Here is a 70,974-nt window from a genome sequence, read left to right as displayed (position 1 = left end):
ACCTACCTCTGACCTCTGTCCTATATCTATTACCCCTCAGTTTAAAGTTATGTCCCCTCGTGCCAGCCATATCCATCCGCGGGAGAAGGCTCTCACTGTCCACCCTATCCAACCCCCTGATCATTTTGTATGCCTCTATTAAGTCTCCTCTTAACCTTCTTCTCTCCAACGAAAACAACCTCAAGTCCGTCAGCCTTTCCTCATAAGATTTTCCCTCCATACCAGGCAACATCCTGGTAAATCTCCTCTGCACCCGCTCCAAAGCCTCCACGTCCTTCCTATAATGCGGTGACCAGAACTGTACGCAATACTCCAAATGCGGCCGGACCAGAGTTCTGTACAGCTGCAACATGACCTCCCGACTCCGGAACTCAATCCCTCTACCAATAAAGGCCAACACTCCATAGGCCTTCTTCACAACCCTATCAACCTGGGTGGCAACTTTCAGGGATCTATGTACATGGACACCTAGATCCCTCTGCTCAGCCACACTTTCAAGAACTTTACCATTAGCCAAATATTCCGCATTCCTGTTATTCCTTCCAAAGTGAATCACCTCACACTTCTCTACATTAAACTCCATTTGCCACCTCTCAGCCCAGCTCTGCAGCTTATCTATATCCCTCTGTAACCTGCTACATCCTTCCACACTATCGACAACACCACTGACTTTAGTATCGTCTGCAAATTTACTCACCCACCCTTCTGCGCCTTCCTCTAGGTCATTGATAAAAATGACAAACAGCAACGGCCCCAGAACAGATCCTTGTGGTACTCCACTTGTGACTGTACTCCATTCTGAACATTTCCCATCAACCACCACCCTCTGTCTTCTTTCAGCTAGCCAATTTCTGATCCACATCTCTAAATCACCCTCAATCCCCAGCCTCCGTATTTTTTGCAATAGCCTACCGTGGGGAACCTTATCAAACGCTTTGCTGAAATCCATATACACCACATTAACTGCTCTACCCTCGTCTACCTGTTCAGTCACCTTCTCAAAGAACTCAATAAGGTTTGTGAGGCATGACCTACCCTTCACAAAGCCATGCTGACTATCCCTGATCATATTATTCCTATCTAGATGATTATAAATCTTGTCCCTTATAATCCCCTCCAAGACTTTACCCACTACAGACGTGAGGCTCACCGGTCTACAGTTGCCGGGGTTGTCTCTGCTCCCCTTTTTGAACAAAGGGACCACATTTGCTGTCCTCCAGTCCTCTGGCACTATTCCTGTAGCCAATGATGACATAAAAATCAAAGCCAAAGGTCCAGCAATCTCTTCCCTGGCCTCCCATAGAATCCTAGGATAAATCCCATCAGGTCCCGGGGACTTATCTATTTTCAGCCTGTCCAGAATTGCCAACACCTCTTCCCTACGTACCTCAATGCCATCTATTCTATTAGCCTGGGGCTCAGCATTCTCCTCCACAACATTATCTTTTTCCTGAGTGAATACTGACGAAAAATATTCATTTAGTATCTCGCCTATCTCTTCAGACTCCACACACAATTTCCCATCCCTGTCCTTGACTGGTCCTACTCTTTCCCTAGTCATTCGCTTATTCCTGACATACCTATAGAAAGCTTTTGGGTTTTCCTTGATCCTTCCTGCCAAATACTTCTCATGTCCCCTCCTTGCTCGTCTTAGCTCTCTCTTTAGATCCTTCCTCGCTACCTTGTAACTATCCATCGCCCCAACCGAAACTTCACACTTCATCTTCACATAGGCCTTCTTCTTCCTCTTAACAAGAGATTCCACTTCCTTGGTAAACCACGGTTCCCTCGCTCGACGCCTTCCTCCCTGTCTGACCGGTACATACTTATCAAGAACACGCAGTAGCTGGTCCTTGAACAAGCCCCACTTATCCAGTGTGCCCAACACTTGCAGCCTACTTCTCCACCTTATCCCCCCCAAGTCACGTCTAATGGCATCATAATTGCCCTTCCCCCAGCTATAACTCTTGCCCTGCGGTGTATACTTATCCCTTTCCATCATTAACGTAAACGTCACCGAATTGTGGTCACTGTCCCCAAAGTGCTCTCCTACCTCCAAATCCAACACCTGGCCTGGTTCATTACCCAAAACCAAATCCAACGTGGCCTCGCCTCTTGTTGGCCTGTCAACATATTGTTTCAGGAAACCCTCCTGCACACACTGTACAAAAAACGACCCATCTATTGTACTCGAACTATATATTTTCCAGTCAATATTTGGAAAGTTAAAGTCTCCCATAATAACTACCCTGTTACTTTCGCTCATATCCAGAATCATCTTCGCCATCCTTTCCTCTACATCCCTAGAACTATTAGGAGGCCTATAAAAAACTCCCAACAGGGTGACCTCTCCTTTCCTGTTTCTAACTTCAGCCAATACTACCTCGGAAGAAGAGTCCCCATCTAGCATCCTCTCCGCCACCGTAATACTGCTCTTGACTAGCAGCGCCACACCTCCCCCTCTTTTGCCTCCTTCTCTGAGCTTACTAAAACACCTAAACCCCGGAACCTGCAACATCCATTCCTGTCCCTGCTCTATCCATGTCTCCGAAATGGCCACAACATCGAAGTCCCAGGTACCAACCCACGCTGCCAGTTCCCCTACCTTGTTTCGTATACTCCTGGCATTGAAGTAGACACACTTCAAACCACCTACCTGAACGCTGGCCCCCTCCTGCGACGTCAAATCTGTGCTCCTGACCTCTATACTCTCATTCTCCCTTACCCTCAAACTACAATCCAGATTCCCATGCCCCTGCTGCATTAGTTTAAACCCCCCCAAAGAGCACTAACAAATCTCCCCCCCAGGATATTTGTGCCCCTCAGGTTCAGATGTAGACCATCCTGTCTGTAGAGGTCCCACCTTCCCCAGAAAGAGCCCCAGTTATCCAAAAATCTGAAACCCTCCCGCCTGCACCATCCCTGTAGCCACGTGTTTAAATGCTCTCTCTCCCTATTCCTCATCTCACTATTACGTGGCACGGGCAACAACCCAGAGATAACAACTCTGTTTGTTCTAGTTCTGAGCTTCCATCCTAGCTCCCTGAAAGCCTGCCTGACATCCTTGTCCCCTTTCCTACCTATGTCGTTGGTGCCAATGTGGACCACGACTTGGGGCTGCTCCCCCTCCCCCCTAAGGACCCGGAAAACACGATCCGAGACATCACGTACCCTTGCACCTGGGAGGCAACATACCAAACGTGAGTCTCTCACGCTCCCACAAAATCTCCTATCTGTGCCCCTGTCTATAGAGTCCCCAATTACTAATGCTCTGCTCCTCTCCCCCCTTCCCTTCTGAGCAACAGGGACAGACTCCGTGCCAGAGGCCCGTACCCCATGGCTTACCCCTGGTAAGCCGTCCCCCCCACAAGTATCCAAAGCGGTATACTTGTTTCTCAGGGGAACGACCGCAGGGGATCCCTGCACTGACTGCTTCTTCCCAGTCCCTCTTACAGTTACCCACCTATCTCCAATCTTTGGTGTAACTAATTCCCTGAAGCTGCTATCTATGACCCCTTCTGCCTCCCGAATGATCCGAAGTTCTTCCAACTCCAGCTCCAGTTCCCTAACTCGGTCTTGGAGGAGCTGGAGATGGCAGCACTTCCTGCAGGTAAAATCAACAGGGACACTAACTGCATCCCTCACCTCAAACATCCTGCAGGAGGAACATTGCACTCCCTTCCCTGCCATTCCTCTAACTTTCTACCAAGATCTGGCTAACAACTAAATTAAAATTTTATAAAAAATAATAATAATATAATAAAAATATGGTACTTACCTCAGACCAATGGGTTTTATTATTAGGTTAGAGGAGGAGGGCGGGTGGGAGACACTACACGTGTAGTGTCTCGGGTTTCCTCTCCACCAGAATTTATTGGTGAGGGTCTTCCCAGACGTCCGCGGGTCGACTTCCTGATCCCGCCAACTAATTTAAAAAAAAAAGAAAAATTCTCAGCTCCTGCTGAAATTGACTAACCAGCGAGCTCCACTCCCGCCGAAATCGACTGGCCTGCCCCTGCAAAGAGAAGTGCTTTTAAAGGTTGACTTACCTCCCAGCAACCTCCTTCCGCAATGCTCCCGCTGAAATTGACTAACCAGCTGCTCTCACGCCGCCGAAATCGACTCAATATCCCACCCAGTCTAATCCCACTCTCCCCCTCAATTCCCGCACCCTTTAATATCCCACCCAGTCTAATCCCACTCTCCCCCTCACTCCCCACACCATTTAGTATCCCCCTCACAGTCTAATCCCACTCTCCCCCTCACTCCCCGCACCCTTTAATATCCCACCCAGTCTAATCCCACTCTCCCCCCTCACTCCCTGCACCCTTTAATATCCCACCCAGTCTAATCCCACTCTCCCCCTCACTCCCCGCACCCTTTAATATCCCACCCAGTCTAATCCCACTCTCCCCCTCACTCCCCGCACCCTTTAATATCCCACCCAGTCTAATCCCACTCTCCCCCTCACTCCCTGCACCCTTTAATATCCCACCCAGTCTAATCCCACTCTCCCCCTCACTCCCCGCACCCTTTAATATCCCACCCAGTCTAATCCCACTCTCCCCCTCGCTCCCCGCACCCTTTAATATCCCACCCAGTCTAATCCCACTCTCCACTTCACTCCCCACACCCTTTAATATCCCACCCAGTCTAATCCCACTCTCCCGCCTCACTCCCCACACCCTTTAATATCCCACCCAGTCTAATCCCACTCTCCCCTCACTCCCCGCACCCTTTAATATCCCACCCAGTCTAATCCCACTGACCCCCCTCACTCCCCGCACCCTTTAATATCCCACCCAGTCTAATCCCACTCTCCCCCTCGCTCCCCGCACCCTTTAATATCCCACCCAGTCTAATCCCACTCTCCCCCTCACTCCCCACACCCTTTAATATCCCACCCAGTCTAATCCCACTTTCCCCCTCACTCCCCGCACCCTTTAATATCCCACCCAGTCTAATCCCACTCTCCCCCCTCACTCCCCGCACCCTTTAATATCCCACCCAGTCTAATCCCACTCTCCCCCTCACTCCCTGCACCCTTTAATATCCCACCCAGTCTAATCCCACTCTCCCCCTCACTCCCCGCACCCTTTAATATCCCACCCAGTCTAATCCCACTCTCCCCCTCACTCCCCACACCCTTTAATATCTCACCCAGTCTAATCCCACTCTCCCCCTCACTCCCCGCACCCTTTAATATCCCACCCAGTCTAATCCCACTCTCCCCCCTCACTCCCCGCACCCTTTAATATCCCACCCAGTCTAATCCCACTCTCCCCCTCACTCCCCACACCCTTTAATATCCCACCCAGTCTAATCCCACTTTCCCCCTCACTCCCTGCACCCTTTTAAAAAAATATATATTTTATTCAAGATTTTTTGTCCAAACATAACAGTATGTCGTGTTTCTTTTAAACAACAATAAAGCAATATAAATAACATGGCCAGTTTTAAACAAATAAATAAATAATATATGAACAGAAACAAAAACCAAACTAAATGGCAACTGCCTGGTCAAAAATAAATACTCTCCAAGATACAATCGAGGTAGTCGACGAACGGTTGCCACCGCCTGGTGAACACTTGGGCCGAACCCCTTAGTACGAACTTAATCCGTTCTAACTTTATAAACCCTGCCATGTCGTTTATCCAGGTCTCCACACCCGGGGGCTTGGCTTCCTTCCACATTAACAATATCCTGCGCCGGGCTACTAGGGACGCAAAGGCCAAAACATCGGCCTCTCTCGCCTCCTGCACTCCCGGCTCTTCTGCAACCCCAAATATAGCCAACCCCCAGCTTGGTTCGACCTGGACCCCCATCACCTTCGAAAGCACCTTTGCCACCCCCACCCAGAACCCCTGTAGTGCCGGGCATGACCAGAACATGTGGGTATGATTCGCTGGGCTTCTCGAGCATCTCGCACACCTATCCTCTACTCCAAAAAATTTACTGAGCCGTGCTCCAGTCATATGCGCCTTGTGTAACACCTTAAATTGTATCAGGCTTAGCCTGGCACACGAGGACGATGAGTTTACCCTACGTAGGGCGTCGGCCCACAGCCCCTCCTCAATCTCCTCCCCCAGCTCCTCTTCCCATTTCCCTTTCAGCTCATCTACCATAATCTCCCCCTCGTCCCTCATTTCCCTATATATGTCTGATACCTTACCGTCCCCCACCCATGTCTCTGAGATCACTCTATCCTGCACCTCCTGCGTCGGGAGCTGCGGGAATTCCCTCACCTGTTGCCTCGCAAAAGCCCTCAGTTGCATACACCGGAATGCATTCCCTTGGGGCAACCCATATTTTTCCGTAAGCGCTCCCAGACTCGCAAACGTCCCATCTACGAACAGATCTCTCAATTGTGCTACCCCTGCTCTCTGCCATGCTCCAAATCCCCCATCCATTCTCCCCGGAGCAAACCTATGGTTATTTCTTATTGGGGACCGCACCGAGGCTCCAGTCTTTCCCCTATGCCGTCTCCACTGCCCCCAAATTTTCAATGTAGCCACCACCACCGGGCTTGTGGTGTATTTCTTCGGTGAGAACGGCAACGGTGCCGTCACCATAGCTTGTAGGCAAGTCCCCCTGCAGGACACCCTCTCCAATCTCTTCCACGCCGCTCCCTCCTCTTCTCCCATCCACTTACACACCATTGAAATATTGGCGGCCCAGTAGTACTCACTTAGGCTCGGTAGTGCCAGCCCCCCCTATCCCTACTACGCTGCAAAAATCCCCTCCTCACTCTCGGGGTCTTCCCGGCCCACACAAAACTCATAATACTCTTCTCGATTCTTTTGAAAAAAGCCTTCGTGACCACCACCGGGAGGCACTGAAACACAAAAAGGAATCTTGGGAGGACTACCATTTTAACCGCTTGTACCCTCCCTGCCAGTGACAGGGACACCATGTCCCATCTCTTAAAGTCCTCCTCCATCTGTTCCACCAACCGCGTTAAATTTAACCTATGTAATGTACCCCAATTCTTGGCTATCTGGATCCCCAAGTACCGAAAGTCCCTTGTTACCTTCCTCAACGGTGAATCCTCTATCTCTCTGCTCTGCTCCCCTGGATGTACCAGATGTACCAGAAATAACTCACTTTTCCCCATGTTCAATTTATACCCTGAAAAATCCCCAAACTCCCCAAGTATCCGCATTATCTCTGGCATCCCCTCCGCCGGGTCCGCCACATATAGCAACAAATCATCCGCACACAGAGATACCCGGTGTTCTTCTCCTCCCCTGAGTACTCCCCTCCACTTCCTGGAACCCCTCAATGCTATGGCCAGGGGCTCAATCGCCAGTGCAAACAATAACGGGGACAGAGGACATCCCTGCCTCGTCCCTCTATGGAGCCGAAAATAATCAGACCCCCGTCCATTCGTGACCACGCTCGCCATCGGGGCCCTATACAGCAACTGTACCCATCTGATATACCCATCTCCAAAGCCAAATCTCCTCAGCACCTCCCACAAATAATCCCACTCCACTCTATCAAATGCTTTCTCTGCATCCATCGCCACCACTATCTCCGCTTCCCCCTCTGGTGGGGGCATCATCATTACCCCTAGCAGCCTCCGTATATTTGTATTCAGCTGTCTCCCCTTCACAAACCCAGTTTGATCCTCATGAACCACCCCAGGGGCACAATCCTCTTTCCTTGTTGCCATTACCTTGGCCAGAATCTTAGCGTCCACATTCAGGAGGGAAATAGGCCTATAGGACCCGCATTGCAGCGGGTCTTTTTCCTTCTTTAGGAGGAGCGATATCGTTGCCTCTGACATAGTCGGGGGCAGCTGCCCCCTTTCCCTCGCCTCATTAAAGGTTCTCATCAATAGCGGGGCCAGCAAGTCCATATATTTCCTATAGAATTCAACTGGGAATCCGTCTGGTCCCGGGGCCTTCCCCGCCTGCATGCTCCCAATCCCTTTCACTACTTCCTCCGTCTCAATCTGTGCTCCCAGTCCCGCCCTCTCCTGCTCCTCCACCTTAGGAAATTCCAGCTGATCCAGAAAGCACATCATTCTCTCCTTCCCGTCCGGGGGCTGCGCTTCATATAATCTTTCATAAAATGCCTTGAACTCCATTCACTCTCTCCGCTCCCCGCTCCATCTCTCCCTCCTCATCTCTCACCCCCCCCCCTATCTCCCTCGCTGCTCCCCTTTTCCTCAGTTGGTGGGCCAGCAACCTGCTCGCCTTCTCCCCATATTCGTACTGTACACCCTGTGCCTTCCTCCACTGTGCCTCTGCAGTACCCGAAGTCAGCAAGTCAAATTCTACGTGTAGCCTTTGCCTTTCCCTGTACAGTCCCTCCTCCGGTGCCTCCGCATATTGCCTGTCCACCCTCAGAAGTTCTTTCAACAACCGCTCCCTTTTCCTACCCTCCTGCTTTCCTTTATGTGCCCTTATTGATATCAGCTCCCCTCTAACCACTGCCTTCAGCGCCTCCCAGACCACTCCCACCTGAACCTCCCCATTGTCATTGAGTTCCAAGTACCTTTCAATACACCCCCTCACCCTTAGACACACCCCCTCATCTGCCAATAATCCCATGTCCATTCTCCAGGGTGGACGCTGTTCTTTTTCCTCCCCTATCTCCAGGTCCACCCAATGTGGAGCGTGATCCGAAATAGCTATAGCCGTGTACTCTGTCCCCATCACCTTCGGGATCAGTGCCCTTCCCAAAACAAAAAAGTCTATCCGTAAATAAACTTTGTGGACATAGGAGAAAAACGAAAACTCCTTACTCCTAGGTCTGCTAAATCTCCAAGGGTCTACTCCTCCCATCTGCTCCATAAAGTCCTTAAGCACCCTAGCTGCAGCCGGCCTCCTTCCGGTCCTGGACCTCGATCTGTCCAGCCCTGGGTCCAGCACCGTATTAAAATCTCCACCCATTACCAACTTCCCCACCTCTAGGTCCGGGATACGTCCTAACATACGCCTCATAAAGTTGGCATCATCCCAGTTCGGGGCATATACGTTCACTAAGACCACTGCCTCCCCTTGCAATTTGCCACTCACCATCACGTATCTGCCCCCACTCCGCCACTATGGTCTTTGCCTCAAACATTACCCGCTTCCCCACTAGTATAGCCACCCCCCTGTTTTTTGCGTCTAGCCCCGAATGAAACACCTGCCCCACCCATCCTTTGCGTAGTCTAACCTGGTCTATCAGTTTCAGATGCGTCTCCTGCAGCATAACCACATCTGCCTTAAGTTTCTTTAGGTGTGCAAGTACCCGTGCCCTCTTTATCGGCCCGTTCAGCCCTCTCAGATTCCACGTGATCAGCTGGGTTGGAGGGGCTCTTTACCCCCCCCTTGTCGACTAGCCATCTCCTTTTTCAATCCAGCTCCTCACCCGGTTCCCACGTAGCCGTATCTCCTCCCAACAGCGCCCTCCCGCCCCGACCACCCCACCCCATACCAGCTCCCCCTTCTCCCCAGCAGCAGCAACCCAGTTAACCCCCCCCGCTAGATCCCTCACTAGCGTAATTGCACCCCCCATGTTGCTCCCAGAAGTCAGCAAACTCTGGCCGACCTCGGCTTCCCCCCGTGACCTCGGCTCCCACTGTGCGAGGCCCCCTCCTTCCTGCTTCCCTGTTCCCGCCATGATTACCATAGCGCGGGAACAAAGCCCGCGCTTCCCATTTGGCCCTGCCCCCCATGGCCGGCGCCCCCAGCTCCTCATCCTCCCTCCCCCCCTCCCCCACGACATGGGGAAGAGAGAAAAGTTACAGGGTCGCAGGATTAACAACTTGGGAAATCATCTTCACCCCACATATTCGCCCCACCACTTTGTCCCAAACGTTCTTTTTCTAGCCCGCTTATTCCAGTTTCTCCTCGACAATAAATGTCCACGCCTCTTCTGCCGTTTCGAAGTAGTGGTGCCTCCCTCGATATGTGACCCACAGTCTTGCCGGCTGCAGCATTCCAAATTTAATCTTCCGTTTGTGCAGCACCGCCTTGGCCCGATTAAAGCTTGCCCTCCTTCTAGCCACCTCCGCACTCCAATCTTGGTATACGCGGATCACCGCGTTCTCCCACCTACTGCTCCGAGTTTTCTTTGCCCATCTGAGGACCATCTCTCTGTCCTTATATCGGAGAAATCTCACCACTATAGCTCGAGGAATTTCTCCAGCCCTCGGTCTTCGCGCCATAACCCGATAGGCTCCCTCCACCTCCACCGGGCCCGTCGGGGCCTCCGATCCCATTAACGAGTGAAGCATCGCGCTCACATATGCCCCGACGTCCGCCCCCTCTGCACCTTCCTCCTCGCATTATTCTCCAGCACCTCCAGCCTTTCCACACACCTTTTGTGTTGTGCCTCGTGCATCTCTGTCTTCACCACCAGGCCCTGTATGTCGTCCTCATTCTCAGCAGCCTTTGCCTTCACAACCCAAAGCTCCTGTTCCTGGGTCTTTTGCTCCTCCTTTAGCCCTTCAATCGCCTGTAATATCGGGGCCAACAGCTCCTTCTTCATCTCCTTTTTAAGTTCTTCCACGCAACGCCGCAGGAACTCTTGTTGGTCAGGGCCCCATATTAAACTGCCTCCTTCCGACGCCATCTTGCTTTGTGCCTGCTTTCCTGGCCGCTGCTCTAGAGGATCCAACGCAATCCGGCAACTTTCCTCTCCTTTTTCCATCCGTATCCAGGGGGGATTCCCTTCTGGTTTACCGCACAGTGCTTTTAGCCGTCAAAATTGCCGTTGGGGCTCCTATTAAGAGCCCAAAAGTCCTTTCCACCGGGAGCTGCAGAAACGTGCGACTTAGCTGGTCATCGCCGCACCCGGAAGTCACTCCCCGCACCCTTTAATATCCCACCCAGTCTAATCCCACTCTCCCCCTCACTCGCCGCACCCTTTAATCTCCCACCGTCTAATCCCACTATCCCCCTCACTCCCCGCACCCTTTATTATCCCACCCAGTCTAATCCCACTCTCCCCCTCACTCACCTCACACTTTAATATCCCACCCAGTCTAATCCCACTCTCTCCCTCACTCCCCGCACCCTTTACTATCCCACCCAGTCTAATCCCATTCTCCCCTCGCTCCCCGCACCCGTTAATATCCCACCCATTCTAATCCCACTCTCCCCTCGCTCCCCACACCCTTTAATATCCCACCCAGTCTAATCCCACTCTCCCCCTCACTCCCCACACCCTTTAATATCCCACCCAGTCTAATCCCACTCTCCCCTCACTCCCCGCACCCTTTAATATCCCACCCAGTCTAATCCCACTGACCCCCCTCACTCCCCGCACCCTTTAATATCCCACCCAGTCAAATCCCACTCTTCCCCTCACTGCCCGCACCCTTTAATATCCCACCCAGTCTAATCCCACTCTCTCCTTTACTCCCCACACCCTTTAAAATCCCACCCAGTCTAATCCCACTCTCCCCCTCACTCCCCACACCCTTTAATATCCCACCCAGTCAAATCCCACTCTTCCCCTCACTGCCCGCACCCTTTAATATCCCACCCAGTCTAATCCCACTCTCTCCTTTACTCCCCACACCCTTTAAAATCCCACCCAGTCTAATCCCACTCTTCCCCTCACTCCCCGCACCCTTTAATATCCCACCCAGTCTAATCCCACTCTCCCCCTCACTCCCCGCACCCTTTAATATTCCACCCAGTCTAATCCCACTCTCCCCCTCACTCCCTGCACCCTTTAATATCCCACCCAATCTAATCGCACTCTCCCCCTCACTCCCCGCACCCTTTAATATCCCACCCAGTCTAATCCCACTCTCCCCTCACTCCCTGCACCCTTTAATATCCCACCCAGTCTAATCCCACTTTCCCCCTCACTCCCTGCACCCTTTAATATCCCACCCAATCTAATCCCACTCTCCCCCTCACTCCCTGCACCCTTTAATATCCCACCCAGTCTAATCCCACTCTCCCCATTACTCCCCGCACCCTTTAATATCCCACCCAGTCTAATCCCACCTCCCCTCACTCCCTGCACCCTTTAATGTCCCACCCAGTCTAATCTCACTCTCTCCCTCACTCCCCGCACCCTTTAATATCTCACCCAGTCTAATCCCACCCTCCACCTCACTCCCTGCACCCTTTAATGTCCCACCCAGTCTAATCTCACTCTCTCCCTCACTCCCCGCACCCTTTAATATCCCACCCAGTCTAATCCCACCCTCCACCTCACTCCCCGCACCCTTTAATGTCCCACCCAGTCTAATCTCACTCTCTCCCTCACTCTGCCTGTGGAAGTAGTTGAGTCGGAAACATTAGGGACCTTCAAGCAGCTATTGGATAGGTACATGGATGACGGTAAAATGATATAGTGTAGATTTATTTGTTCTTAAGGGCAGTACGGTAGCATTGTGGATAGCACAATTGCTTCACAGCTCCATGGTCCCAGGTTCGATTCCGGCTTGGGTCATTTTCTGTGCGGAGTCTGCACGTCCTCCCCGTGTCTGCGTGGGTTTCCTCCGGGTGCTCCGGTTTCCTCCCACAGTCCAAAGATGTGCGGGTTAGGTGAATTGGCCAATGATAAATTGCCCTTAATGTCCAAATTGCCCTTGGTGTTTGGTGGAGGTGTTGAGTTTGGGTATGGTGCTCTTTCCAAGAGCCGGTGCAGACTCAAAGGGCCGAATGGCCTCCTTCTGCACTGTAAATTCAATGCTAATCTATGATTAATCTAGGACAAAGGTTCGGCACAACATCGTGGGCCGAAGGGCCTGTTCTGTGCTGTATTTTCTATGTTCTATGTTCTATGTTCTCCGCACCTTTTAATATCCCACCTAGTCTAATCCCACTCTCCCCCCCTCACTCATCGCACCCTTTAATATCCCACCCAGTCTAATCCCCCTCTCCCCCCTTATTCCCTGCACCCTTTAATATCCCACCCAGTCTAATCCCCCTCTCCCCCCTTACTCCCCGCACCCTTTAATATCGCACACATTCTAATCCCACTCTCCCCCTCACTACCCACACCCTTTAATATCCCACCCAGTCCAATCCCACTCTCCCCCTCACTCCCCGAATGTTTTAATATCCCACCCAGTCTAATCCCACTCTCCCCCTCACTCCCCGAATGTTTTAATATCCCACCCAGTCTAATCCCACTCTCTTCTCACTCCCTCACCCTTTAATATCCCACCCAGACTAATTTTATGATTTCCTGAATCTCAAATCACATTGTCTCTTCAAATGACTCTCTCTGGTCGTTCATTCCGGGTGATCCGTGAACCCCCTGTGAGCCCCCAAAACTACAGATAAACTCAGTTCAACTCAAATGATAGATGCCTCAAGCTCCAATAATCGCTGGTGACTGCTATTGGTTAAGAAGATGAACTGGACTGAAAGGTGCATCAGGTTAAGATTTATAACCTGGATTTATTAAGCAATAAAATTACACAGAAAAAATGGAGGCAATGCACTACATGGGCTCAAGCAGAACAGTTAACTCTGTCCTTGTCGCTTCAGACTTGGTTTTGTTGTGCCGAGCGTTCCCAGAATTATTCGTCTTCCTATTGCCTGTCCAGTATTTGCAGTCCTTCTCGGGCAGTGCGGGACGGGTGCTGAGCAAGTGAAGCATTTTGCTAATCGATGTACAGAGCTTTGGTCAGGGTAGATTCCATCACCAATGTCGTCTTCCTAGTACTTCCTGACTTCATTATATCATCTTCAGTCACTCTCTGATTGACCTAGAATGTCATTCAGAAAGACTTACTCAAACAAAACATATCTGATAACGTCTGTACACAGGGAGATGTCAGTGTTAGTGCTACCTACACCCCTCATCTCTCCCCAGCTCTACAAGGCTTTCTGAATAGCCCCGTCAAACAGTCACAGACCGGGACCAGGCCATTTGGCCCCTCCGCTCTCTGGCGGAGTTTCTGCCCCACACCAGACTCCTTCCCCACCATGGTATCTTCACCCCTCCCATAGACACCTATTACTTTCCCCATTGCTGTCATTCCACCTTCCCTCCACCCTCCGCTCAGCCCCCCACACCCGCCCGGGTGCGCCCGCCCACCACAACTCCTCCTTTGACTGGGGAAGGACATTGGCATCAATCACCTCAACCAGTCTGAGGGAGCGCAGCACTGTCGGAGGGTCAGTGCTGAGGGAGTGCCGCACTGTCAGTGGGTCAGTGCTGAGGGAGCGCCGCACTGTCGGAGGGTCAGTGATGAGGGAGCGCCGCACTGTCGGAGGGTCAGTGCTGAGGGAGTGCCGCACTGTCGGACGGTCAGTGCTGAGGGAGTGCCGCACTGTCGGAGGGTCAGTGATGAGGGAGCGCCACACTGTCGGAGGGTTAGTGCTGAGAGAGCGCCGCACTGTCGGAGGGTCAGTGCTGAGGGTGCGCCGCACTGTCGGAGTGTCAGTGCTGAGGGTGCGCCGCACTGTCGGAGTGTCAGTGCTGAGGGAGCGCCGCACTGTCGGAGGATCAGTGCTGAGGGAGCGCTGCACTGTCGGACGGTCAGTGCTGAGGGAGCGCCACACTGTCGGAGGGTCAGTGATGAGGGAGCGCCACACTGTCGGAGGGTCAGTGATAAGGGAGCGCCACCCTGTCGGAGAGTCTTTGCTGAGGGAGCACCGCACTGTCGGAGGGTCAGTGCTCAGGGAGTGCCGCACTGTCGGAGGGTCAGTGCTAAGGGAGTGCCGCACTGTCAGAGGGTCAGTGCGAGGGAGCGTCGCACTGTCGGAGGGTGAGTGCTGAGAGAGCGCCACACTGTCGGAGGGTCAGTGCTGAGGGTGCGCCGCACTGTCGGAGGGTCAGTGCTGAGGGAGCGCCGCACTGTCGGAGGGTCAGTGATGAGGGAGCGCCACACTGTCGGAGTGTCAGTGCTGAGGGAGCGCCGCACTGTCGGAGGGTCAGTGCTGAGGGAGCGCCGCACTGTCGGAGGGTCAGTGCTGAGGGACGCCGCACTGTTGGAGGGTCTGTGCTGAGGGAGCGCCGCACTGTCGGAGGGTCAGTGCTGAGGGAGCCGCACTGTCGGAGGGTCAGTGCTGAGAGAGCGCCGCACTGTCGGAGGGTCAGTGCTGAGGGTGCGCCGCACTGTCGGAGGATCAGTGCTGAGGGAGCGCCGCACTGTCGGAGGGTCAGTGCTGAGGGTGCGCCGCACTGTCGGAGGATCAGTGCTGAGGGAGCGCTGCACTGTCGGATGGTCAGTGCTGAGAGAGTGCCGCACTGTCGGAGGGTCGGTGCTGAGGGAGTGCCGCACTGTCGGACGGTCAGTGCTGAGGGACCGCACTGTCGGAGGGTCAGTGCTGAGGTAGAGCTGCACTGTCGGATGGTCAGTGCTGAGAGAGTGCCGCACTGTCGGAGGGTCAGTGCTGAGGGAGCGCCGCACTGTCGGAGGGTCAGTGCTGAGGGAGCGCCGCACTGTCGGAGGGTCAGTGCTGAGGGAGCGCCGCACTGTCGGAGTGTCAGTGCTGAGGGTGCGCCGCACTGTCGGAGGATCAGTGCTGAGGGAGTGCCGCACTGTCGGACGGTCAGTGCTGAGGGAGCGCCGCACTGTCGGAGGGTCAGTGCTGAGGTTGTGCCGCACTGTCGGAGGGTCAGTGCTGAGGGAGTGCCGCACTGTTGGAGGGTCAGTGCTGAGAGAGCGCCGCACTGTCGGAGGGTCAGTGCTGAGAGAGCACTGCACTGTTGGAGGGTCAGTGCAGAGGGAGTGCCGCACTGTCGGACGGTCTGTGCTGAGGGAGTGCCGCACTGTCGGAGGGTCAGTGATGAGGGAGCGCCACACTGTCGGAGGGTCAGTGCTGAGAGAGCGCCGCACTGTCGGAGGGTCAGTGCTGAGGGTGCGCCGCACTGTCGGAGGGTCAGTGCTGAGGGAGTGCCGCACTGTCGGACGGTCAGTGCTGAGGGAGTGCCGCACTGTCGGAGGGTCAGTGCTGAGGTTGTGCCGCACTGTCGGAGGGTCAGTGCTGAGGGAGTGCCGCACTGTCGGACGGTCAGGGCTGAGGGAGTGCCACACTGTCGGAGGGTCAGTGCTGAGGTTGTGCCGCACTGTTGGAGGGTCAGTGCTGAGAGAGCGCCGCACTGTCGGAGGGTCAGTACTGAGAGAGCACTGCACTGTCGGAGGGTCAGTGCAGAGGGAGTGCCGCACTGTCGGACGGTCTGTGCTGAGGGAGTGCCGCACTGTCGGAGGGTCAGTGATGAGGGAGCGCCACGCTGTCGGAGGGTCATTGCTGAGAGAGCGCCGCACTGTCGGAGGGTCAGTGCTGAGGGTGGGCCGCACTGTCGGAGTGTCAGTGCTGAGGGTGCGCCGCACTGTCGGAGTGTCAGTGCTGAGGGAGCGCCGCACTGTCGGAGGATCAGCGCTGAGGGAGCGCTGCACTGTCGGAGGGTCAGTGCTGAGGGAGTGCCGCACTGTCGGACGGTCAGTGCTGAGGGAGTGCCGCACTGTCGGAGGGTCAGTGCTGAGGGTGCGCCGCACTGTCGGAGGGTCAGTGCTGAGGGAGCGCCGCACTGTCGGAGGATCAGTGCTGAGGGAGCGCTGCACTGTCGGACGGTCAGTGCTGAGGGAGTGCCGCACTGTCGGAGGGTCAGTGATGAGGGAGCGCCACACTGTCGGAGGGTCAGTGCTGAGAGAGCGCCGCACTGTCGGAGTGTCAGTGCTGAGGGAGTGCCGCACAGTCTGAGGGTCAGTGCTGAGGGAGCGCCGCACTGTCGGAGGGTCAGTGCTGAGGGAGCGCCGCACTGTCGGAGGGTCAGTACTGAGGGAGCGCCGCACTGTCAGAGGGTCAGTGCTGAGGGGGCACCGCATTGTCGGAGGGTCAGTGCTGAGGGAGCGCCGCACTGTCGGAGGGTCAGTGCTGAGGGAGTGCCGCACTGTCAGAGGGTCAGTGCTGAGGGAGCTCCGCACTGTCGGAGGGTCAGTGCTGAGGGAGTGCCGCACTGTCGAAGGGTGAGTGCTGAGGGACTCAGGGAGCAGTACACTGTCGGAGGGTCAGTGCTGAGGGAGCGCCGCACTGTTGAAGGGTCAGTGCTGAGGGACTCAGGGAGCAGTACACTGTCGGAGGGTCAGTGCTGAGGGAGCGCCGCACTGTCGGAGGGTCAGTGCTGAGAGAGCGCCGCACTGTCGGAGGGTCAGTGCTGAGAGAGCACTGCACTGTCGGAGGGTCAGTGCAGAGGGAGTGCCGCACTGTCGGACGGTCTGTGCTGAGGGAGTGCCGCACTGTCGGAGGGTCAGTGATGAGGGAGCGCCACACTGTCGGAGGGTCAGTGCTGAGAGAGCGCCGCACTGTCGGAGGGTCAGTGCTGAGGGTGTGCCGCACTGTCGGAGGGTCAGTGCTGAGGGAGTGCCGCACTGTCGGACGGTCAGTGCTGAGGGAGTGCCGCACTGTCGGAGGGTCAGTGCTGAGGTTGTGCCGCACTGTCGGAGGGTCAGTGCTGAGGGAGTGCCGCACTGTCGGACGGTCAGTGCTGAGGGAGTGCCGCACTGTCGGAGGGTCAGTGCTGAGGTTGTGCCGCACTGTTGGAGGGTCAGTGCTGAGAGAGCGCCGCACTGTCGGAGGGTCAGTGCTGAGAGAGCACTGCACTGTCGGAGGGTCAGTGCAGAGGGAGTGCCGCACTGTCGGACGGTCTGTGCTGAGGGAGTGCCGCACTGTCGGAGGGTCAGTGATGAGGGAGCGCCACGCTGTCGGAGGGTCAGTGCTGAGAGAGCGCCGCACTGTCGGAGGGTCAGTGCTGAGGGTGGGCCGCACTGTCGGAGTGTCAGTGCTGAGGGTGCGCCGCACTGTCGGAGTGTCAGTGCTGAAGGCGCGCCGCACTGTCGGAGGATCAGCGCTGAGGGAGCGCTGCACTGTCGGAGGGTCAGTGCTGAGGGAGTGCCGCACTGTCGGACGGTCAGTGCTGAGGGAGTGCCGCACTGTCGGAGGGTCAGTGCTGAGGGTGCGCCGCACTGTCGGAGGGTCAGTGCTGAGGGAGCGCCGCACTGTCGGAGGATCAGTGCTGAGGGAGCGCTGCTCTGTCGGACGGTCAGTGCTGAGGGAGTGCCGCACTGTCGGAGGGTCAGTGATGAGGGAGCGCCACACTGTCGGTGGGTCAGTGCTTAGAGAGCGCTGCACTGTCGGAGTGTCAGTGCTGAGGGAGTGCCGCACAGTCTGAGGGTCAGTGCTGAGGGAGCGCCGCACTGTCGGAGGGTCAGTGCTGAGGGAGCGCCGCACTGTCGGAGGGTCAGTACTGAGGGAGCGCCGCACTGTCAGAGGGTCAGTGCTGAGGGGGCACCGCATTGTCGGAGGGTCAGTGCTGAGGGAGCGCCGCACTGTCGGAGGGTCAGTGCTGAGGGAGTGCCGCACTGTCAGAGGGTCAGTGCTGAGGGAGCTCCGCACTGTCGGAGGGTCAGTGCTGAGGGAGTGCCGCACTGTCGAAGGGTGAGTGCTGAGGGACTCAGGGAGCAGTACACTGTCGGAGGGTCAGTGCTGAGGGAGCGCCGCACTGTCGAAGGGTCAGTGCTGAGGGACTCAGGGAGCAGTACACTGTCGGAGGGTCAGTGCTGAGGGAGCGCCGCACTGTCGGAGGGTCAGTGCTGAGGGAGCACCGCACTGTCGGAGGGTCAGTGCTGAGGTTGTGCCGCACTGTCGGAGGGTCAGTGCTGAGGGAGCGCTGCACTGTCGGAGGGTCAGTGCAGAGGGAGTGCCGCACTGTCGGAGGGTCAGTGCTGAGGGAGCGCCGCACTGTCGGAGGGTCAGTGCTGAGGGAGCGCCGCACTGTCGGAGGGTCAGTGCTGAGAGAGTGCCGCACTGTCGGAGGGTCAGTGCTGAGGGTGCGCCGCACTGTCGGAGGGTCAGTGCTGAGGGACCGCCGCACTGTCGGAGGGTCAGTGCTGAGAGAGCGCCGCACTGTGGGAGGGTCAGTGCTGAGGGAGCGCCGCACTGTCGGAGGGTCAGTGCTGAGGGAGCGCCGCACTGTCAGAGGGTCAGTGCTGAGGGAGCGCTGCACTGTCGGACGGTCAGTGCTGAGGGAGTGCCGCACTGTCGGAGGGTCAGTGATGAGGGAGCGCCACATTGTCGGAGGGTCAGTGCTGAGAGAGCGCCGCACTGTCGGAGTGTCAGTGCTGAGGGAGTGCCGCACAGTCTGAGGGTCAGTGCTGAGGGAGCGCCGCACTGTCGGAGGGTCAGTGCTGAGGGAGCGCCGCACTGTCGGAGGGTCAGTACTGAGGGAGCGCCGCACTGTCGGAGGGTCTGTGGTGAGGGGGCACCGCATTGTCGGAGGGTCAGTGCTGAGGGAGCGCCGCACTGTCGGAGGGTCAGTGCTGAGGAAGTGCCGCACTGTCAGAGGGTCAGTGCTGAGGGAGCTCCGCACTGTCGGAGGGTCAGTGCTGAGGGAGTGCCGCACTGTCGAAGGGTGAGTGCTGAGGGACTCAGGGAGCAGTACACTGTCGGAGGGTCAGTGCTGACGGAGCGCCGCACTGTCGAAGGGTCAGTGCTGAGGGACTCAGGGAGCAGTACACTGTCGGAGGGTCAGTGCTGAGGGAGTTCCGCACTGTCGGAGGGTCAGTGCTGAGGGAGCGCCGCACTGTCGGAGGGTCAGTGCTGAGGTTGTGCCGCACTGTCGGAGGGTCAGTGCTGAGGGAGCGCCGCACTGTCGGAGGGTCAGTGCTGAGGGTGCGCAGCACTGTCGGAGGGTCAGTGCTGAGGGAGCGCCGCACTGTCGGAGGGTCAGTGCTGAGGGAGTGCCGCGCTGTCGGAGGGTCTGTGCTGAGGGAGCGTCGCACTGTCGGAGGGTCAGTGCAGAGGGAGCGCCGCAGTGTCAGAGAGACAGTGCTGAGGGAGCGCCGCACTGTCGGAGGGTCAGTGCTGAGAGAGCGCTGCACTGTCGGAGGGTCAGTGCTGAGGGTGCGCCGCACTGTCGGAGGGTCAGTGCTGAGAGAGCGCTGCACTGTCGGAGTGTCAGTGCTGAGGGAGCACCGCACTGTCGGAGTGTCAGTGCTGAGGGAGCGCCGCACTGTCGGAGGGTCAGTGCTGAGGGAGTGCCGCACTGTCGGAGGGTCAGTGCTGAGAGAGCGCCGCACTGTCGGAGGGTCAGTGCTGAGGGGGTGCCGCACTGTCGGAGGGTCAGTGCTGAGGGAGCACCGCACTGTCGGAGGGTCAGTGCTGAGGGAGTGCCGCACTGTCGGAGGGTCAGTGCTGAGAGAGCGCCGCACTGTCGGAGGGTCAGTGCTGAGGGGGTGCCGCACTGTCGGAGGGTCAGTGCTGAGGGAGCACCGCACTGTCGGAGGGTCAGTGCTGAGGGAGTGCCGCACTGTCGGAGGGTCAGTGCTGAGGGAGCGCCGCACTGTCGGAGGGTCAGTGCTGAGAGAGCGCTGCACTGTCGGAGGGTCAGTGCTGAGGGTGCGCCGCACTGTCGGAGGGTCAGTGCTGAGGGAGCGCCGCGCTGTCGGAGGGTCTGTGCTGAGGGAGCGTCGCACTGTCAGAGAGTCAGTGCTGAGGGAGCGCCGCGCTGTCGGAGGGTCAGTGTTGTGGGAGCGCCGCACTGTCGGAGGGTCAGTGCTGAGGGAGCGCCGCACTGTCGGAGGGTCAGTGCTGAGACAGCGCCGCGCTGTCGGAGAGTCAGTGCTGAGGGAGCGCCGCACTGTCGGAGGGTCAGTGCTGAGGGAGTACCGCACTGTCGGAGGGTCAGTGCTGAGGGTGCGCCGCACAGTCTGAGGGTCAGTGATGAGGGAGCGCCACACTGTCGGAGGGTCAGTGCTGAGAGAGCGCCGCACTGTCGGAGGGTCAGTGCTGAGAGAGCGCCGCACTGTCGGAGTGTCAGTGCTGAGGGAGTGCCGCACTGTCGGAGGGTCAGTGCTGAGGGAGTGCCGCACAGTCTGAGGGTCAGTGCTGAGGGAGCGCCGCACTGTCGGAGGGTCAGTGCTGAGGGAGAGCCGCACTGTCGGAGGGTCAGTGCTGAGGGAGCACCACACTGTCGGAGTGTCAGTGCTGAGGGAGCGCCGCACTGTCGGAGGGTCAGTACTGAGGGAGCGCCGTACTGTCGGAGGGTCAGTGCTGAGGGAGAGCCGCACTGTCGGAGGGTCAGTGCTGAGGGAGCGCCGCACTGTCGGAGGGTCAGTGCTGAGGGAGCGCCGCACTGTCGGAGGGTCAGTGCTGAGGGGGCACCGCATTGTCGGAGGGTCAGTGCTGAGGGAGCACCGCACTGTCGGAGGGTCAGTGCTGAGGGGGCACCGCATTGTCGGAGGGTCAGTGCTGAGGGAGCACCGCACTGTCGGAGGGTCAGTGCTGAGGGAGAGCCGCACTGTCGGAGGGTCAGTGCTGAGGGAGAGCCGCACTGTCGGAGGGTCAGTGCTGAGGGAGCACCGCACTGTCGGAGGGTCAGTACTGAGGGAGAGCCGCACTGTCGGAGGGTCAGTGCTGAGGGAGAGCCGCACTGTCGGAGGGTCAGTGCTGAGGGAGCGCCGCACTGTCGGAGGGTCAGTACTGAGGGAGCGCCGCACTGTCGGAGGGTCAGTGCTGAGGGAGCTCCGCACAGTCTGAGGGTCAGTGCTGAGGGAGAGCCGCACTGTCGGAGGGTCAGTGCTGAGGGGGCACCGCATTGTCGGAGGGTCAGTGCTGAGGGAGCGCCGCACTGTCGGAGGTTCAGTGCTGAGGGAGCTCCGCACAGTCTGAGGGTCAGTGCTGAGGGAGCACCGCACTGTCGGAGGGTCAGTGCTGAGGGAGCGCCGCACTGTTGGAGGGTCAGTGCTGAGGGAGTGCCGCACTGTCGGAGGGTCAGTGCTGAGGGAGCGCCGCACTGTCGGAGGGTCAGTGCTGAGGGAGTGCCGCACTGTCGGAGGGTCAGTGCTGAGGGAGTGCCGCACTGTCGGAGGGTCAGTACTGAGGGAGCGCTGCACTGTCGGAGGGTCAGTACTGAGGAGCGCCGCACTGTCGGAGGGTCAGTACTGAGGGAGCGCTGCACTGTCGGAGGGTCAGTACTGAGGGAGCGCTGCACTGTCGGAGGGTCAGTACTGAGGGAGCGCCGCACTGTCGGAGGGTCAGTGCTGAGGGAGCGCCGCACTGTCGGAGGGTCAGTACTGAGGGAGCGCTGCACTGTCGGAGGGTCAGTACTGAGGGTGCGCCGCACTCTCGGAGGGTCAGTACTGAGGGAGCGCCGCACTGTCGGAGGGTCAGTACTGAGGGAGCGCTGCACTGTTGGAGGGTCAGTACTGAGGGAGCGCCGCACTGTCGGAGGGTCAGTGCTGAGGGGGCACCGCATTGTCGGAGGGTCAGTGCTGAGGGAGCGCCGCACTGTTGGAGGGTCAGTGCTGAGGGAGTGCCGCACTGTCAGAGGGTCAGTGCTGAGGGAGCTCCGCACTGTCGGAGTGTCAGTGCTGAGGGAGTGCCGCACTGTCGAAGGGTGAGTGCTGAGGGACTCAGGGAGCAGTACACTGTCGGAGGGTCAGTGCTGAGGGAGCGCCGCACTGTCGAAGGGTCAGTGCTGAGGGACTCAGGGAGCAGTACACTGTCGGAGGGTCAGTGCTGAGGGAGTGCCGCACTGTCGGAGGGTCAGTGCTGAGGGAGCGCCGCACTGTCGGAGGGTCAGTGCTGAGGTTGTGCCGCACTGTCGGAGTGTCAGTGCTGAGGGAGCGCCGCACTGTCGGAGGGTCAGTGCTGAGGGTGCGCCGCGCTGTCGGAGGGTCAGTGCTGAGGGAGCGTCGCACTGTCAGAGAGTCAGTGCTGAGGGAGCGCCGCAATGTCGGAGGGTCAGTGTTGTGGGAGCGCCGCGCTGTCGGAGGGTCAGTGCTGAGGGAGCGCCGCACTGTCGGAGGGTCAGTGTTGAGGGAGCGCCGCACTGTGGGAGGGTCAGTGCTGAGGGAGCGCCGCGCTGTCGGAGGGTCAGTGCTGAGGGAGTGTCGCACTGTCGGAGGGTCAGTGCTGAGGGAGAGCCGCACTGTCGGAGGGTCAGTGCTGAGGGAGAGCCGCACTGTCGGAGGGTCAGTGCTGAGGGAGCGCCACACTGTCGGACGGTCAGTGCTGAGGGAGTGCCGCACTGTGGAGGGTCAGTGCTGAGGGAGCGCCGCACTGTCGGAGGGTCAGTGCTGAGGGACTCAGGGAGCAGTACACTGTCGGACGGTCAGTGCTGAGGGAGCGCCGCACTGTGGAGGGTCAGTGCTGAGGGAGCGCCGCACTGTCGGAGGGTCAGTGCTGAGGGACTCAGGGAGCAGTACACTGTCGGACGGTCAGTGCTGAGGGAGTGCCGCACTGTGGGAGGGTCAGTGCTGAGGTAGCCCGTAACAGCCATCACCGAGACATTCCTTGAGGCTGCGAGATGGTCACCATGTGCCCTCGCACTGACCATTTGTAACTGAACACCGGATCTGCCGGTGAACAAACTGACCAATCCGTTGGTCCTGACACATTTGGAGAGGCCCTGTTAATGACCAATGTGAATCTTTGCACCGTGACGTTGGATGCACTGACCTTTACAAAGAGATCGTAGAGGTGTAACTGGCTGCGAAAAGCCCTGAACACTTCATCCATTTTGAGGATCATTACTGACCCTTTGTCAGAGTAACGGTACGCCACGAAACCTGCGCACACAATTAGACAGTTCACATTTCCAAAGGCAAGCTTGACACCTAATGTTACATTTCAGAACTTCTATTTTGCTCAGGGGCTTGTTAAGGTGCCGCACTCGAGCCCGGGGTGTTGGGGGTGATTCATTAGCACGGGCAGGTTGTTGCTGGGGAAACCAGCGTTTATGGTCCATCCCTAATTTCCCCTTGAGGTAAATGTTTCACGAGGGGCCAATTCCTGGACGACTGTGTGTGTGAGTGTGTGTATTGTGAGTGTGTGTGTGTGAGTGTGTGTGTGTGAGTGTGTGTGTGTGAGTGTGTGTGTGAGTGTGTGTATTGTGAGTGTGTGTGTGTGTGTGAGTGTGTGTATTGTGAGTGTGTGTGTGAGTGTGTGTATTGTGAGTGTGTGTGTGTGAGTGTGTGTATTGTGAGTGTGTGTGAGTGTGTGTATTGTGAGTGTGTGTGTTTTGTGTGTGGGTTATTTTCCCTTGGATTGAGAGGAATGTAGTTACCAGGCTGTGCAGGATAGATGGTGAAGGTGTCTGTCATTATCGGCAGCATCACTTGCGCAGTTTCCTCAACATTCCCCAGGTCAAGTGATCGAAATCCGTCCGCCATTTTGACCCCGGAATCTTCACTTTCTGTCAAAAACAACGATTAACAAAGATTGGCGATGAATCAACTCCAGTCCCAGCTCGGCAAAAACACTGAAGGACATTTCCCACCAATAACCTTTCGCCCAGAACTACAGGTGCTTGAATTGCCACCCAGGCCCCCACCCACATTCCATTCCACCCATTTTCCCCCCACGCTCACTTAGCCCCTCCACACACACCCACGTTTCTCTCTGACCCCCACCCCCCTCCCTCCCCTCCCCAGCAACCGCCTCTTTGTCCTTCTAGGGGGTAGAGGTGGCGGGTTTGGGTGTCGAAGGAGCCTTGGCGCGTGGCGTGCATCTTGTAGACGGTACACACGGCTGCCGCGGTGCGTCGGTGGGTGGGGGGAGTGGGTGTTGAAGGTGGGGGTTAGCGAGTCGATCGAGCGGGAGAGGGGGGCTGCTTTGTCCTGGATGGTGTTGAGCTTCTCGAGTGTTGTCGGAGCCGCGCTCATCCAGGCGAGTGGGAGAGTCCATCACATTCCTGACTTGTGTCCTTGTAGATGGTGGACAGGCTTTGGGGGGAGTCAGGAGGTGAGTTACTCTCCGCAGGATTCCCAGCCTCTGACCTGCGCTGGTAGCCACAGTATTTATACGGCTGGGTCCAGTGCAGCTTCTGATCAATGGTAACCCCCAGGATGTTGATCGTGGGGGATTCGGCGATGGTAATGCCATTGAATGTCAAGGGGAGATGGTTAGATTCTCTCATTGGAGATGGTCATTGCCGGGCACTTGTGTGGCGTGAATGTAACTTGTCACTTGTCTGCCCGAGCCCGGATATTGTCCAGGTCTTGCTGCATTTGGACACGGGCTGCTTCATTACCTGCGGAGTCGCGAATGGTACTGAACATTATGCAGTCATCCGCAAACATCCCCACGTCTGACCTTATGATGGAAGGGAGGTCATTGATGAAGCAGCTGAAGATGGTTGGAGCCGAGGACACCACCCTGAGGAACTCCTGCAGTGATGTCCTGGAGCTGAAATGATTGACCTCCAACCACCACAACCATCTTCCTTTGTGCCGGGTATGACTCCAACCAGCGGAGAGTTTTCCCCCTGATTCCCGTTGACTCCACGGTACTTTTGGCTGAAGATTGTTGCGAAGGCCTCAGCCTTGTCTTTTGCACAGATGTGCTGGGCTCCTCCATCATTGAGGATGGGGATATCTGTGGAGGCTCCTCTCCCCAGTGAGCTGTTTAATTGTCTACCACCACTCACGCATTCCCACTTACTTCCTCTACAAGCTTGGATCACAAAGACTTTGGGTTTGAGTTGGAGTTGGGGGCAGTTTTTATTATCGAACATTGAGAAAATCATGTCCAGTTTGACGCCCTCTCCTCCGTCCGTCCCGAAAATGGTTCCCTCTTCGCCATGGGCCATAATGAAGATAAACACGCAACTGACATTTGATGACGCGTTGATCCAGTTGCGAAATTGCTCCACTTCCCAGATTATTTCCTGAATGGATGAAACAAAGTTTAGACGGGGAGTGCGAGGACCCCTAAGATTAACTGGGAACACCGGTGGTAATTTGGGACTGAGCCACCGTGCAAAGAAAACGCAACGTCTCACCAACCGCCGCGCAAACCCCTGACCGCCCTCGCTGACTAAGATGTCGAATGTTACCTCATTTGTACGGTCAAGGCAGGGCTTACGGTCGACAAAATTGAACTCCTTTAGGAGGCCTTTCACTTTATCAAGGTCGTGCTGAGCGCCACGTCTGTTCTTCCTGACACAGAGGACAAAGGCGTGGCGATCTCCGGACATGTCGTAACGGTCCTGGGAAGCAGATTTTAGAGGAATTCTCTTGGTGAATGAGCACTGAACTCTTTCCCTGCCTCTCTTTCTCTCTTTCTCACCTCCGACACCCAACCTGCCTCCCCTCCTGAAGGTGAGGCCTCCCGAAGAGGCCTGGGGCCTAGTGCTCCTGATACCCGATTTTCCAACCCCCCTCCCCGCCCCCACCGCACACCAACCGCCTTGCCTCCCCTCCTGAAGGTGAGGCCTCCCGAAGAGGCCTGGGGCCTAGTGCTCCTGATACCCGATTTTCCAACCCCCCCCCTCCCCACCGCACACCAACCACCTTGCCTCCCCCTCCTGAAGGTGAGGCCTCCCGAAGAGGCCTGGGGCCTAGTGCTCCTGATACCCGATTTTCCAACCCCCCTCCCCGCCCCCACCGCACACCAACCGCCTTGCCTCCCCTCCTGAAGGTGAGGCCTCCCGAAGAGGCCTGGGGCCTAGTGCTCCTGATACCCAATTTTCCAACCCCCCCCCTCCCCACCGCACACCAACCACCTTGCCTCCCCCTCCTGAAGGTGAGGCCTCCCGAAGAGGCCTGGGGCCTAGTGCTCCTGATACCCGATTTTCCAACCCCCCTCCCCGCCCCCACCGCACACCAACCACCTTGCCTCCCCTCCTGAAGGTGAGGCCTCCCGAAGAGACCTGGGGCCGAGGGCTCCTGATGCCCGATTCCATCTACACTTCTCACACCGCCCAACCTTCCTTCCCTCCTGCAAGGTGAGGCCTCTTGAGGAGGCTGCGGGTCTCGTTCCCCTGACGCTAAAACCCAGACCCCGAACCACGGCGCCCCTCCCCCCGCTCCTCCCTCAACACCAGCTCCCCCGCTGACTGCACCTTGCTCAACAGGCGAGTCAAACCGCAAGCGAGTGCCGTGTATGCTAGACCCTGTCCAGTCACCACGGAATACTGACCCGGCCAATTCAGCAAAGGCCCTGGCTGCAATCCCAGCCTGTGCTGGGTCAAGCGGTCGGGTGAAGTCCATAAGACCATAAGACCATAAGTCATAGGAGCGCAAGTAAGGCCATTCGGCCCATCGAGTCCACTCCACCATTCAATCATGGCTGATTTCAACTCCATTTACACAGCAAAGCTGCCTCCTGGTTCCACCCAGTACATGTCATCTCTCGCCCGTGCCCTCCACCTTCAGCCACTGGGGGGCAGGCTCGGAGCTGACCCTCCAAAAATACAAATATAAATCTAACGTCAAAGGAGTCCCAGTACCTTGTGCAGACTTGCTTCTTCACTATCGCCAGCATCTGTCAATAGAAACCAGAGCATCAGATGAGGAGCAGCAAGTTACGACATTCCATGAACCAGAAACTGGCATTCGGCCCACTGTGTCTGTGTTGGAATACTCAACCACTCTTCTCCATTGAGGTTTTCGCCAAATCACTCCACAGCCTCATCTCTTTCCCTATCTCTGTAACCTCCTCTAGCCCTCCCTATCTCTGTAACCTCCGACACCCCCGACAACCCTCCCTATCTCTGTAACCTCCGCCACCCCCGACAACCCTCCCTATCTCTGTAACCTCCTCCAGCCCCTACAACCCTCCCTATCTCTGTACCCTCCTCCAGCCCCAACAACCCTCCCTATCTCTGTAACCTCCTCCAGCCCCTACAACCCTCCCTATCTCTGTAACCTCCTCCAGCTTCAACACTCCGCCCTATCTCTGTAACCTCCTCCAGCCCCTACAACCCTCCCTATCTCTGTAACCTCCTCCAGCTTCAACACTCCGCCCTATCTCTGTAACCTCCTCCAGCCCCTACAACCCTCCCTATCTCTGTAACCTCCTCCACCCCCGACAACCCTCCCTATCTCTGTAACCTCCGCCACCCCCGACAACCGTCCCTATCTCTGTAACCTCCGACACCCCCGACAACCCTCCCTATCTCTGTAACCTCCGACACCCCCGACAACCCTCCCTATCTCTGTAACCTCCGCCACCCCCGACAACCCACCCTATCTCTGTAACCTCCGCCACCCCCGACAACCCTCCCTATCTCTGTAACCTCCTCCACCCCCGACAACCCTCCCTAACTCTGTAACCTCCTGCAGCCCCTACACCCTCCCTATCTCTGTAACCTTCTGCAGCCCCTACACCCTCCCTATCTCTGTAACCTCCTCCAGCCCCTACAACCCTCCCTATCTCTGTAACCTCCTCCAGCCTGTACACCCCCTCCCTATCTCTGTAACCTCCTCCTCTCTGTAACCTCCTCCAGCCCCTACAACCCCTCCCTATCTCTGTAACCTCCTCCAGTCCCTACACCCCCTCCCTATCTCTGTAACCTCCTCCAGCCCCTACAACCCTCCCTATCTCTGTAACCTCTTCCAGCCCGTACAACCCTCCCTATCTCCGGAACCTCCTCCAGCCCCTACAGCCCTCCCTATCTCTGTCACCTCCTCCAGCCCCTACAACCCTCCCTATCTCTGTAACCTCCTCCAGCCCCCACAACCCTCCCTATCTCTGTAACCTCCTCCAGTCCCTACAGCCCTCCCTATCTCTGTAACCTCCTCCAGCCCCCACAACCCTCCCTATCTCTGTAACCTCCTCCAGCCCCACAACCCTCCCTGTCTCTGTAACCTCCTCCAGCCCCTACACCCCTCCCTATCTCTGTAACCCCCACCAGCCCCTACACCCCCTCCCTATCTCTGTAACCTCCTTCAGCCCCTACACCCCCTCCCTATTTCTGTAACCTCCTCCAGCCCTTACACCCCCTCCCTATCTCTGTAACCTCCTCCAACCCCTACAACCTTCCCTATCTCTGTGACCTCCTCCAGTCCCTACAACCCTCCCTATCTCTGTGACCTCCTCCAGTCCCTACAGCCCTCCCTATCTCTGAAACCTCCTCCAGCCCCTACACCATTCCCTATCTCTGTAACCTCCTCCAGCCCACAGCCCTCCCTATCTCTGTAACCTCCTCCAGCCCCTACAACCCTCCCTATCTCTTTGACCTCCTCCAGCCCTTACAGCCCTCCCTATCTCTGTAACCTCCTCCAGCCCCTACAACCCTCCCCATCTCTGTAACCTCCTCGAGTCCCTACAACCCTCCCTATCTCTGTGACCTCCTCCTGTCCCTACAGCCCTCCCTATCTCTGTAACCTCCTCCAGCCCCCACAACCCTCCCTATCTCTGTAACCTCCTCCAGCCCCTACAACCTTTCCTATCTCTGTAACCTCCTCCAGCCCCTACAACCCTCCCTATCTCTGTAACCTCCTCCAGCCAAGGGAGAGAGAGACAGACACACACATGCACAGATGGGATGTTTCATTTGTTAGCCCTTTTTTCACACTCACTTAACCTGTCCATGACCCCTTCCAGCCCCTCTGTATCCTCCACACAGCTTACTGTCCTGTGCAACATCGCAATCCTCAGGAATCTTGGATGCAATGGACCCTGTTCCGATCACCGGAGACATGGATGTCGATTGCAAGAGGGTGGCACCCAGTCCAAATCTCCCCTACCTTTCCCAAAACGTCTCATTCAACCCCCAGTGTGTGTGTCCTCTCCGTCTATCCCGATCCTAAAGCCGTACTACCGCCCACCTCACAAACTCTAATCGTATGGATTGGCCCTTCATGAGGCGAGGTGTACCTTTCCCGGACGAGGCCATTGGTATTCCTTCCCTTATTACTTCTCAATGACTTTGCTTTCTCCTTGATCAATATTAAAGTTCATGTTGCGACATAGCGTAATCCAGTTTCACTTCTCAAAACCGCTCCTTAACCCATTGTTGTCCAGGCTCATCCCATAAACCGCAACATGAATGTAGTCCCCTTTCAGCCAGGTAACGTCTTCCAATAAGAGAGAATATAAATCGCCCCTGGACGTTCAATGACATCACCCTCCCTATTATCAGCATTCTGGGGGTGCTGGCCACGTGCGTTCCAATGTTTTATGTCAATAAGACTTTCGAATAGCAAACTGAGCACACCTCACTTCATCCTTCTCCAGCCCCTACACCCCCTCCCTATCTCTGTAACCTCCTCCAGCCCCTACACCCCCTCCCTATCTCTGTAACCTCCTCCAGCCCCTACACCCCCTCCCTATCTCCGTAACCTCCTCCAGCCCCTACACCCCCTCCCTATCTCTGTAACCTCCTCCTCTCTGTAACCTCCTCCAGCCCCTACACCCTCCCTATCTCTGTAACCTTCTCCAGCCCCTACAATCCTCCCTATCTCTGTAACCTCCTCCAGCCCCTACAACCCACCCTATCTCTGTAACCTCCTCCATCCCCTACATCCCTCCCTATCTCTGTAACATCCTCCAGCCCCTCCAACCCTCCATCTCTATGTAACGTCCTCCAGCCCCTACATCCCTCCCTATTTCTAACCTACTCCAGCCCCTACATCCCTCCCTATCTCTGTAACCTCCTCCAACCCCTACAACCCACCTTATCTCAGTAACATCCTCCAGCCCCTACAACCCTCCATCTCTGTAACCTCCTCCAGCCCCTACAACCCTCCCTATCTCTGCGACCTCCCCCAGACTCCGACTATCCTCTCTCTCTCTGTAGCCTCCTCCAGCCCGTACAACCCTCCCTATCTATGTAACCTCCTCCAGCCCCTACAACACTCCCCATCTCTGTAACCTCCTCCAGCCCCTCCAACCCTCCCTATCTCTGTGACCTCCTCCAGCCCCCCAACCCTCCATCTCTGTAACCTCCTCCAGCCCCTCCAACCCTCCATATCTCTGTAACCTCCTCCAGCCGCTACAACGCTCCATATCTCTGTAACCACCTCCAGCCCCTACACCACCTCCCTATCGCTTAACCTCCTGCAGCCCCTACACCCCTCCCTATCTTTGTAACCCCCACCAGCCCCTATCTATCTCCGTAACCTCCGCCAGACCCTACAACCCTCCCTATCTCTGTAACCGCCTCCAGCCCCTACAACCCTCCCTATCTCTGTAACGACCTCCAGGCCCTACACCACCTCCCTATCTCTTAACCTCCTGCAGCCCCTACACCCCCTCCCTATCTCTGTAACCTCTTGCTCTCTGTAACCTCCTCCAGCCCCAACACCCCCTCCCAATCCCTGTAACCTCATCCAGCCCCTACACCTGCTCCCTATCTCTGTAACCTCCTCCAGCCCCTACAACCCTCCCTATCTCTGTAGCCTCCTCCAGCCCCTACACCCCCTCCCTATCCCTGTAACCTCCTCCTCTCTGTAACCTCCTCCAGCCCCTACACCCTCCCTATCTCTGTAACCTTCTCCAGCCCCTACAACCCTCCCTATCTCTGTAACCTCCTCCAGCCCCTACAACCCTCCCTATCTCTGTAACCTCCTCCAGCCCTACAACCCTCCCTATCTCTGTAACCTCCTCCTCTCTGTAACCTCCTCCAGCCCCTACACCCTCCCTATCTCTGTAACCTTCTCCAGCCCCTACAACCCTCCCTATCTCTGTAACCTCTTCCAGCCCCTACAACTCTCCCTATCTCTGTAACCTCCTCCAGCCCCTACAACCCTCCCTATCTCTGTAACCTCCTCCATCCCCTACATCCCTCCCTATCTCTGTAACATCCTCCAGCCCCTCCAACCCTCCATCTCTATGTAACGTCCTCCAGCCCCTACATCCCTCCCTATTTCTAACCTACTCCAGCCCCTACATCCCTCCCTATCTCTGTAACCTCCTCCAACCCCTACAACCCACCTTATCTCTGTAACCTCCTCCAGCCCCTACAACCCTCCCTATCTCTGCGACCTCCCCCAGACTCCGACTATCCTCTCTCTCTCTGTAGCCTCCTCCAGCCCGTACAACCCTCCCTATCTATGTAACCTCCTCCAGCCCCTACAACACTCCCCATCTCTGTAACCTCCTCCAGCCCCTTCAACCCTCCCTATCTCTGTAACCTCCTCCAGCCCCTCCAACCCTCCCTATCTCTGTAACCTCCTCCAGCCCCCCAACCCTCCATCTCTGTAACCTCCTCCAGCCCCTCCAACCATCGATATCTCTGTAACCTCCTCCAGCCGCTACAACGCTCCATATCTCTGTAACCACCTCCAGCCCCTACACCACCTCCCTATCTCTTAACCTCCTGCAGCCCCTACACCCCTCCCTATCTTTGTAACCCCCACCAGCCCCTACCTATCTCCGTAACCTCCTCCAGCCCCTACAACCCTCCCTATCTCTGTAACTGCCTCCAGCCCCTACAACCCTCCCTATCTCTGTAACCACCTTCAGGCCCTACACCACCTCCCTATCTCTTAACCTCCTGCAGCCCCTACACCCCTCCCTATCTTTGTAAACCCCACCAGCCCCTACACCCCCTCCCTATCTCTGTAACCTCTTGCTCTCTGTAACCTCCTCCAGCCCCAACACCCCCTCCCAATCCCTGTAACCTCCTCCAGCCCCTACACCTGCTCCCTATCTCTGTAACCTCCTCCAGCCCCTACAACCCTCCCTATCTCTGTAACCTCCTCCAGCCCCTACACCCCCTCCCTATCTCTGTAACCTCCTCCTCTCTGTAACCTCCTCCAGCCCCTACACCCTCCCGACCTCTGTAACCTCCTCCAGCCCCTACAACCCTCCCTATCTCTGTAACCTCCTCTAGCCCCTACAACTCTCCCTATCTCTGTAACCTCCTCCAGCCCCAACAACCCTCCCTATCTTGTAACATCCTCCAGCCCCGACAACCCTCCCTATCCCTGTGACCTCCTTCAGTCCCCAAAACTCTCCCTATCTCTGTAACCTCCTCCAGTCCCTACAGCCCTCCCTATCTCTGTAACCTCCGCCACCACCGACAACCCTCCCTATCCCTGTAACCTCCTTCAGTCCCCAAAACTCTCCCAACTCTGTAACCTCCTGCACCCCCGACAACCCTCCCTATCTCTGTAACGTCCTCCAGCCCCTCCAACCCTCCCTACCTCTGTAACCTCCGCCAGTCCCTACACACTCCCTATCTCTGTAACCTCCTCCAGCCCCTACATCCCTCCCTATCTCTGTAACCTCCTCCAGCCCCGACACCCTCCCTATCTCTGTAACCTCCTCCAGCCCCTACAACCCACCCTATCTCTGTAACCACCCCAGTCCCTACACCCCTCCCTATCTCTGTAACCTCCTCCATCCCCTACATCCCTCCCTATCTCTGTAACATCCTCCAGCCCCTCCAACCCTCCATCTCTATGTAACGCCCTCCAGCCCCTACATCCCTCCCTATTTCTAACCTACTCCAGCCCCTACATCCCTCCCTATCTCTGTAACCTCCTCCAACCCCTACAACCCTCCTTATCTCAGTAACATCCTCCAGCCCCTACACCCCCTCCCTATCTCCGTAACCTCCTCCAGCCCCTACACCCCCTCCCTATCTCTGTAACCTCCTCCTCTCTGTAACCTCCTCCAGCCCCTACACCCTCCCTATCTCTGTAACCTTCTCCTGCCCCTACAACCCTCCCTATCTCTGTAACCTCTTCCAGCCCCTACAACTCACCCTATCTCTGTAACCTCCTCCAGCCCCTACAACCCTCCCTATCTCTGTAACCTCCTCCATCCCCTACATCCCTCCCTATCTCTGTAACATCCTCCAGCCCCTACAACCCTCCATCTCTGTAACCTCCTCCAGCCCCTACAACCCTCCCTATCTCTGCGACCTCCCCCAGACTCCGACTATCCTCTCTCTCTCTGTAGCCTCCTCCAGCCCGTACAACCCTCCCTATCTATGTAACCTCCTCCAGCCCCTACAACACTCCCCATCTCTGTAACCTCCTCCAGCCCCTCCAACCCTCCCTCTCTCTGTAACCTCCTCCAGCCCCTCCAACCCTCCATATCTCTGTAACCTCCTCCAGCCGCTACAACGCTCCATATCTCTGTAACCACCTCCAGCCCCTACACCACCTCCCTATCTCTTAACCTCCTGCAGCCCCTACACCCCTCCCTATCTTTGTAACCCCCACCAGCCCCTACCTATCTCCGTAACCTCCTCCAGCCCCTACAACCCTCCCTATCTCTGTAACCACCTCCAGGCCCTACACCACCTCCCTATCTCTTAACCTCCTGCAGCCCCTACACCCCTCCCTATCTTTGTAAACCCCACCAGCCCCTACACCCCCTCCCTATCTCTGTAACCTCTTGCTCTCTGTAACCTCCTCCAGCCCCAACACCCCCTCCCAATCCCTGTAACCTCCTCCAGCCCCTACACCTGCTCCCTATCTCTGTAACCTCCTCCAGCCCCTACAACCCTCCCTATCTCTGTAACCTCCTCCAGCCGCTACACCCCCTCCCTATCTCTGTAACCTCCTCCTCTCTGTAACCTCCTCCAGCCCCTACACCCTCCCTATCTCTGTAACCTCCTCCAGTCCCTACAACCCTCCCTATCTCTGTAACCTCCTCCAGCCCCTACAACTCTCCCTATCTCTGTAACCTCCTCCAGCACCTACAACCCTCCCTATCTTGTAACATCCTCCAGCCCCGACAACCCTCCCTATCCCTGTGACCTCCTTCAGTCCCCAAAACTCTCCCTATCTCTGTAACCTCCTCCAGTCCCTACAGCCCTCCCTATCTCTGTAACCGCCGCCACCCCTGACAACCCTCCCTATCCCTGTAACCTCCTTCAGTCCCCAAAACTCCCCCTATCTCTGTAACCTCCTGCACCCCCGGCAACCCTCCCTATCTCTGTAACGTCCTCCAGCCCCTCCAACCCTCCCTACCTCTGTAACCTCCGCCAGTCCCTACACCCTCCCTATCTCTGTAACCTCCTCCAGCCCCTACATCCCCTCCCTATCTCTGTAACCTCCTCCTCTCTGTAACCTCCTCCAGCCCCTACACCCTCCCTATCTCTGTAACCTTCTCCAGCCCCTACAACCCTCCCTATCTCTGTAACCTCTTCCAGCCCCTACAACTCACCCTATCTCTGTAACCTCCTCCAGCCCCTACAACCCTCCCTATCTCTGTAACCTCCTCCATCCCCTACATCCCTCCCTATCTCTGTAACATCCTCCAGCCCCTCCAACCCTCCATCTCTATGTAACGTCCTCCAGCCCCTACATTCCTCCCTATTTCTAACCTACTCCAGCCCCTACATCCCTCCCTATCTCTGTAACCTCCTCCAACCCCTACAACCCACCTTATCTCAGTAACATCCTCCAGCACCTACAACCCTCCCTATCTTGTAACATCCTCCAGCCCCGACAACCCTCCCTATCCCTGTGACCTCCTTCAGTCCCCAAAACTCTCCCTATCTCTGTAACCTCCTCCAGTCCCTACAGCCCTCCCTATCTCAGTAACCTCCGCCACCCCCGACAACCCTCCCTATCCCTGTAACCTCCTTCAGTCCCCAAAGCTCCCCCTATCTCTGTAACCTCCTGCACCCCCGACAACCCACCCTATCTCTGTAATGTCCTCCAGCCCCTCCAACCCTCCCTACCTCTGTAACCTCCGCCAGTCCCTACACCCTCCCTATCTCTGTAACCTCCTCCAGCCCCTACATCCCTCCCTATCTCTGTAACCTCCTCCAGCCCCTACACCCTCCCTATCTCTGTAACCTCCTCCAGCCCCTACAACCCACCCTATCTCTGTAACCTCCCCAGTCCCTACACCCCTCCCTATCTCTGTAACCTCCTCCATCCCCTTCATCCCTCCCTATCTCTGTAACATCCTCCAGCCCCTCCAACCCTCCATCTCTATGTAACGTCCTCCAGCCCCTACATCCCTCCCTATTTCTAACCTACTCCAGCCCCTACATCCCTCCCTATCTCTGTAACCTCCTCCAACCCCTACAACCCACCTTATCTCAGTAACATCCTCCAGCACCTACATCCCTCCCTATCTCTGTAACCTCCTCCAGCCCCGACACCCTCCCTATCTCTGTAACCTCCTCCAGCCCCTACAACCCACCCTATCTCTGTAACCACCCCAGTCCCTACACCCCTCCCTATCTCTGTAACCTCCTCCATCCCCTACATCCCTCCCTATCTCTGTAACATCCTCCAGCCCCTCCAACCCTCCATCTCTATGTAACGCCCTCCAGCCCCTACATCCCTCCCTATTTCTAACCTACTCCAGCCCCTACATCCCTCCCTATCTCTGTAACCTCCTCCAACCCCTACAACCCTCCTTATCTCAGTAACATCCTCCAGCCCCTACACCCCCTCCCTATCTCCGTAACCTCCTCCAGCCCCTACAACCCTCCCTATCTTGTAACATCCTCCAGCCCCGACAACCCTCCCTATCCCTGTGACCTCCTTCAGTCCCCAAAACTCTCCCTATCTCTGTAACCTCCTCCAGTCCCTACAGCCCTCCCTATCTCAGTAACCTCCTGCACCCCCGACAACCCTCCCTATCTCTGTAACGTCCTCCAGCCCCTCCAACCCTCCCTACCTCTGTAACCTCCGCCAGTCCCTACACCCTCCCTATCTCTGTAACCTCCTCCAGCCCCTACATCCCTCCCTATCTCTGTAACCTCCTCCAGCCCCTACACCCTCCCTATCTCTGTAACCTCCTCCAGCCCCTACAACCCACCCTATCTCTGTAACCTCCCCAGTCCCTACACCCCTCCCTATCTCTGTAACCTCCTCCATCCCCTACATCCCTCCCTATCTCTGTAACATCCTCCAGCCCCTCCAACCCTCCATCTCTATGTAACGTCCTCCAGCCCCTACATCCCTCCATATCTCTGTAAACTCCTCCAGCCGCTACAACGCTCCATAACTCTGTAACCACCTCCAGCCCCTACACCCTCCCTATCTCTGTAACCTCCTCCAGCCCCTACAACCCACCCTATCTCTGTAACCTCCCCAGTCCCTACACCCCTCCCTATCTCTGTAACCTCCTCCAGCCCCTACAACCCTCCCTATCTCTGTAACCGCCTCCAGCCCCTACAACCCTCCCTATCTCTGTAACCACCTACAGGCCCTACACCACCTCCCTATCTCTTAACCTCCTGCAGCCCCTACACCCCTCCCTATCTTTGTAAACCCCACCAGCCCCTACACCCCCTCCCTATCTCTGTAACCTCCTACTCTCTGTAACCTCCTCCAGCCCCAACACCCCCTCCCAATCCCTGTAACCTCCTCCAGCCCCTACACCCGCTCCCTATCTCTGTAACCTCCTCCAGCCCCACAACCCTCCCTGTCTCTGTAACCTCCTCCAGCCCCTACACCCCTCCCTATCTCTGTAACCCCCACCAGCCCCTACACCCCCTCCCTATCTCTGTAACCTCCTTCAGCCCCTACACCCCCTCCCTATTTCTGTAACCTCCTCCAGCCCTTACACCCCCTCCCTATCTCTGTAACCTCCTCCAACCCCTACAACCTTCCCTATCTCTGTGACCTCCTCCAGTCCCTACAACCCTCCCTATCTCTGTGACCTCCTCCAGTCCCTACAGCCCTCCCTATCTCTGAAACCTCCTCCAGCCCCTACACCATTCCCTATCTCTGTAACCTCCTCCAGCCCTTACAGCCCTCCCTATCTCTGTAACCTCCTCCAGCCCCTACAACCCTCCCTATCTCTTTGACCTCCTCCAGCCCTTACAGCCCTCCCTATCTCTGTAACCTCCTCCAGCCCTTACAACCCTCCCCATCTCTGTAACCTCCTCCAGCGCCTACAACCCTCCCTATCTCTGTAACCTCCTCCGGCCCCTATAGCCCTCCCCAATTCTGTAACCTCCTCCAGCCCCCACAACCCTCCCTATCTCTGTAACCTCCTCCAGCCCCTACAACCTTTCCTATCTCTGTAACCTCCTCCAGCCCCAACACCCCCTCCCAATCCCTGTAACCTCCTCCAGCCCCTACACCCGCTCCCTATCTCTGTAACCTCCTCCAGCCCCACAACCCTCCCTATCTCTGTAACCTCCTCCAGCACCTACAACCCTCCCTATCTTGTAACATCCTCCAGCCCCGACAACCCTCCCTATCCCTGTGACCTCCTTCAGTCCCCAAAACTCTCCCTATCTCTGTAACCTCCTCCAGTCCCTACAGCCCTCCCTATCTCTGTAACCTCCGCCACCCCCGACAACCCTCCCTATCCCTGTAACCTCCTTCAGTCCCCAAAACTCCCCCTATCTCTGTAACCTCCTGCACCCCCGGCAACCCTCCCTATCTCTGTAACGTCCTCCAGCCCCTCCAACCCTCCCTACCTCTGTAACCTCCGCCAGTCCCTACACCCTCCCTATCTCTGTAACCTCCTCCAGCCCCTACATCCCCTCCCTATCTCTGTAACCTCCTCCTCTCTGTAACCTCCTCCAGCCCCTACACCCTCCCTATCTCTGTAACCTTCTCCAGCCCCTACAACCCTCCCTATCTCTGTAACCTCTTCCAGCCCCTACAACTCACCCTATCTCTGTAACCTCCTCCAGCCCCTACAACCCTCCCTATCTCTGTAACCTCCTCCATCCCCTACATCCCTCCCTATCTCTGTAACATCCTCCAGCCCCTCCAACCCTCCATCTCTATGTAACGTCCTCCAGCCCCTACATTCCTCCCTATTTCTAACCTACTCCAGCCCCTACATCCCTCCCTATCTCTGTAACCTCCTCCAACCCCTACAACCCACCTTATCTCAGTAACATCCTCCAGCACCTACAACCCTCCCTATCTTGTAACATCCTCCAGCCCCGACAACCCTCCCTATCCCTGTGACCTCCTTCAGTCCCCAAAACTCTCCCTATCTCTGTAACCTCCTCCAGTCCCTACAGCCCTCCCTATCTCAGTAACCTCCGCCACCCCCGACAACCCTCCCTATCCCTGTAACCTCCTTCAGTCCCCAAAGCTCCCCCTATCTCTGTAACCTCCTGCACCCCCGACAACCCTCCCTATCTCTGTAACGTCCTCCAGCCCCTCCAACCCTCCCTACCTCTGTAACCTCCGCCAGTCCCCACACCCTCCCTATCTCTGTAACCTCCTCCAGCCCCTACATCCCTCCCTATCTCTGTAACCTCCTCCAGCCCCTACACCCTCCCTATCTCTGTAACCTCCTTCAGCCCCTACAACCCACCCTATCTCTGTAACCTCCCCAGTCCCTACACCCCTCCCTATCTCTGTAACCTCCTCCATCCCCTACATCCCTCCCTATCTCTGTAACATCCTCCAGCCCCTCCAACCCTCCATCTCTATGTAACGTCCTCCAGCCCCTACATCCCTCCCTATTTCTAACCTACTCCAGCCCCTACATCCCTCCCTATCTCTGTAACCTCCTCCAACCCCTACAACCCTCCTTATCTCAGTAACATCCTCCAGCCCCTGCAACCCTCCATCTCTGTAACCTCCTCCAGCCCCTACAACCCTCCCTATCTCTGCGACCTCCCCCAGACTCCGACTATCCTCTCTCTCTCTGTAGCCTCCTCCAGCCCGTACAACCCTCCCTATCTATGTAACCTCCTCCAGCCCCTACAACACTCCCCATCTCTGTAACCTCCTCCAGCCCCTCCAACCCTCCCTATCTCTGTAACCTCCTCCAGCCCCTACAACCCTCCCTATCTCTGTAACCTCCTCCAGCCCCCCAACCCTCCATCTCTGTAACCTCCTCCAGCCCCTCCAACCCTCCATATCTCTGTAAACTCCTCCAGCCGCTACAACGCTCCATAACTCTGTAACCACCTCCAGCCCCTACACCCTCCCTATCTCTGTAACCTCCTCCAGCCCCTACAACCCACCCTATCTCTGTAACCTCCCCAGTCCCTACACCCCTCCCTATCTCTGTAACCTCCTCCAGCCCCTACAACCCTCCCTATCTCTGTAACCGCCTCCAGCCCCTACAACCCTCCCTATCTCTGTAACCACCTACAGGCCCTACACCACCTCCCTATCTCTTAACCTCCTGCAGCCCCTACACCCCTCCCTATCTTTGTAAACCCCACCAGCCCCTACACCCCCTCCCTATCTCTGTAACCTCCTACTCTCTGTAACCTCCTCCAGCCCCAACACCCCCTCCCAATCCCTGTAACCTCCTCCAGCCCCTACACCCGCTCCCTATCTCTGTAACCTCCTCCAGCCCCACAACCCTCCCTGTCTCTGTAACCTCCTCCAGCCCCTACACCCCTCCCTATCTCTGTAACCCCCACCAGCCCCTACACCCCCTCCCTATCTCTGTAACCTCCTTCAGCCCCTACACCCCCTCCCTATTTCTGTAACCTCCTCCAGCCCTTACACCCCCTCCCTATCTCTGTAACCTCCTCCAACCCCTACAACCTTCCCTATCTCTGTGACCTCCTCCAGTCCCTACAACCCTCCCTATCTCTGTGACCTCCTCCAGTCCCTACAGCCCTCCCTATCTCTGAAACCTCCTCCAGCCCCTACACCATTCCCTATCTCTGTAACCTCCTCCAGCCCTTACAGCCCTCCCTATCTCTGTAACCTCCTCCAGCCCCTACAACCCTCCCTATCTCTTTGACCTCCTCCAGCCCTTACAGCCCTCCCTATCTCTGTAACCTCCTCCAGCCCCTACAACCCTCCCCATCTCTGTAACCTCCTCGAGCCCCTACAACCCTCCCTATCTCTGTGACCTCCTCCTGTCCCTACAGCCCTCCCTATCTCTGTAACCTCCTCCAGCCCCCACAACCCTCCCTATCTCTGTAACCTCCTCCAGCCCCTACAACCTTTCCTATCTCTGTAACCTCCTCCAGCCCCTACAACCCTCCCTATCTCTGTAACCTCCTCCAGCCCCGACAACCCTCCCTATCTCTGTAACCTCCTCCAGCCCCTACACCCTCCCTATCTCTGTAACCTCCTCCAGCCAAGGGAGAGAGAGACAGACACACACATGCACAGATGGGATGTTTCATTTGTTAGCCCTTTTTTCACACTCACTTAACCTGTCCATGACCCCTTCCAGCCCCTCTGTATCCTCCACACAGCTTACTGTCCTGTGCAACATCGCAATCCTCAGGAATCTTGGATGCAATGGACCCTGTTCCGATCACCGGAGACATGGATGTCGATTGCAAGAGGGTGGCACCCAGTCCAAATCTCCCCTACCTTTCCCAAAACGTCTCATTCAATCCCCAGTGTGTGTGTCCTCTCCGTCTATCCCGATCCTAAAGCCGTACTACCGCCCACCTCACAAACTCTAATCGTATGGATTGGCCCTTCATGAGGCGAGGTGTACCTTTCCCGGACGAGGCCATTGGTATTCCTTCCCTTATTACTTCTCAATGACTTTGCTTTCTCCTTGATCAATATTAAAGTTCATGTTGCGACATAGCGTAATCCAGTTTCACTTCTCAAAACCGCTCCTTAACCCATTGTTGTCCAGGCTCATCCCATAAACCGCAACATGAATGTAGTCCCCTTTCAGCCAGGTAACGTCTTCCAATAAGAGAGAATATAAATCGCCCCTGGACGTTCAACGACGTCACCCTCCCTATTATCAGCATTCTGGGGGTGCTGGCCACGTGCGTTCCAATGTTTTATGTCAATAAGACTTTCGAATAGCAAACTGAGCACACCTCACTTCATCCTTCTCCAGCCGTGTTTTAAATAACGGACGTTCTCCCGAATAAAAACGACGGCTGCCACAAGTCACCTGACCAGAGGGCTGGCCCTTCGCTCGCGAAGCTACCAGCGCGAGTTACACCCACAAATTCCGTTTTGAAAAAGGCACATTTATTGAGATTTTGCATCTTCAAGAATGACGCAAAACATTATATTATATTACGAAATATACATCCCCGTGAGGAAGGAGAGGAGGAAAAAATGGCTTAGTGTGCACGGGTGCAGAGGGACGACATCACAATCGGCATCAGACAGAAATGGGCCCTCGTATCGCGCTTCGCGACACCGAGGGAGAGACAGGATAGAGTGGTAAAAACATGACCGGGCAGTGCAAACCCCTCCCTTGCTGCAGAGGCCCACGATCACCACGGACAATCACAGTACATTGCCCCCGCCGCGATCGAACCAACAGGGCCTCCCAGCCAACAAGGGAATGGGAGCCGAATGCCTCTCTCCCGCCCATACTCTGAACCCACCCATGATGAGAGAGAGAGGGAGAGAGAGAGAGAGAGAGGGAGTGTGTGACAGAGAGAGAGAGACAGAGACAGAGAGAGGGAGTGAGACAGAGGGAGAGAGAGAGAGAGACAGACAGAGAGAGGGAGTGAGAGAGGGAATAAGAGAGAGAAAGGGTGAGAGGGAGTGAGAGAGAGAGAGAGAGAGACAGGCAGAGGGAGTGTGTGAGAAAGAGAGAGAAAGAGATGATGTGTTATGCACTCTGGGATAACGCAGGCTGCAACTGGATGCAGTTTTGACCAAAAGATACTCCAGACCTTGAAGTTAGTTCAATCTGATTTATTGAACCTGTCACACAGTTCGCACGGTTCTCTGTGAGTTCGACTCTCTGCTAACCTAAGTGCGATTACTCTGTCTGACTGAACCAGACTAGCTCTTAGCCACGTGCTGGAGGTGTGATACTGTACATACACCCTGACTCACTCTGTAGATGTTCATCAGTGGAAAGAGGTGGAGTGTGAGTGCCTCGTGCCTTTTATAGTGAGATACCACCCCTGAGTGTCCTGACTGCTCATTGGTCATGTCCTGTTCTCTGTGTTCATTTGCTAACCTTTCTGTATATCATTATGTGCATGTTTGCATATCATGACAAGAGATAGGTGATCGTCCTTACTTCCTCGATGGAGTAGGGCAAATTTTGTGCCTTAATGAAGTGGTACAACCGAGTGACCCCTGGCATGGAGGCATGGAGGGTGCGGGAAAAGAATGCCACGGGCCTGCCTGCCTGCTTGAGGGTGGCGGCAAGGGCGACGTCGAATGCGTCGCTTTCTACTTGGAAAGGAAGTGTTTCGTCTACAGTGTGCATTCCAGCTTTGGCAATATCAGCTCTGATCCGGGCGAAGGCCTGTTGGGCCTCGGCCGTCAGGGGGAAATGAGTGGACTGTATGAGTGGGCGGGCCTTGTCCGCATAGCTTGGGACCCACTGAGTGTAATACGAGAAGAACCCCAGCCAGCGTCTGAGGGCCTTGGGGCAGTGGGGGAGGGGAGGCTCCATGAGGGGGTGCATGCGGTCGGGATCGGGCCCCAGAACTCTGTTCTGGACCACGTAGCCGAGGATGGCTAAGCGGTTTGTACGGAACACGCACTTCTCCTTGTTGTAGGTGAGGTTGAGGAGAGTGGCGGTGCGGAGAAATTTAGCGAGGTTGGCATCGTAGTCCTGCTGATCATGGCCACCGATGGTCACATTGTCTAGGTACGGAAACGTGGCCCGCAAGCCGTACCGGTCGACCATTCGGTCCATCTCCCTTTGGAAGACTGAAACCCATTGGTGATGCCGAAGGGGACCCTAAGGAAATTATATAGCCGGCCGTCTGCCTCGAAGGCAGTGTATGGCCGGTGCGATTTACGGATGGGGAGCTGGTGGTAAGCGGATTTCAGGTCCACCGTTGAGAAGACCCGGTACTGTGCAATCTGGTTAACCATGTCAGAAATGCGTGGGAGGGGGTACGCGTCGAGCTGCGTGTACCTGTTGATGGTCTGGCTGTAGTCCACGACCATTCGGTTTTTCTCCCCAGACTTAACCACTACCACTTGGGCTCTCCAGGGGCAGTTGCTGGCCTCGATGACTCCCTCCCGAAGCAACCGCTGGACCTCGGACCTGATGAAGGCCTTATCCTGGGTGCTGTACCGTCTGCTCCTGGTGGCAACGGGTTTGCAATCTGGAGTTAGATTGGCAAAGAGGGAAGGAGGATCGACCTTTAGGGTCGATAGGCCGCACACAGTGAGGGGTGGTAAGGGTCCGCCGAATTTAAGGGTCAGGCTCTGGAGGTTGCACTGGAAGTCCAGGCCAAGGATAAGTGCAGCGCAGAGGTTAGTGAGGACGTAGAGGCGAAAACTGTGGAACTCTACGCCTTGGACTGTGAGCGTGACCGTGCAGTACCCCCGGATCGCTACGCGATGGGAGCCGGAGGCCAGGGAGATACTTTGATTGGTAGGGTGTACCTTAAGGGAGCAGCGCCTTACCGTATTTGGATGTACAAAGCGCTCGTTGCTCCCGGAGTCCAGTAGGCAGGAGGTCACGTGGCCGTTGACTTTCACGCTGGTGGATGCGTTGGTCAGAGTGTGTGGTCTGGACTGGTCGATTACCATGGATGCGAGTCGTGGTTGATCGTCGGGTAGTGAGGCGGCCGCTGCGTCGGGGTCCTGAAACGCCGTTGGTCTCCGTGTGCTGCGGGGTGGACAAGATGGCGGCGCTCGGAGGTCCTAGGGGTCACAAAATGGCGGCGCCCATGGAACCACACGTTGCGGGGGTGGAGCAAGATGGCGGCGCCCATGAAACGCACGTGTTGTGCGGGGAGGAGGGGAGGATAGCGGCGCCCATTGTCCGTGACTGGGGTGGGTGGGGGCGACCACTGCCGCTGAGCGGGCCTGGCACACCGCTGCGTAGTGGCCCTTATTCCCGCAGGCCTTACAAAGGGCAGCGGGGGCCGGGCAGCGTTGGCGGGGGTGTCTTTGTTGGCTGCAAAAATAGCATCGGGGCCCCCCGGAGATCACGGGCTGCCGCGTAGCGCAGGCGTATTGGGTGGGTTGCGGCCCCGCTGAAGCGTAGAAGGAGTGGGCCGCGCGGTTGGGGGCGTGCATTGCGCAGGGCGACCGTCATGGAAAACGCTAGTATTTTAGTCTCTGCGAGGTCGCGCGTGGCCCCTTCTAGGAGCCGCTGCCTGATAACATCGGACCCAATCCCAGTTACAAAAGTGTCCCGCATAAGGAGATCCGAGTGCTCCTTAGCTGTAACGTCCTGGCAGTCACAGTCCCGAACTAGTGGGATCAGGGCCCTCCAGAAGTCCTCGATTGACTCACCAGGTAGTTGAGTACGAGTTGCGAGCGCGTGTCTGGCGAAGAGCGTGTTCGTCTTCTGCTCATAATTTTCTTTGAGGCGAGTCATGGCGTCAGCGTAATTGGGCGCACCGTGGACCAGCGGGAAGACTTTGGAGCTGAGTCTGGAGTACAATATTTGAATCTTCTGAGCCTCTGGAACAGGGGTCGGCGCCGCGTTGATATACGCTTCACAACAAGCTCGCCAGTGCTGAAAGCCCTTTCTGGCGTCGCTTGCGTGTGGATCCAGCTGCAGGCGATCTGGTTTAATCCGGAGGTCCATCTTCTGAATCAGATACTAATAAATTGAGGCACGATCAATTTGACTGGAGACGAAGTTGAATTCAAACTGAGGCTTTATTAGTATCTGAAGTGTGGCCTCCTACAGCAGCTGGCGAAATGGCTGCAAGCTGGAGGCCACGCATATTTATACCCCGCCTCCAGGGCGGAGCTAGCATGCAGGGGCCACAGGTGAACCTGTAGTGCAGGTTCTACCGTACAACCTCTAATATCAGAACACAATGGTTTACCACAATGTGTGCGAGAGAGAGAGAGAGAGAGAGACTGAGAGAGAGGAGTGAGAGAGTGACAGAGAGAAAGAGGGAGTGAGAGAGAGGGAGTGAGGGAGAGATAGCGAGAGGGAGTGTGAGAGAGGGAGTGAGAGAGAGCAAAACAGAGAGAGAGACAGAGAGAGGAGTGAGAGAGAGTGACAGAGAGAGAGCGAGGGAGTGAGAGAGAGGGAGTGAGCGAGTGAGAGAAGAGTGAGAGACAGAGAGGAGTGTGTGAGAGAGAGAGGGAGAGAAAAAGGGATCGAGAGAGGGAGTGAGAGAGAGACAGACAAACAGAAAGACAGAGAGAGGGAGAGAGATGAGAGAGAGAGGGGAGTGAGAGACAGTGACAGAGAGAGAGAGGGAGTGAGAGAGAGAGAGTGAGAGAGAAGAGAGAGGGGAGTGAGAGAGAGAGAAAGAGATAGAGAGAGGGAGTGCGAGAGACAGACAGAGAGAGGGAATGAGTGAGAGAGAGAGACAGGCAGAGGGAGTGAGAGAGAGAGAGGACTGAGAGTGAGAGAGAGAGACAGAGAGGGAGGGAGTGAGAGAGAGAGGGAGTGAGAGAGAGAGAGGGGACTGAGAGTGAGACGGAGAGACAGAGAGGGAGGGAGTGAGAGAGAGAGAGAGAGAGGAGTGAGAGAGAGAGGGAGTGAGAGAGAGAAAGACCGAGAGAGGAGTGAGAGAGTGACAGAGAGAGAGCGAGGGAGTGAGAGAGAGGGAGTGAGAAACTGGGAGAGAGACAGACAGAGAGAGAGGGAGTGAGGGAGAGAGACAGACGGAGAGAGTGAGTGAGAGAGAGAGGGAGGGAGAGAGAGAGACAGACAGAGAGAGAGGAGTGAGAGGGAATGAGAGAGAGAGATAGACGGAGAGAGGGAAGAGAGTGAGAGAGAGAGGAGTGAGGGAGAGGGAGAGAGACAGAGAGAGGAGTGAGAGGGAAAGAGAGAGCGAGAGAGAGAGAGTGTGTGTGAGTGACACCCCTCCCCCCCCCCCCCCCCCACCCCCCCACACACCAGCGGAGAGACAGGAAGAGAGAGAAACTCAAGGGAGAGTCGGAAGGAACTCGGTCCTCCCCAGGGTAAAGAAATTGCTCGGGGCTGTTGCAGGGACATGGATTCTTAAATTCGATCGCTTAAAAAGAATAATGAAAAACCAAAAAGATAAACTAAAGGAAACGGATTAGCTGTAACGGAGCGGAATGGGGGGCGCGGGCAAGCAGGCCACAATCTAAGCGAGGGCGGAACTGACCCACTGTCATAAGAACATAAGATCTAGGAACAGGAGTAGGCCATCTGGCCCCTCGAGCCTGCTCCGCCATTTAATGAGATCATGGCTGATCTTTTGTGGACTCAGCTCCACTCTCCTGCCCGTACACCATATCCCCGAATCCCTTTATTCTTTCGAAAGGTATCTATTTTTTTATTAAAAACGTTTAAAGAATGAGCCTCAACTGCTTCACTGGGCAACGAATTCCAGAGATTCACAACCCTTTGGGTGAAGAAGTTCCTCCTACACTCCGTCCTAAATCTACTTCCCCTTATTTTGAGGCTATGCCACCTAGTTCTGCTTTCCCCGACCAGTGGAAACAACCTGCCCGCATCTATCCTATCTATTCCCTTCATAATTTTATATGTCTCAATAAGATCCCCCCCCCGCATCCTTCTCATCTCCAATGAGTACAGTCCCAGTCTACTCAACCTCTCGTCATAATCTAATCCCCTCAACTCTGGGATCAACCTAGTGAATTTCCTCTGCACTCCCTCCAGTGCCAATATGTCCTTTCTCAGGTAAGGAGACCAAAACTGAACACACTATCCAGATGTGGCCTCACCAACACCCTATACAATTGCAGCAGAACCTCCCTAGTCTTGAACTCCATCCCTCTAGCAACGAAAGACAAAACTCGATTAGCCTTCTTAATCACCTGTTGCACCTGCACACCAACTTTTTGCGACTCGTGCACCAGCACACCCAGGTCCCTAGCATAGCAGCATGTTTTAACATCTTACCGTTTAAATAATAATCCATTCTGCTGTTATTCCTCCCAAAATGGATAGCCTCACACTTGGCAACATTGAATTCCATCTGCCAGACCCTAGCCCATTCACCTAACCTATCCAAATCCTTCTGCAGACTTCCGGTATCCTCTGCACTTTTTGCTTTACCACTTATCTTGGTGTCGTCTGCAAACTTTGACACATTGCTCTTGGTCCCCAACTCCAAATCATCTATGTAGATTGTGAACAACTGCGGGCCCAACACTGATCCTTGAGGGACCCCACTAGTTACAGGTTGCCAACCAGAGAAACACCCATTTATCCCCACTCTCTGCTTTCTGTTAGTTAACCAATCCTCTACCCATGCTACCACTTTACCCTCAATGCCATGCATCTTTAGTTTATGCAGCAACCTTTTGTGTGGCACCTTGTCATGTGAGAATACCTTTAAGAAATGGGTGTTTATTACATAGAACATAGAACATACAGTGCAGAAGGAGGCCATTCGGCCCATCGAGTCTGCACCGACCCACTTAAGCCCTCACTTCCACCCTATCCCCGTAACCCAAGAACCCCTCCTACTCTTTTTGGACACTAAGGGCAATTTATCATGGCCAATCCACCTAACCTGTACGTCTTTGGACTGTGGGAGGAAACCGGAGCATCCGGAGGAAACCCACGCACACACGGGGAGAACGTGCAGACTCCGCACAGACAAGTGACCCCACAGGGAATCGAACCTGGGACCCTGGCGCTGTGAAGCCACAGTGTTAGTCAATTGTGCTGCCCCTTACTGCAGTGATGTCAGAGAGTGGGTGGAGCTGGGCTGTCTGTCAGCTTTTTACTTTCGTTTTAGGCTGTTTGCTGCAGGGTGTGTTTTAGTTTCGTTTTCAGAGCTGGATAGCTGCAGTCACAGCCAGAAGGTGCATTAGCGTCTCTCTCTAATACAAAGACTGTAAATCGATCCTTTGGTGATTTAAAACTAATAACAGTAGTGACTTTAACCTGATGTGCATCTGGTAAAAGGTGTTTTAAGTCTTCTGGATGTTAAAAGGAAAGCTTAAGAATTACTTAGTGTTGTATTCTTTGGGGGGTGTATTTGAATTGATGGTTGCTAAGATGTTCACTGTATGTTTTAAAAAGGTTAACTTGAGTTCATAGAATAAACATTGTTTTGCTTTAAAAAATACTTTTCCATTTCTGCTGTCCCACACCTGTAGAGTGGGCCGTGTGCTCCCCATACCACAATCCATTAAACGTTGTGGGTCAGGTGAACTCCATGATACACTTTGGGGTTCTCTAAACCCTGGCCCATAACACCCACCCACCCCTCCCCTCTGCCCCGCGCTCATTGTGTTCGATAACCAAAAGGACAAATCACACCCCTCCTAATTGGCTCAGTCCCAGAGGACCGTAGGCTGCTCTCCCGGGAGAGAGCTAACCCCGAGGTCTCCACACTGAGGTGGTGGGGGGGGGGGTTGAGAAGGTCGGGCCTTCGTGGATAACCTCAGCCGGTAACGGGAATTCGAAACCCGGGGCTGCTGGCATTGCTCCCCGTCGCGGACCAGCCAACTTGGGCTGCCCCCTCCCCCACACACGCCAATATGGTTCTGCTACATCCTGAATCACCAGCATCAAGGACCGTCACTCACATTTCGCACATCCCCCTCCCCCCTCCCCCCACCCAGGAGACAAGACAGCAACAAAACAAAATGGAAACATAGAAGCTAGGAGCAGGAGGAGGCCATTCGGCCCTTCCAGCCTGCTACGCCATTCATTGTGATCATGGCTGATCATCCAATTCAATAGCCTAATCCCCCCATATCCTTTGATCCCCTTCGTCACAAGGGTTCCCGTACCAGCCTCCCCGAACAGGCGCCGGAGTGTGGCGACTAGGGGCTTTTCACAGTAACGTCATTGAAGCCTACCTGTGACAATAAGCAGTTTTCATTTCATTTCGCAAGTGCTGTATCTAACTGCTTCTTGACAACATTCAATGTTTTGGCCTCAACTACTTCCTGTGGTAATGAATTCCACTGGCCGACCACTCTCTGGGTGAAGAAATGTCTCCTCATCTCTGTCCGAAATGGTCTACCCCGTATCCTCAGACTGTGATCCCTGGTTCTGGACACCCCCACCATCAGCAACATCCTTCCTGCATCGACCCTGTCCAGTCCTGTTAGAATCTGATAGCTTTCTATGGGATCCCCCCTCATTCTTCTCAACTCCAGCGAATACAACCCTAACCGACTCAATCTCTGCTCATACGTCAGTCCCGCCCCCCCAGGAATCAGTCCGGTAAACCCTCGCTGCGCTCCCGCTAGAGCAAGAACATCCTTCCTCAGATAAGGAGGCCAAAAATGCCCACACTATTCCAGGTGAGGCCTCGCCAAGGCCCTGTATAATTGCATCAAGACATTCCAACTCCTGTACTCGAATCTCTCGCAATGAAGGCCAACACACCATTTACCTTCTTTACCGCCTGCTGTACCTGCAGGCGTACCTTCAGTGACTGGTGTACGAAGACACCCAGGTTCTAATTTATGGCCATTCAGATAATAGTCTGCTGACTCGTTTTTGCTACTGAAGTGGACAACCTCGCCTGTATCCAAATTATTAGCAAGGTAGCATTGTGGATAGCAGAATTGCTTCACAGCTCCAGGGTACCAGGTTCGACTCCGGCTTGGGTCACTGTCTACTCTCGACCCCACTTGGGTGGGAGAGGGGGTTGGAGATTTTGTAAGGGGAACCCACAGGGGGATTGGAGGTGGAGGCGGGAGCGGCCGGGGTCAGCATGAGTCAGCTGACTTACGGGAGTGCAATGGGGGGGGTAGGGGGGGTTAAGCAGATGTTTGACTGCGGGGGGGGGGGTTTTCGGTACATGCAGGTTTGAGCGTTTGTGAAAAAGCAGGTGGGGGAATTCCCGCTGCTGTCTTCCCGGAGGATACAGGACAGGGTGGTCTCGGGCGTGTGGGTGGGGGATGGCAAGGTAGCGGAAATATATCAGGAGCTGCAGGAGGCGGAGGAGGCCTCGGTGGAGGAGCTGAAGGGCAAGTGGGAGGAGGAGCTGGATGAGGAGCTGGATGAGGGCCTGTGGGCTGACGCCCTGGGCAGGGTCAATTCCTCCTCATCTTGCGCCAGGCTGAGCCTGATCCAATTTAAGGTGGTGCATCGGGCGCATATGACAGGGGCGAGAATGAGTAAGTTCTTTAGGGTGGAGGACAGGTGTGTCAGATGTTCAGGGACCTCAGCGAACCACGCCCACATGTTTTGGGCATGCCCGGCACTTACGGGATTTTGGAAAGGCTTCACAAAGGCTATGTCCAAGGTCATGGACACTCGGGTAAAACCGAGCTGGGGGACAGCGATATTTGGGGTATCGGACGAACCGGGAGTGCAGGAATCGAAAGAGGCCAGAGTTCAGAGGCCTCCTTGGTAGCCCGGAGAAGGCTCTTGTTAGTGTGGAGGGACGCGAAGCCCCCAAGTGTAGCGGCTTGGGGCAGTGACATGGTGGGGTTTCTCAGGTAGGAGAGGATAAAGTTTGCCTTGCGAGGGTCTGTGCAGGGATTCTCCAGACGGTGGCAACCGTTCCTAGACTTTCTCGCGGAACGGTAGGTGGAGGTCAGTGGCAGCAGCAAACCAGAGGGAGGGGGGGCAGGAAGAGGGGTGGAGGGGATGGTGGGGGGTTTGGGCGGTGGATGGATTTTGTTTGTAAAGGGCAGATACCCCACCTTGTTTTGTTAAATTGTTAAATGGTTAAGTTGTTTTCTGTTTTATTGCCATGTTTTCTTTTTGTTGTTTTTCTTTTTGTAGTGGTTTGTAAAACTGATTTAATAATTTTGAATAAAAACAAATTTTTAAAAAAGGCAACATTAACTTAAAATATATTCTTGTATGAGCTATGGAATGCGGTTTGGCTTCCTTACCGCATAAACTTGCTTTTTAGGACAATGGTCTCTATGCTGTTGCCATGGAGCTTGCCTTGTCCTTGGGTTATTGATCTTGAAATTGTATTTGTTAGCTGCATAGGAATTCTGCTGTTCTGTGTTCTGTTTGCAGCTGTGTTCTGAAATGCTGAATGTGTGTTTTGAAATGACCTGAGGTGATGAGTGAGTTTTAAAATGGTATTTAATAGACAAGGGGCGTAATGCTAAATAGCTATCTTTTCCCTATGGAAAATAGCTGGCTTCTACACATGTGTTTTAATATTACACGCTAATCTCTTGGCAGGACATTGTCAAAAAACCTGAAAGTCCAAATATACCACATCCACTGGATCCCCCTCGTTGACTCTATTAGCTACAATGTGGTGAGCAGGGAGCAACGTCCAGAATCACGGATCAACGGCGGGGCCGTATGCAGGATCAAGACATCTCCCATGTTGCACGAGAGATAAGGCAGGATCAACGCGAACTCTTCAGGCATCTCGCAACGATCTAAGCACGAGACGCCATCACTTCCACCAGCCCGTCTAAACGACGCTCAGGCGATCAGGGAGGGGGTGCATTCAATGGTCTTATGTCAATAAAAACACACTCCCTACGTAAACTGGTATACCACACCTGAAAAGCAACCACAATATGCTCACCCCTCACCGTCTTTAAGTTCACTGAGCCAATGTCACGTTATGAAAGAATCGCAGACTGAGTACGTCAGACTTTATTCGCTTCTCGCTATTTTTTAATAATGGACTGTCGCCTGAATACAAACGATGGCGGCCAGAAGTCACATGATCACATGATTGGCCCTTCACTCCAGAACCTTCCAACGTGAGTTACAGGCATCACTGAAAGTGGCAATGCAGGTGGAGAAGGTAGTCAAGGAGGCATACTGTTATGGACCAGGGCTTCGAATATCCAAAGTGTATTATAAAGCTCACCGGACCTACAACCTTTATGTTGAATTTGGCGAGGATGATCACAAGAGCCTTCACCTCAGGTGTGATTCATCAGACTTCCTACACACTTTAATCAAAACAAGGTTTATTCTAAGGATGTAGTTAACATATATAAAACAAGAAGTTATCAACTACAAACATGAAACAACACACACTGCACAGTAATCTATTTATATAACTCTTAATGAATCCCCCTCGGTAACTGTTCCAATTCAATACAAAATCCAATAAACCAAAACCCTTTTGTGGCCGTGGCCCAGCACGCTCTAATCTCACTCCAATGGGACTGGTCCTTTCCCTGAGATCCAGCCTCCAACCAGCAGATTCAACACTCCTTCCGGAAAGCAACTCTATCTTTAACGTTACCAAGACAGTTTGGCCCACCCAGTGCGTTTTCAGTTTACAGGAACAGCTTTTAAAATGAAAACAGGGAAACATTGCTTCTCTTCTACAGTCCAAACCGAAACTGAAACCCAAAAACCTAAACCCCCTCTCGCCTGACAGCCACAGCCCAGCTCCACCCACAAATGTCACTTTAAGAAATGTTTATCTGCTCAAGTGGCTGCAGTGATGTCAGAGTGTGGGTGGAGCTGAGCTCTGGCTCGGCTTTTAATTTCACTTTGTGAAAAAGCTTGGGTGTGTCTGTGTTTTTTGGTTTTGTTTTAGTGTTGGAGCTGAAGCCAGCCAAAGAATGTGTAATGTTGTTCTCTCTGCCATCTAAAGACTATGTCTTGATCATTTGGTGAATTCAAAGTGATAACTGTCCTCAATAGTGAATTTAAACCTGATGTGCTTCTGTTAAAAGGTTTTTTTGTCTTATGGATGTTAAAAGGAAAGTCAAGGATTACTTAGAGGGTTGTATTCTTTGGGGGGTATATTTGAATTGATGGTTGCTAAGATGTTCACTGTTTGTTTTAAAAAGGTTAACTTGAGTTCATAGAATAAACATTGTTTTGCTTTAACAATTATTTTTAAGTTTCTGCTGCACCACACCTGTAGAGTGGGCCGTGTGCTCCCCATACCACAATCTAGTAAAAGTCTTGGGTCAGGTGAACTCCATGATATACTTTGGGGTTCTCTAAACCCTGGCCCATAACAAATTGGGAGCTTGAGGGGATAAAAGTCTATCTATTGGATTGGCTCAGTGAACTTAAAGACAGTGAGGGGTGAGCATATTGTGGTTGCTTTTCAGGTGTGGTATTCCAGTTTAAGTAGGGAGTGTGTTGTGGACAATGGCTCTTTCAGAGGCTCTGAAAGTTTTTTGGGGGAGAGACGGTCACACACAGTACCTTACGGACAGAGACTAAAAACAAGCTCTTAGAGTTGGCAAAAACATTGTAGTTCTGACAAAATGCAAAAAGGTGAGGTAATTATGGCAGTGGCTAAGCATTTAAAGTTGCCTGAGATACAGTTTGACTCATTGGAAATGGCAAAAATTCAGTTACAAATTAAACAAATGGAACATAGAAAGAATTAAAGCAGATTGAATATGAAAGAGAGAGAGGGGAAAAAGAAAGAGATAGAGAGGAAAAAGAAAAAGAGAAGAAAAGAAAATAGTCCTAGCAGAACAAAAATAAAAAGAAAGGGAGATACAGATCAGGGAAAAAGATAAAGAGAGGGAGTTTGAACTTCAGAAAATGGGCATGAAACATGACAATCAGTTAAAATTGGCAGACGTAAAGGGAAACGTACAGTTGGAGGATAGTGATGAGGATAATGAGAAAGAGTGTCATAGTCGAAGGCTTGGTGGGGATCTATGTAAATATGTCCACGCAGTGCCAAGGTTTGATGAGAAGGAGGTTGAAGCCTTTTTCATTTCATTTGAGAAGGTAGCTAAACAAATGAAGTGGCCACAGGACATGTGGGTGTTACTGTTTCAAACAAAGCTGGTAGGTAGGGCAAGTGAAGTGTTTGCATCACTATCGGAGGGGGTATCTGGGACGTATGAGGAGGTGAAAAAATCCATCTTGGGTGCATATGAACTAGTGCCTGAAGCCTACAGACAAAGATTTAGAAATTTAAGGAAAGAATTTGGTCAAACACACATGGAGTTTGAAAGGACCAAACAGAGTAATTTTGATAGGTGGATAAGGGCTTTGAAAATAGTCCAAACATATGAAACTCTCAGAGAAATTATACTTTTGGAGGAGTTTAAAAATTCAATTCCTGATGTTGTGAGAACTCATGTGGAAGAGCAGAGGGTTAAAACTGTGAGGTTAGCAGCAGAAATGGCAGATGATTATGCCTGTGAGGGATAGAAACTGGGGACATGAGAAATACTCAAGTGGTAAGGGTAAAGGTGATCTGATGGGAGATAATAAGGAGAGTGTACCTCAGACTAAAAAAGAAATCCAGGAGGGTGGAAGAGACATGAAAAGTTTCAAATGTTTTCACTGTAATAAGCTAGGCCGTGTAAAGTCACAGTGTTGGTGGTTGAAGAAAAGCACTGGGAAGGCTGATGTGGTAAAATAGGATAAGACAGTGGGGTTTGTTAAAGTGGGAAAGGAAAGCCCAAGTGAAGCGAAGGAGGTGCAAAAGATTGTACAGCCTGATCAAGAGGTGATTGATAAGAAGGTGCCAGATCTCTTTAAAGAATTTACTTGTGTGGGTAAAGTTTACTCATGTGTATCAGGAGGAGCAGGTAAAGAAGTCACAATTTTAAGAGATACAGGAGCAAGTCAATCTTTGATGGTAAGAGATGAGGAGTTATGTAGTTTGGGAGGAATGTTGCCAGAAAAGGTGGTAATATGTGGAATTCAGGGTGCGAAGAGTAGTGTTCCAATATATAAGGTATGGTTGGAAAGTCCAGTGAAGAGTGGTGAAGTGGTAAGTAGGAGTAATAGAGAAACTATCTTGTCCAGGAATACATTTTATCTTGGGTGATGATATAGCTGGATCGCAGGTGGGAGTGATGCCTACTGTGGTTGATAAGCCAGTCAAAAATCAGACAACTGAAGTGTTGAAGGACGAATATCCTGGGATTTTTCCGGATTGTGTAGTAACAAGGTCGCAAAGTCACAGGTTAAGACAAGAGGAGAAATCAAAGAGTGAAGATGAAGTTGAAGTGCAATTATCAGAAACGATTTTTGATCAGATGGTTGAAAAAGAACAAGAACAGGTGGAGGATGAGGTGGATATTTTTAGTTTAGGAAAATTGGCGGAGTTACAACAGAAAGATGTAGAAATAAACCGGATGTATCAGAAAGCATCCACGGAAGAGGAATCTGCATGTATACCAGAGTGTTATTACCGTAAAAGTGATGTCTTGATGAGAAAATGGAGACCTGTACATATGCAGGCGGATGAAAAGTGGGCAGAAGTTCATCAAGTAGTATTGCCGGTAGGTATAGAAAGGAGGTGTTGCGAGTTGTACATGAGGTACCAGTGGGTGGTCATTTGGGAGTAAGGTAAACTCAAGCTAAAATAGCATAAAGATGTCGTTAAACTTTGTCAATCATGTCACACATGTAAAGTGATAGGGAAACCTCAAGCAGTGATAAAACCAGCGCCCTTAATACCCATTCCAGCATTTGAAGAACCTTTTACAAGGGTCCTAAGTGATTGCGTAGGATCGCTTCCTAAAACAAAAAGTGGGAATCAATATCTTTTGACTACAATGGATGTGTCTACTAGGTTTCCAGAGGTCATTCCAGTACGTAATATTACAGCTAAAAAGATTGTGGAGGAGTTACTTAAATTCTTTACTGGATATGGACTACCCACAGAAATACAATCTGATCAAGGATCAAATTTTACCTCAAAGTTATTCAAAGAAGTCATGGATAGCTTAGGAATAAAACAATTTAAATCAACTGCGTACCATCTAGAATCGCAGGGAGCATTAGCAAGGTGGCATCAGACATTAAAGACAATGTTGAGGGCTTATTGTCAAGATTATCCAGAGGATTGGGGATAAAGGAATTCCATTTGTTCTGTTTGCAATTAGGGATGCACCTAATGAGCCAACCAAATTCAGTCCTTTTGAACTAATATTTGGTTATGAGGTAAGAGGACCACTTAAATTGATTAAGGAAAAATTGGTGAGTGAGAAATCAGAACTTACATTACGTGTCAAATTTTAGGGAACGATTAAATAGCGCAGGTGAATTGGCTAGACAGCATTTAAAAATTGCACAACATGTGATGAAACGGGTAGAGGACAAGAACTCAAAAGTTCGTAGTTTTGCCAGTGGAGATAAAGTTTTAGTGTTACCAGCGGTAGGTGAACCTTTAAAATCTAGGTTTTGTGTACCTTATCAGTGTTGCTAACTTTTGGTTGGCTCTTAATTCGTAATTTGCTCTGTTTGTTTAACCTTTGCTCTAGAGTCACCAGGTATCTTTATAATACTGCCACGAGGTTCAAGTTCAAGTAATGACCAATAACTCAACACACCAATTAGTAAGATTCAAATCAAAACACATTTATTATACACAGTAAATCACTACTCATGCATAAACTCTACTTTCTAGGCTATTCCTATCACTACAAGGCCTATACTTAGCTTTGGACTGGCCCACCAGGTCAGGGAAACAAATGGCCTTTCGTTCAGGTCCTGAGTCTGCAGGATTCAAAAGCTGGTATGGACTGGTAGCTCGGAACGCCTATCTCATGGCGAGCGTTGACTGGAGACTTACTTGGTTGGCGGCAGCGAGGCAGGTCACTGTCAAGGGTTGGTTCAAATTGCTGAGTGACCCTGCCAAGAAGGACGAATTGAACTTGGGGGCTCTCCTTTATAGTCCGCAGGGGCTTCCCGCCCTTTGGGGCGGACCCCGTACCTGGTTCCAAGTGATTGGACTACTTTCCGATCACTTGGATCGATTTCTCCAATGCTGGAGCGGTTCCCTGATCGCTGGGCGGTCCTAAGTGTCCGTCGGCCTTCCTTTGTCTTGGCTTCTGCTGGAGTCTGGCTTGGCTTTGTTTACCTTAACTGTTGCCATTGTGCCTGGGAACCGCACATTACTATGTAGATGGCTGCTACATTATATACAGATGGCTGCTGGTTTCGGTGCCATCTGGTTGTTTTGCAGGTTCCAATATACATGATCTCTGTATTTGATAGTCTTTGCCTGTGTTGGCTGAATTTCCCTTCAGCCTTTGCGCTTCTCCATTTCAAGTCGGGAAGTGGCCAACTCAGGTGGCTACATCAGATTGAAATTAAGTGAGGTGAATTATGTGGTAAGAACGCCAGATAGAAGGAAAACTCCCCGAGTGTGTCATGTGAATATGCTTAAAAGGTACTTTGAAAGGGAAGGAGAGAAAAAGGAGGTTTTAATGGTTCTAACTCAAAGTGACGAACCAAATCCAGATGACTGTGAATTTGACATCCCTCAAATTAAATTGGAAAACGAGGATGTTCTTAAAAATTGGGAGAAATTGTTGAGTTACCTTCCAGAGGAAAAACGAACTGACCTGAAAGAGTTATTGATATCACATGGGCAAGTTTGTGGAGATAAATTGGGAAGTACTAAAATGGCTTTACATGATGTAGATGTGGAAAATGCTGTTCCTATCTATACATCCATATAGACTTAATCCTTTAAAATTGGCACAGGTTAACAAAGAGATTGAGAGTATGCTTAAAAATGGCATAATTGAAGTGGGTTGCAGCCAATGGAGCTCACCCATAGTGATGGTGCCTAAACCAGACGGTACCCAACCATTGTGTGTGGACTATAGAAAGGTTAATGCAGTTACAAGAACAGACTCTTATCCTATCCCATGTTTGGAGGATTGAATTGAGAAAATGGGACAATCAGCTTGTATTTCCAAATTGGATTTACTCAAAAGGTTACTGGCAGGTACCTTTATCCGACAGGGCGAAGGAGATTTCAGCTTTTGTGACTCCAGATGGTATATACCAATTCAAAGTTATGCCATTTGTCATGAAAAACGCCCCAGCAACATTTCAACGGTTAACTAACAAAGTTGTTTCAGGATTACCCAGTTGTGCGGTATACATCGACGATCTGGTCATTTTCAGCCAGACATGGACAGAACATTTAAAACATCTGATGGAGTTATTCGATCGACTTCAGGAAACGGGTTTGGTGGTAAACCGAGCCAAAAGTGAATCTGGGAAAGCCCAAGTCACTTTCCTTGGCCATACAATCGGACAGGGTCGAATGGTCACACAGGATGTGAAACCAACAGTTATTGAGGAGTTTCCAATACCCTCGAGACGAAGGGAAATAATGCGATTTCTTGGCATGAGTGGATTCGATCAAACAGTTGTGTAAAATTCGATCAAACATTTGTGTAAAATCCTTGTAGTGTGGTCGCTCCACTGACGGACTTGCTGAAGAAACGTCGAAAATTTCAGTGGACAGCGGAGTGTCAACAGGCATTTGACGGCCTGAAGACTGTGTTAACCACTGCTCCTGTGTTAGCCATTCCAAATTATACCAAACCCTTCAAAGTGTCTGTTTATGCGAGCGATGTGGGTGTAGGTGCGGTGCTTCTACAAGACAACGACGAAGGGCTAGAGCGGCCTATTGGTTGTTTTTCAAAAAATTGAATTCTCACCAGAACTATTCCACGATTGAGAAGAGACTTTGAGCTTGGTGCTGGCTTTGCAACATTTTCAAATTTATGTGACCAGCAATCCGTCAGACACAATTATCTGTACTGATCATAATCCGGTGACATTTTTGGCGCGATTCCGGAATAACAATGCAAGACTGTTTCGATAATACATGTGGCAGGATGAGAAAACATGATAGCCGATGCTTTGTCAAGAATGTGATGATGAGTTACAGGAAGAAGAACTGAAATGTTATTATGCCTGTTTGTGTGTGTTGTTTTTTTAAACAAAAAAGTATATTTACTGTCTGCATTTCTTAAAGGATAGTGAAAAGGTGAAAAATGAAACCATCTTGAAGTTGATGGGTTTTGTTCTCTTGGGGGGGGGGGGGGGGAGGTGTCATGGGCATGTCACTTTAAGAAATGTTTGTCTGCTCAAGTGGCTGCAGTGATGTCAGAGTGTGGGTGGAGCTGAGCTCTGGCTCTGCTTTTTAGTTTCGCTTTGAGAAAAGCTTGGGTGTGTCTGTGTTTTTTGGTTTCGTTTTAGTGTTGGAGCTGAATCCAGCTAAAGGTGTAATTTTGATCTCTCTGCCATCTAAAGACTATCTCGAGATAGTGAATTTGGTGAATTCAGAGTGATAACTGCTCTCAGTAGAGAATTTAAACCTGATGTGCTTCTGTTAAAAGGATTTTTGTCTCATGGATGTTAAAAGGAAAGTTTAAGGATTACTTAAGAGTGTTGTATTCTTTGTGGGGGGTGTATTTGAATTGATGGTTGCTAAGATGTTCACTGTATGTTTTAAAATGGTTAACTGAGTTCATAGAATAAACATTGTTTTGCTTTAAAAATTACTTTTAAATTCCTGCTGCACCACACCTGTCGAGTGGGCCGTGTGCTCCCCATACCACAATCTAGTAAAAGTCTTGGGTCAGGTGAACTCCATGATACACTGTAGGGTTCTCTAAACCCTGGCCCATAACAATTAGATTGTATCGCCCAGCCAGAGACCGAGGGGCAGACAGGATAGAGGCCCCAGCCCCGGGAGGAGAGTGTTTTGGGAATGATTCGACCGGCCCGGCCACCTCCACCTCCTGCAGCACAAGCAGCGGGAATAGGACAATAAGGCACCAATCGGTGCGCCAGACCAACCACCAGACTCGAAGACGGGGGGGGGGGGGGGGGCGGGTGGCTGAGTTCTCCATCGAATCCGACAGCTTGCTTGCAAATCAGGAACTCATTCTCACTTCTCGCCAGGGCTGGGCTCAGGGACGCCCTGGGTCCCGTACCACTCAGGATGGACGACACACCGTGGCAACACGATTTCGACAATGCGAAGGCGGGCCATCACCAGGGAAAGTTCTCCCCCTCAAGTGAGAGAACCTTCAGGTGCACCGTCACCGCCCCGCCGATTCTTCAAAGCGAACGATAGCGACTCACATGCACAAAGTTGATTGGAGTGCGTCGTCGTCGGAGGGTCAGTGCTTAGGGAGTGCCTCACTGCACGAGTGTGTGTTCGGGTATTTAGAAAGAGTCAATATTATATTTTGTACTGTATGTTGTGATGAATGTAAGGATTTCAGAAATATTCTAAGTATTTGGTGAAGGGTTAAAAGCCTATGTTAGTGTGTGTTTGACTGCTGAAATCATGTTTTAAAAGATTCTTAGTTTAGAGCCAGAGATGCAATTAACCATCGTAAAAAGCTTGAGCTGATGCAATTTTGTTTTGATTGAGGTGATTCCCTGCATTCATTTCCAGCCTGGTGCTATGATGTAATTGCTGGATGCATCTAAGACATCAGGCTTTTTGAGGAAGCGTTTTTCAGTTTAGTTCTGAGCTGTCTGGAGCTCTCATAGATTATCATAGAATTTACAGTGCAGAAGGAGGCCACCTGGCCCATCGAGTCTGCACCGGCTCTTGGAAAGAGCACTCTACCCAAGGTCAACACCTCCACCCTATCCCCATAACCCAGTAACCCCACCCAACACTAAGGGCAATTTTGGACACTAAGGGCAATTTATCATGGCCAATCCACCTAACCTGCACATCTTTGGACTGTGGGAGGAAACCAGAGCACCCGGAGGAAACCCACGCACACACGGGGAGGATGTGCAGACTCCGCACAGACAGTGACCTAAGCCGGAATCGAACCTGGGACCCTGGAGCTGTGAAGCAATTGTGCTATCCACAATGCTACCGTGCTGCTCTGTGCATAGTGAGACTGTTCACTTCTTATCGTAAGTCAGTTGAAAGAGATGAACTGTATTTGAAGCAATGCAGACTTGTCTGAGGACATCCAGCCAGAGTTTCTGCATGGGTCTGACAGGAGTCAGATCTTTTCTGTAAAGCAGTGTCGAGAGATCTCTTTCTCAAAGAATAACTCGGTAAAGCAAGTATTCCTCTGCGCCATTGGTATGTGTCACACCACCCTGGGCGAGCGTGCAGTCAGATCCAGCCCCCTCGACCCAGGGTCGCAAAATAAATGAATTAACAAATAATTCTTATTCACTTAGCGATTTGGCCCAGACTGCTGTAATGAGATGCTGACACCAGATTTATAAGTAAACATGTTAACAACATGAGGAAAAGATGAATATATGAATAACAGAACAGTGGTCTAACAATCTACCTAATCCCAAACCCACCCTCAATCCAGACACACACACGGTGGGAATGGGAGGGGGGGGGTGGAAGGTTTAAACTGAAAAAGGGATTAATAGTAATGAGATTGTTCTTTGCTGCCTAGTGATCTCCTAATCAGAAACCGTAGGTTGTAGAAACCTCCCTAAATCATCCGGCAGAGATTTAAAACCTGCCTCATGCCCAGATCTCTTCACACCACACACCCAAAATAATGTGGAACTCTTCACCAGATCCACCTTCCTTTCTGGAACTTTCTGTCTCGCCCCACCAACCACAGGCCCCCACCGGAAACTGTACATTTCCGATTGGCTGCTTGCCAAGTGTATCAAATCATCATCACCGGTTCTACCACAGAACTTGAAGGGGATGTCTTGGCTTGGTCCATCACGATGGGGGTTCCAACTCTGCCTAAAATCTGTAATTTAAACAGAAATCTCAGATAATGTAGCAACGTTGTAGCAGTTGAACCAGAACAGGCAGCGGGGGGGGGGGGGGGGGATTGATAGGAGAACACAGGGCAGACGAAAAGGGTTTTACAACAGTCTCTTAACATATGTCATGTGAGAGTACCTTTAAGAAATAGGTGTTTATAAAAATATCTGTAGTGGATGTACCTTTAAGAAATGGCTGTTTATCAGTGATGTTAGAGTGTGGGTGGAGCTGGGCTGTCTGTCTGCTTTACTTTCGTTTTAGGCTGTTTGCTACAGGGTGTATTTAGTTTTGTTTTGAGAGCTGGATAGCTGCAGGCAAAGCAAGCAGCTGTATAAGGATCTCTCTGCAATCTAAAGACTGTCTCCAGATCAATTGGGTGATTTCAAAGTGCTGACTGCTCTCAGTAGTGAATTTAAACCTGATCTCTGTGTTAAAAAGGGTCTTTTGTCTTATGGATGTTAATAAGGAAAGATTAAGATTTACTTATAGAATATTGTATCTGTGGGGATGATTGGTGTTGATAGTTGTTAAGATGTTTACTGTGGGTTTATAAAGTGTTAACTGGTTTCATAAATAAACATTGTTTTAATTTAAAAGTACTGTAGAGCTCTATTGCATCACACCTGGAGAGTGGGCCGTGTGCGCCCCATACCACAATCTAGTAAACGTCGTGGGTCAGGTGAACTCCATGATACACTTTGGGGTTCTCTAATCCCTGGCCCATAACACATATGAAAGGTGGATTGAGAGCTGAGATGGTCCAGTTCCTTGTTGTTTAAGTGAAAATAAAGATAGCAATTAAGGATATTGTATTCAGTGTCATGTAGCATTGCTTAAGGAGTAATTGTAAGCTATTTCCAGGTGTGATGTTGAAGTGTTATGGGCCAGGGATTACATAGAAACATAGAAAATACAGCACAGAACAGGCCCTTCGGCCCACGATGTTGTGCCGAACCTTTGTCCTAGATTAATCATAGATTATCATTGGATTTACAGTGCAGAAGGAGGCCATTCGGCCCTTTGAGTCTGCACCGGCTCTTGGAAAGAGCACCCTACCCAAACTCAACACCTTCACCCAACACCAAGGGCAATTTGGACATTAAGGGCAATTTATCATTGGCCAATTCACCTAACCCGCACATCTTTGGATTGTGGGAGGAAACCGGAGCACCCGGAGGAAACCCACGCAGACACGGGGAGGACGTGCAGACTCCGCACAGTCAGTGACCCAAGCCGGAATCGAACCTGGGACCCTGGAGCTGTGAAGCAATTGTGCTATCCACAATGCTACCGTGCTGCCCTTGAGAACAAATAAATCTACACTATATCATTTAACCGTAATCCATGTACCTATCCAATAGCTGCTTGAAGGTCCCTAATGTTTCCGACTCAACTACTTCAACAGGCAGTGCATTCCATGCCCCCACTACTCTCTGGGTAAAGAACCTACCTCTGATATCCCTCCTATATCTTCCACCTTTCACCTTAAATTTATGTCCCCTTGTAATGGTTTGTTCCACCCGGGGAAAAAGTCTCTGACTGTCTACTCTATCTATTCCCCTGATCATCTTATAAACCTCTATCAAGTCGCCCCTCATCCTTCTCCGTTCTAATGAGAAAAGGCCTAGCACCCTCAACCTTTCCTCGTAAGACCTACTCTCCATTCCAGGCAACATCCTGGTAAATCTTCTTTGCACCTTTTCCAAAGCTTCCACATCCTTCCTAAAATGAGGCGACCAGAACTGTACACAGTACTCCAAATGTGGCCTTACCAAAGTTTTGTACAGCTGCATCATCACCTCACGGCTCTTAAATTCAATCCCTCTGTTAATGAACGCGAGCACACCATAGGCCTTCTTCACAGCTCTATCCACTTGAGTGGCAACTTTCAAAGATGTATGAACATAGACCCCAAGATCTCTCTGCTCCTCCACATTGCCAAGAACTCTACCGTTAACCCTGTATTCCACATTCATATTTGTCCTTCCAAAATGGACAACCTCACACTTTTCAGGGTTAAACTCCATCTGCCACTTCTCAGCCCAGCTCTGCATCCTATCTATGTCTCTTTGCAGCCGACAACAGCCCTCCTTACTATCCACAACTCCACCAATCTTCGTATCGTCTGCAAATTTACTGACCCACCCTTCAACTCCCTCATCCAAGTCATTAATGAAAATCACAAACAGCAGAGGACCCAGGACTGATCCCTGCGGTACGCCACTGGTAACTGGGATCTAGGCTGAATATTTGCCATCCACCACCACTCTCTGACTTCTATCGGTTAGCCAGTTCGTTATCCAACTGGCCAAATTTCCCACTATCCCATGCCTCCTTACTTTCTGCATAAGCCTACCATGGGGAACTTTATCAAATGCCTTACTAAAATCCATGTACACTACATCCACTGCTTTACCTTCATCCACATGCTTGGTCACCTCCTCAAAGAATTCAATAAGATTTGTAAGGCAAGACCTACCCCTTACAAATCCGTGCTGACTATCCCTAATCAAGCAGTGTCTTTCCAGATGCTCAGAAATCCTATCCTTCAGTACCCTTTCCATTACTTTGCCTACCACCGAAGTAAGACTAACTGGCCTGTAATTCCCAGGGTTATCCCTAGTCCCTTTTTTGAACAGGGGCACGACATTCGCCACTCTCCAATCCCCTGGTACCACCCCTGTTGACAGTGAGGACGAAAAGATCATTGCCAACGGCTCTGCAATTTCATCTCTTGCTTCCCATAGAATCCTTGGATCTATCCCGTCAGGCCCGGGGGACTTGTCTATCCTCAAGTTTTTCAAAATGCCCAACACATCTTCCTTCCTAACAAGTATTTCCTCGAGCTTACCAATCTGTTTCACACTGTCCTCTCCAACAATATCGCCCCTCTCATTTGTAAATACAGAAGAAAAGTACTCGTTCAAGACCTCTCCTATCTCTTCAGACTCAATACACAATCTCCCGCTACTGTCCTTGATCGGACCTACCCTCGCTCTAGTCATTCTCATATTTCTCACATATGTGTAAAAGGCCTTGGGGTTTTCCTTGATCCTACCCGCCAAAGATTGTTCATGCCCTCTCTTAGCTCTCCTCATCCCTTTCTTCAGTTCCCTCCTGGCTATCTTGTATCCCTCCAATGCCCTGTCTGAACCTTGTTTCCTCAGCCGTACATAAGTCACCTTTTTCCTCTTAACAAGACATTCAACCTCTCTTGTCAACCATGGTTCCCTCACTCGATCATCTCTTCCCTGCCTGACAGGGACATACATATCAAGGACATGTAGCACCTGTTCCTTGAACAAGTTCCACATTTCACTTGTGTCCTTCCCTGCCAGCCTATGTTCCCAACTTATGCACTTCAATTCTTGTCTGACAACATCGTATTTACCCTTCCCCCAATTGAAAACCTTGCCCTGTTGCACATACCCCAAGTGTATCATGGAGTTCACCTGACCCACAACGTTTAATAGATTGTGGTGTGGGGAGCACACGGCCCACTCTACAGGTGTGGTACAGCAGAAATGGAAAAATATTTTTTTAAAGCAAAACAATGTTTATTCTATGAACTCAAGTTAACCTTTTTAAAACAGAGTGAACATCTTAGCAACCATCAATTCAAATACAACCCCCAAAGAATACAACATTAAGTAATGCTTAATAACAACATCCAGAAGACAAAAGAAGCACCTTTTAACAGAAGCACGTTAGGTTTACATTTACTACTGAGAACATTTATAATTCTGAATTCACCAAATGATCAAGAGATAGTCTTTTCATGGCAGAGAGAACAGCAGTACAGCTGCTCTGTCTGGCTTCAGCTCCAACACTGAAAACAAAACTAAAACACCCTGCAGCAAACAGCCTAAAACGAATGTAAAAAGCTGACAGACAGCCCAGCTCCACCCACACTCTGACATCACTGATAAACACCCATTTCTTAAAGGTACATTTCTTAAACACCCATTTCTTAAAGGTACTCTCACATGACAGAAAATATTTGAATACTGTGTTAGTAATAATGTTTGTTTTAATAAACCCTATTCCTATTTCTTTGTGAAATCACTCCTGGAGCGAAGTATCCTTTCCTCACACTCTTACAAAATTAAAATAAATTGTTGAGGTCTGGTCTGGAATCGGAATAAAATTGGGGGCTCGTCCGAGGTTTAAAAAAATAAATAAATTTAGAGCACCCAATTAATTTTTTTCCAATTAAGGAGCAATTGTCATGTGAGAGTACTTTTAAGAATCGTATGTTTATAAATGGGTGCGTATATAAATATCTGTAGTGAGAGTACCTTTAAGAAATGGGTGTTTATTACTGCAGTGATGTCAGAGAGTGGGTGGAGCTGGGCTCTAAGTTTCTTACTTTCATTTTAGGTTGTTTGCTGCAGGGTGTGTTTTAGTTTCATTTTCAGAGCTGGATAGCTGCAGGCAAAGCAAGCAGCTGTACAAGGATCTCTCTCTGCAATCTAAAGACTGTCTCCAGATCAATTGGGTGATTTCAAAGTGCTGACTGCTCTCAGTAGAGAACTTAAACCTGATCTCTGTGTTAAAAAGGGTCTTTTGTCTTCCGGATGTTGTTTGGGAATTTATTAAGGGTTATCTATCGAGTACTCTATTCTTTGGGGATTTATTGGTGTTGATAGTTGTTTCGATGTTTACTGTGGATTTATAAAGTGTTAACGGGTTTAATAAATTAGCATTATTTTAATTTAAAAGTACTGTAGATCTCTGCTGTATCACACCTGTAGAGTGGGCCGTGTGCGCCCCATACCACAATCTAGGAAAGGTTGTGGGTCAGGTGAACTCCATGATACACTTTGTGGTTCTCTAAACCCTGGCCCTTAACAGAGACAGACAGAGCACTTCCCCCATCTCGGTCACAAGCGGTTATGTTCGCAAAGCTTCACGAAATGTGGACGTGCATCCCAATATGGACAGGCATTTTCACCCCGGAAGCCCGCCCTCCATCCCACTCGGAATCCCGTGTGCAGCTAAACCCAGCCAAATCCACACGGAGGACATCGGGAAACACACCTCAAGAAAGGAAGGTCAAGGTTCACACCAAACTGATAAGATAACGCACTTTAATTTAATTTTAAACGAACCTCAAGTATTTGATAAACTGTACTTAGCTTTACATACAACAACTTTAAATATCTATTGAGGCTTAATAAACGTTAAAATGTATCACCTTCAGGCAAACCCTTCAATTTAAGTCAAACTTAACAATTTCTGAAACGTCAACGACCCTTTCTGTACACTGTCCCCATCAAACACTCCCAGGACAGGTACAGCACGGGGGTAGATACAGAGTAAAGCTCCCTCTACACTGTCCCCATCAAACACTCCCAGGACAGGTACAGCACGGGGGTAGATACAGAGTAAAGCTCCCTCTACACTGTCCCCATCAAACACTCCCAGGACAGGTACAGCACGGGGTTAGATACAGAGTAAAGCTCCCTCTACACTGTCCCCATCAAACACTCCCAGGACAGGTACAGCACGGGGTTAGATACAGAGTAAAGCTCCCTCTACACTGTCTCCATCAAACACTCCCAGGACAGGTACAGCACGGGGTTAGATACAGAGTAAAGCTCCCTCTACACTGTCCCCATCAAACACTCCCAGGACAGGTACAGCACGGGATTAGATACAGAGTAAAGCTCCCTCTACACTGTCCCCATCAAACACTCCCAGGACAGGTACAGCACGGGGGTAGATACAGAGTAAAGCTCCCTCTACACTGTCCCCATCAAACACTCCCAGGACAGGTACAGCACGGGGTTAGATACAGAGTAAAGCTCCCTCTACACTGTCCCCATCAAACACTCCCAGGACAGGGACAGCACGGGGTTAGATACAGAGTAAAGCTCCCTCTACACTGTCCCCATCAAACACTCCCAGGACAGGTACAGCATGGGGTTAGATACAGAGTAAAGCTCCCTCTACACTGCCCCCATCAAACACTCCCAGGACAGGTACAGCACGGGGTTAGAAACAGAGTAAAGCTCCCTCTACACTGTCCCCATCAAACACTCCCAGGACAGGTACAGCACGGGGTTAGATACAGAGTAAAGCTCCCTCTACACTGTCCCCATCAAACACTCCCAGGACAGGTACAGCACGGGGTTAGATACAGAGTAAAGCTCCCTCTACACTGACCCCATCAAACACTCCCAGGACAGGTACAGCACGGGGTTAGATACAGAGTAAAGCTCCCTCTAAACTGTCCCCATCAAACACTCCCAGGACAGGTACAGCACGGGGTTAGATACAGAGTAAAGCTCCCTCTACACTGTCCCCATCAAACACTCCCAGGACAGGTACAGCAATGGGTTAGATACAGAGTAAAGCTCCCTCTACACTGACCCCATCAAACACTCCCAGGACAGGTACAGCACGGGGTTAGATACAGAGTAAAGCTCCCTCTACACTGTCCCCATCAAACACCCCCAGGACAGGTACAGCACGGGGTTAGATACAGAGTAAAGCTCCCTCTACACTGTCCCCATCAAACACCCCCAGGACAGGTACAGCACGGGGTTAGATACAGAGTAAAGCTCCCTCTACACTGTCCCCATCAAACACTCCCAGGACAGGTACAACACAGGGTTAGATACAGAGTAAAGCTCCCTCTACACTGTCCCCATCAAACACTCCCAGGACAGGTACAACACAGGGTTAGATACAGAGTAAAGCTCCCTCTACACTGTCCCCATCAAACACTCCCAGGACAGGTACAGCACGGGGTTAGATACAGAGTAAAGCTCCCTCTACACTGTCCCCATCAAACACTCCCAGGACAGGTACAGCACGGGGTTAGATACAGAGTAAAGCTCCCTCTACACTGTCCCTATCAAACTCTCCCAGGACAGGTACAGCACAGGGTTAGACACAGAGTAAAGCGCCCTCTACACTGTCCATATCAAACTCTCCCAGGACAGGTACAGCACAGGGTTAGACACAGGGTAAAGCGCCCTCTACACTGTCCTTATCAAACACTCCCAGGACAGGTATAGTACGTGGTTAGAGACAGAGTAAAGCGCCCTCTACACTGTCCCTATCAAACACTCCCAGGACAGGTACAGTACGTAGTTAGATACAGAGTAAAGCTCCCTCTACACTGTCCCCGTCAAACACTCCCAGGACAGGTACAGGACGGGGTATATACAGAGTAAAGCTCCCTCTACACTGTCCCCATCAAACACTCCCAGGACAGGTACAGCACGGGGTTAGATACAGAGTAAAGCTCCCTCTACACTGTCCCCATCAAACACTCCCAGGACAGGTACAGCACGGGGTAAGATACAGAGTAAAGCTCCCTCTACACTGTCCCCATCAAACACTCCCAGGACAGGTACAGCACGGGGTTAGATATAGAGTAAAGCCCCCTCACTGAGTGCGATGTTGGGGGAGGGCTTTTGGCAGAGGGTGGGGTTGGGAGGGGGTTAAATTTGAGGGGAGTGGGCAGAGTTGTTAGAAATCGTCGTCATCGCAGATGTCCAGGTAAACGTCGAACGCCTCGCGATTACAGTTGCCGTCTGGGGTGAAGACATATTTGTGAAATGTCCCATCAACACATATCGCTGTAGAGAGACCGAGACAGAGAGAGATAGGTTAGGAGGGAGCGGATTGACGCGCCGGCATTAGGATGAGAAATTGCCGCCCATTCAACCCTCACGCTCTCTGCCTTCTCCTCACACTTTCCCTCTGCTCAGTGACTACCCCGCAGTCTAATCGCAGCCACCAGATCAGTCAGGCCAGTGGGCTCAAATGAAGGTGAGTCTTATGTTTGGGTCTCTTTAACTGGAACATCCTGGCCCCCACCGTCACCGCCTCCCCCCCCCCCCCTCCCCCCCCCCCCCACCACTCCACCCCTCGACTCCTTACCCAATTTACAACCCAGTCGCCCCCCCCCAGTCCTTCGTCATGTCCCAACTGAGAGTGGCCACGATCTTTTCGATCCGTGCAACATGCTCGAGGGGCCGCCCTACTGCTCCGGTTCTGTGAGTCCGCGCGTCACTGCTCCCTCCTTCCGCCACCTCGATCCCCAATTCCCCCTCCCGCGTCTCAAACCCCGTTTCCCCCTCCCCGAAACCCATTTCCCCCTCCACACCTCGAACCCCGTTTCCCCTCCCCGACCGGAACTCCTTTCCCCACTCCCCAGCCTCGAACCCCGTTTTTCCAGCCCACGTACCTATGACAGAGTTGACGTTTTTCGACATATTCTTCCCGAAGGCGCAGATGCAGGCGCACTCGGCGGGCACAGTGAAACTGGCCAAGCTCCACTGCGAATCCACGTACTGGCCAATGACCGGGCCCACTTTGCCCACTCGCGCCAGCCTGTTCAAACAAATCATAAAGTCACATGTCCAGAGGGGCGGCCATTTAATTTTAATAATCTTTATTGTCACAAGTAGGTTTACATTAACACTGCAATGAAGTTACTGTGAAAAGCCCCTTTGCAATGTCCTTCACCACAGTCGGTGGACCAGGGTGGCGGCCATTTGCAATGTTCATCACCAGAGACTATGGACCAGAGTGGCGGCCATTTGTAATGTCCATCACCGGAGACTGTGGACTTGGGTGGCGGCCATTTGTAATGTCCATCACCGGAGACTGTGGACCAGGGTGGCGGTCATTTGTAATGTCCATCACTGGAGACTGTGGACCTGGGTGGCGGCCATTTGTAATGTCCATCACCGGAGACTGTGGACCAGGGTGGCGGCCATTTGTAATGTCCATCACCGGAGACTGTGGACCTGGGTGGCGGCCATTTGTAATGTCCATCACCGGAGACTGTGGACCAGGGTGGCGGCCATTTGTAATGTCCATCACTGGAGACTGTGGACCTGGGTGGCGGCCATTTGTAATGTCCATCACCGGAGACTGTGGACCAGGGTGGCGGCCATTTGTAATGTCCATCACCGGAGACTGTGGACATGGGTGGCGGCCATTTGTAATGTCCATCACCGGAGACTGTGGACCAGGGTGGCGGCCATTTGTAATGTCCATCACCGGAGACTGTGGACCTGGGTGGTGGCCATTTGTAATGTCCATCACCGGAGACTGTGGACCAGGGTGGCGGCCATTTGTAATGTCCATCACCGGAGACTGTGGACCAGGGTGGCGGCCATTTGTAATGTCCATCATCAGAGACTGTGGACCTGGGTGGCGGCCATTTGTAATGTCCATCACCGGAGACTGTGGACCAGGGTGGCGGCCATTTGTAATGTCCATCACCGGAGACTGTGGACCTG

General features: G+C 52.8%; 2 protein-coding genes across 5 annotated transcripts in view; both read right to left on the bottom strand.

Annotated features, from left to right (window-relative positions):
- Positions 1–13,329: 13,329 nt before the first annotated feature.
- Positions 13,330–40,866, bottom strand: LOC140399482 (caspase-14-like). 4 transcript variants are annotated; one of them, XM_072489059.1, is made up of 7 exons: positions 40,833–40,866; positions 27,149–27,183; positions 25,754–25,906; positions 25,360–25,585; positions 23,984–24,112; positions 23,377–23,486; positions 13,330–13,676 (listed from the first exon to the last, which is right to left on the bottom strand). In XM_072489059.1, exons 1-7 carry the CDS (start codon positions 40,849–40,851, stop codon positions 13,572–13,574), a joined length of 777 nt encoding a protein of 258 aa, XP_072345160.1. In that variant the 5' UTR covers positions 40,852–40,866; the 3' UTR covers positions 13,330–13,571. The 4 variants fall into 4 exon arrangements, with proteins under 4 accessions (XP_072345160.1, XP_072345158.1, XP_072345159.1 ...); XM_072489057.1 differs by lacking the exon at positions 40,833–40,866 and adding an exon at positions 29,521–29,636; XM_072489058.1 differs by lacking the exon at positions 40,833–40,866 and adding an exon at positions 29,391–29,424.
- Positions 40,867–66,781: 25,915 nt separating this feature from the next.
- wdr45 (WD repeat domain 45) overlaps positions 66,782–70,974 on the bottom strand; it is a 97,681-nt gene continuing 93,488 nt past the window's right edge. The window contains exons 10-11 of the mRNA XM_072487958.1: positions 69,912–70,057; positions 66,782–69,300 (exon numbers count right to left, since the gene is read on the bottom strand). Of these exons, the coding sequence (XP_072344059.1) occupies positions 69,191–69,300; positions 69,912–70,057 (256 nt within the window). The 3' untranslated portion in view covers positions 66,782–69,190. The remainder of the gene's footprint in view (positions 69,301–69,911; positions 70,058–70,974) is intronic.

This window comes from Scyliorhinus torazame, chromosome 22, assembly GCF_047496885.1.
Source record: "Scyliorhinus torazame isolate Kashiwa2021f chromosome 22, sScyTor2.1, whole genome shotgun sequence".
NCBI classification, from domain to species: domain Eukaryota; kingdom Metazoa; phylum Chordata; class Chondrichthyes; order Carcharhiniformes; family Scyliorhinidae; genus Scyliorhinus; species Scyliorhinus torazame.
The sequence above is the reverse complement of the archived record's forward strand: the minus strand, read 5'-3'. Positions and strand labels throughout refer to the sequence as shown.

What these genes read in the sequence shown, in the direction of transcription:
- LOC140399482 (XM_072489056.1), bottom strand. Translation starts at nt 29,289, where the DNA reads ATGTTGCACAGGACAGTAAGCTGTGTGGAGGATACAGAGGGGCTGGAA. An exon ending in CATCTATCCTGCACAGCCTG is followed by an intron (nt 23,487 to 23,983) that starts GTAACTACATTC and finishes TTGTGTGCGCAG; the next exon opens with GTTTCGTGGCGTACCGTTAC. An exon ending in TCTACGATCTCTTTGTAAAG is followed by an intron (nt 13,677 to 23,376) that starts GTCAGTGCATCC and finishes ATGACATTCTAG; the next exon opens with GTCAATCAGAGAGTGACTGA.